The sequence below is a fragment of the Gouania willdenowi genome, chromosome 13, assembly GCF_900634775.1.
Source record: "Gouania willdenowi chromosome 13, fGouWil2.1, whole genome shotgun sequence".
NCBI lineage: Eukaryota > Metazoa > Chordata > Actinopteri > Blenniiformes > Gobiesocidae > Gouania > Gouania willdenowi.
The window spans coordinates 23,578,808-23,650,896 of NC_041056.1; the positions used below are offsets into that span (position 1 = coordinate 23,578,808).

Below are 72,089 nucleotides of genomic sequence, written 5' to 3' on the forward strand. Positions count from 1 at the left end.
GAATGCTGTTGTAAAACGGACTTCTACGTTTACGGTTTTAGGGAACTGAATAAGAACCATACGTGGAGTATTGCCCCCCCCCCAGTAGTCAAACGTTTTCATTACAGTTTTGAAACCATGTTGAAATGTTAGGTTTTTATAAATAGTTTTCTGCTACTTTGATTCTAACATATTACTGTTAGTTTCATGTCACTGATGTTAGTTTTTCCTCAGGTGTATAGCACAAATTTTCAGTGAAACAGTCCCAAATTTTTGAGACTTTAGGTTGGTTCTTTGTCTGTTGCGCAATTCTTCATCACGATGTAAATGGTGAAGCGACACTGCACCCAGCAGTTCATGTATGGTACTGCAGCAAAAATGAAGCAGAAAGCAGCAACGTTAAATGATGCGTTGACGCAAATCTTTGTTGTCAACGTTATGAATTATGTTAACCATATTTACATTATTGTATATGGTACACACAATGTGGCTGGCACAAATCTCTATATGGTCTATATATATATTTTTTTTTTTTGCCCCCCCCTGGCAAGAATGATAAACTCTGTCTATGCTAAGGACCCAGAATGATGTCATGTGAAAGTCCATGAATGCTCAGTTTCTTAATCTTGAAAGTAAATTAAGGCCGTCAATTTAAGAGCAAAAAATGGTTACAAACAATACCATTGTATACCGAAACACATTTTGATGTATATATAAGATCTAGACTAAAATACACGTCTGTAGTTTTTGCATGTGGACAAACAGAATCTGTCCTTTTATCTCATGCTGCACTTCACCACCACATCTTTTCACAGTGTGGGAATAATAAGGTCGACATAAGCACCACACAGCAGAGCCTAAGTAACAATGAGGTTTTTTTTATGTCTCACAAAGGAAGACAACATATCTTCTTCTCCCATAATGAGACAGCAAGGCTTCAAAAGACAACATGGGACTTGATTAGATGAACATCCACAGCAAATATCCCTCCAACCCGACAGGCCTAAAAGAAGTCATTTATTCATAGAATTCATGCAGTTGTGATGCAGAACGCATGATGGACTGGAGAAGTAAAATATAAAAACATTAATGTTATACGTGTTGGGGGTAGGGCACTGCTGGGGTCAGTGTTTGTTATGTTTCCTATGACGGTACAAAAATCTACACAGAGAGAATACTGGATCCAGCAAATGCAGTGACTGTCATGAATAAAACAGTAGCATGTGTTATTCCCACAGCTGATAGTCATATCCTAGTCTTTTAGGACTATATGTGAGCTTTGCTTGTTTAACTTCCAGCAACTTCATTTTTCTTTCTGGTCATAAATGAGATTTAAGAATCACAGGTTAATATAACATACCAGAAGGACATTCTCCAGATGGATTAAGGATTTTCCAGTTATCCTAAATTAATTTAGCCGAGATAAATTTGAAAGGAGACGCTGCTAATCAGTGAATCTTTACGCACTGTTCACTGTGAATAAAGTCTGCTCAGCAAACGTCCTCTCACGTCTCTCAGCAGTAAATCTGTGATCTACCTCAAGGTCCTTTGAAGAAAACTTTGAGTGTGCACTTATCCTAAATAACTTTAGATAGCTCAGCTGAGTTACTCCTCTGCTCCTGGAGTGGCATTTGTGAAATGGCCGTGGTCACTGAGGGCTTGGTCAAGCTCAGGTCAACTTCATTAACATATTTCTTAAATTGGTTCGTAGTCATTCATGTATCATTGTATTTAAAGACAATCATGCCACTCATGTAGTCAATATGGTGACACAAATGAAACTTAAATGAGGATAATTTAGTCCTGGACTGACAATCTCTACACTGAAAGGCAAGAAGGAAAAATATCAAAAATTTTGAAAAGGTTGACATTCATGATTTAATCTCACTTCCTGAAATTGTAATTAAATTAATTTGATTTTGTTCTAAATGTAGCATCAGACCATAAAACAAATCATTGTCAGTTAATGTTACTCAAACAGATCCATAGCTTATCTATTTTGTTTTATAATGCCTCATGGCTGTTTTGATGTTGTTCTGGAGGCTGAATCCTGGTTCTGCTCCCACACTACAGGCTCCACTTCAATCAAAGTTTCAAAATTAGGAGAGAAAGAAATCCAAGAGAAGTGGTCAGAAGTCGGTAATCCTAATCCTGTAATGGTGGTAGGCAGAGCTTAATTTGTGCTAGATCAAGATCCGGCACCTCCCAGATTTTGACCGACACTTATTTGATGGGATTCAGCACCTCATTTAAAAGATAGAAATAAATTCCAACCTCTTTTTTGCTTAAGGTGTTTAATTCAATTTTGAAGTATCATATTTGGACAGCTGTCTCTTTATTGGAAATTTCATTGTAAAACACAAAATTTAATGTAGACAGAGTGCAAATGAGAAAGAAAGTGGAAAGTCAAGCCACGCCCCCACGCTACTGTGTGCAAAAATAGCTTTTCTGTCAGCTCTGAAGATAGTAGAAAATGGCTATAAAAGGCAGTTTGATTTAAAGAGCTTTTTTAAGCCAATAAATGAAGCTAAGACTGAGGTAAAGAAGTCTAAGCTCATTTCTGGGGAAATTGCAGAGCAGCAGCAGCACAACAGCAGTTAGCTTAGCAACTAGCAGCACCTACTGTAGCTTAGCGACTAGCAGCACCTACTGTAGCTTAGCGACTAGCAGCACCTGTAGTGATGATGCCAAGGAGAACCTGCCTCTAACAGACAGGACACAGTATGAAAACTATCCAGGGGACATGAGGAGTACTTATGCTGTGTCCACACCGAAATGCGTCAAAATGTTCGTGCGTCCAGATCACAAACAAAGTCCATGGGCCATAGACGCGTCCCAGATGCAAAATCTTTCCTGTGTGGTGGTGCGGTCCGATTTGCACGTCAAGAGCATTTGCCCTGCGAGCGCGCTCTCGATTATTTGTCATATTCGCACATTCGTATGCGTTGAAAATATTGAACTCCTGCAACTGTTTCGCATTATGAAAGCCGATCAGAGTCTTTGTTTGACGATGACGTCAGGCCATCAACACGAACACCGGTCTGTTCACCCATTCAATCATGGAGTAGAAGCTGTGTGTGACCACCTGGAGCTGTATGACACGGCCTTTAGAACCGGGCGTGGAGGAGAATCAGCGAGGAGGTGGTAGTAGCAGGTAAAAGTTCTCTCTATAGTTTTCATCTTTGAAAGTCGGCACTGAGCTAGGATAGCATTAGCCGCTAATCACACTGGCTTTTTTCACTGGTGGTTTATGTTTATGAGAGGAGAAAAGCTGTCAGAGAGAGAGAGAGACAGATGCGCTCCGTATCGGGTGATTGTCTGTGCTTCTTTATAGCCGATTGGTTGTTTGCTTTCTTGTGATATTATTGGCCCATTCAGTTAGCAAAAGGTGCTTTAAAAAATGTATTCCTTGACATTTTTGTCTCTCTCTTAGTGTCGGAACAACACCCGGCGTTTGCTCCGGGACCTCTTGATTAACAATTTAAGCACTGGTGGTAGATAATCCCACAACATAGCTAAATGCTGTGGGATCACGCGCCATCAAGTGGCCAGCGGCGTGAATTGCAATCCAGCAGAATGACAGATGGTAAAATGGTGGCCATGGTGAACTGGGATTTGACTGGTACTATAAGTAATGCAAGCATTAAAGCACAATTTTTGACAGACAGACACTGAGGAAATGCTAAACCCAACTTTGATTTTTTTCCCATGGACATATTGTGTTACAGGGCGGCTACATGTTGCTGGTAAATGGTGAAGTTTACAGGTTTCTTAAATCAAACCGTATCTTTAAAATTACTTATTTATACATGGAATTAAGAACGCAAACCTAAATAATATTAATTACCAAGGTACAGTATAGGTCACAGGTAAATTACGTGAAGCACTAAAGTTGCATTTTAACACTTTTTTATTTGATTGAAAACTTTTTTAATTCAAGTGAAGTTTTTATGACTGAAAATATGTTGAGTTGACTGATGCAGGCACAAATTACAAGATGCAAGCTTCACCATCTGTGTCTATTACAACCATATTCTCCTTTTCTCTTTCCCAGATACCACACTACATATTCAAAGGTGTAATGGAGTTTTGATGCATGAATTACCAAACATATGGTCAAGTTGTAACTGAAGTGTGTAGAGTATTTGAAATTGAATTAGTACAAAAAGAAAAAAAAAAAAAAAGAAAATCCAAACACGGTACCAGCTAAATAATCAGAAACTTTTCTATGTTTCTCAGCAACAGACTACACAATCTACATGACATGGTTCGCAAAACTCTCTCTTTTGATTGCAGACTTTACACAGTTATATTAAATACTACAAATTAAAATGCATTACCTCTAATGTTGGTCATTTAGAGGAGGAGAAGCCATTTTCTGATGGAAAGTACAAACACAATTTGTAAAGGTTACTCCAGCTGTTTCGCTTTAAACTAATTAGCAGCTGGTGTCTGATGGTGTGAAATGGCACCCCTACCTGCTTGTATCATCACTGCTAACATGTGGCTCATCTTCAACAAGTTTTAACAACCTGATTCCACTTTACTCCCAGAAAAGATGTGCACTGTCACACGTGCATGACATGTTTACTGATTAGATTATTTGGCCATTACAGTAACTTCCTGTACAAAGCTTAAGAATAAAATAAACTACAGCCAAACTGCAAAGTTTTAACAACATGATAAGCAGCTGACAGCAGAGAATACATTTAGCTAAGGCATTATCAAACACTCTATTATGCAAAACACAGGTACAGACTGTGTGCAGGGCAGGGAACATGTTCAAAAAGAAAACGTCTCTCTGCTGCCATCATACAGTATATCTTATATTATCTCTGACAAGTGTGCTTACTATATTTCAAGATTCAATCAGCAAAAAAAAAAGCCCACCTCCAACGCTGCTAACGACTGAAACCACAGTTGAGACTCGTGTGTAAACAGTCTCAAAAGTAGTCATCCTCAATATTTATCACGCCCCCACCTTCTGTGACTGCTAGAGATGTAACAATTCACTCAACTACCGATACGATTCGATTCACGATACTGGGTTCACGATACGATTTTCTCACGATTTATTTTACAAAATGGGAATGTTGACAAATGACTGAAAAATATTCCCTTATTTTTTGGGGGAAAATACTATACTATTTTCCTTTTATTTTTCATTGTCAAAAGAATCCCTTGATAAACTATTCAAAATGATGCAATTTAACTAAAAATAAATCTTGAATGAAATAGATAAAGGAATAATACAAATGAAGAAGAAACCTATTAATTTAAATTCTGGTTCTATAGTAAACAATTCAAAACTGCATAATAGTTCTTTTTCTTTTTAAAAGTGCAACTGAAAATGTATTTTGTGCCTTAACAATTGGACTTTAAAAAACAAAACAAAAAAACAGTCATTTTACTGTATTTACGTCAGATATTTGTTTAGACCAGCAGAGGGCGCTGGTAACCCAGTAGTCGGTTGGCATGCAGTTATTCCACCAGTGAAGAAGAGAAGCTATGCTAGCAGACAGAGCTAATAGAAAAACGTGACTTTTACAGATATTCACGTAATATTAGATATTCTTTCAGTGCTAAAGGAGTAAAGAATCATTTATGAGCATGTTTAACAGTAAATGGCGGCCAGAAAGAAAATAGTAGCAGATTCCACACACCACGTCCGCTTCTGAAAGGATTAATATATACCGCCCTCTGCTGTTTAAAAAAAGTACTGCGATTCAATTTTCAGAGCATCGATGTGAACCGTGGTACCTATGAATCGATTTTTAACTGCCTTACGATTAATCATTACATCCCTAGTGACTGCTGTAAATAGATTTGTCTCATGTCTGCAGGCAGTTGCAGAACAATATCTTTGGGCAACCGTGGATCAGTGGTAGAGTGTGTCATCCAATAACTGAAGGGTTGTGGGGTTGAATCCCGCTCCAGCCATGTCATTGTGGCCTTGGGAAAGGTACCTCACCCACATTGCCTAGTGTGAGTATTGGTGGTGGTTCGGAGGGACCGATGGCACACTATGGCAGCCTCACCTCTGTTGTCTGCCCCATGGCAGCCGGGGCTACAGTAGTAGCTTACCACCACTGTGTGTGGAGTGAAAGAATAATGCACATCAATGTAAAGCACCTTAAATGTCTATAAAAAACTGCTATATAAAATCCAATGCATTATTATTATTTATTATTAATCTCCACTTCAATTGCCAGTAATGACGCCATCTTTAAGGTTCATTATGAATCCAGATGTCATTCAATTTGCAAATTTAAATCCCTAATATTTGCAGAGCACAGTTTTCCAAATGAGTTTCACACCTTTACAATATGGAGACAAATACAATGATGTGGTAGGATTCATGAATTTTCCTCAAGCATAACTTATAACAACTTTTTTTAACTTGAAGCCGATATCCGGAGTTTCTAAGGAATCTATGTTTATGCATGAATCTAAAGGAACACCAACAGCAAAAGAGCAGTCCATTGCACAGTCCAAGTACAAGAACACCACGGTTTCATTTTGGTTAATGTGCAAACTCCGCACATTCTTTATTTTCGTCAGTAAAGCCTCCAACTGTTCCTACAAGCTAGTTTTTGTTCCCGTTTCCAGTCTGCCTGCTTCCAAATGTACTAAACACATGGCAAGATTAGCATAATAGAATTTTGAACTATTCCACTAAAAGTTTATCAGCGATGATTATGCAGCAAACAGCATCTTACATTAGGAGGGCTTTCGTTCAATTTTAATCATTTTGCTGTTTATTTGATGTCTCAGATTGTTAAACAGCCATCTGTCCTTTGAGTTGCACTGTTTGTGAAGTATATTTAGTGGGAAATAAAGACTGAAAATAAGAAAACAAAGCAGCTAAAAACAATATGTAGATCATTTCGTTCAGGGATATAAGTTATTGGTTCATGATACCTAAAAGAAAGAAAGTATTAACTCATGTATTAGTTCCACTCCAAGGATTTATCACTTTTTACTATTAAACTTATTAAAAACTATGATTTGCCTTATTTTGATGAATTATAGAACAGCTGTGAGACTGAAAAATGACAAAAGCACAACAAGAACTTCACATTTAATTATTGGGGTTTATTTTGTCAAGAGGTATTAATGAAAATCCTAACAGTTTGTAGCACAGGCTTCATTTTATTTAATAAGGTTCAAAATCTAAATAAAAAAAATTGTTGGGTACTAGACAAATGAGTACATAATATTCTGACTTGTCAATTTTAAATTAAACCTGACTAATGAATAACTCAGCTAGCACATAACCATTGCTACTAAAGTACACAAACAACATATCAGCTTCATGGGGCATTTGTATTCAATTCAGACACTAATCAACCCAAACAGAATTGAACAAAAACTTCAAATTTCCATGAAATGAACACAATAAAGTTAAACTCAGAGTAACTCAAATGACCTCAATTACGGATGAGTAGGAACTGCAAAAATGCTTTAAAACAAATGAATCAGCAAACTTAGCTTTAGAAGTCTTCAATTCTGTAGGTGTAGAAAGGAAGAAGATGCACCTCCAAAGATGACTTCAGTCCACTCTTAAAATATCTGTTTTTTTCTGCATCTTAGTCCACAAACTGGAAAAGACTCCTTTAAAACTTGTTTTCTTGCCCATTCTAACTTCACATTCTGCCTGTTCTCCATGCTGTCTTTGGTTTGATTAACCCTACTCTAGCTCACAGGTGTCATTAATTATGCCTTCCTCTCCACTCTGGTTCAGGTAGAAGCAGTGGTGGCTTAACGCTTAAGGAAGCAGTCTTGTAACTGCAGGGTTACTGGTTCAAATCCACTGTGTGTGATCACTGTAGGCAAGACTTAAGCAAGTCCCTTAAACCTAACTGCTTCCAAGTTTCTATCTTCTAGACCAAGGGTCACCAAAAGGGTGCCCGTGGGCACGAGGTAGTCCACATGGACCAAGTGAGGGGCCCTCAGGCCTGCTCTAATAGGAGCTCTAATCACCAACGTGATCCGTCTAAAATCTGATTTACTAGCCAAGCTCCAAACTCACAAAGATGAACACAAATGACAGATGTGGCCAGAGCCTTAGTAGAGTTACATACTGCTGCACTTGACAAGTCTTTGTATTAACTTAACCATTTTTAAAGGTTTACTTTCACTGAAACATTGAGACAAATGTTTTTAAGTGGTGATAAGATATGTCTTTAAAAACTGCAAAGTTGATTTTCATAAAATATTCCATAATTATTCAATTGTACCAATCAGGCCCGGTTCTACGGGGGTAGCAACATGAGTAAGGGCCTGGTGGGGGGGGAGTTTTTTTTGTTTTGTTTTGTCACTCAGTACAATAGGCCCTACTGTATGTTTCCCTAATCATCCATAATGAGTTATTGTCAAAAATGTGTCAAAAGTTATGTCGTCACGTGCCCCCCTCCCTCCTCCTCTAGTTAGTATTGCCCACATATGCGCAAGAGAGACTTGAGAGAGACACTCGCGATTCAGTCACAAACATGTCACTAAATAGAAGTAAATCGGGTTGCCAGAAACGGAGAGAAGTGAAAAGAAAAGTACAAAGTACAAAAAAGGAGGCAGAAAATGCTAAAAAGGTTTTTGGTTCTTGGTTCAACCTTCAGAAAGCAGAACAAGAAGAAACCGTGTATGCCGACAATGCTGCTGCAGCTGCGAGCACATCCTGTGCCAACTCGTCACATTAACATGCATTTTCCTTAGTGGTAATATTATCACTTTTTATGCCATTAATACACAATGTCAAACTTAAGGCCCAGGGGCCAAAACTGGCCCTTTAGAGCATCTAATTTGGCCCACAGGAGAATGTTAAAATGACAGAAATGCATGAACTAAGAATATTTTCTGAACAATTCAAGCTTATTTTTGCTTTTTTCCCCCATTTTTCTGCAAACTACACAAAACTTGCCATATTTTTGCTCCTTTTAATGCATTTTTGCTACATTACTCCCATTTCTGAAACTTCTCCATCAAATTTCAATGTTTTATCTGTACATTCTTTCCAGTTTCAAGACATTCTCAGCACGTATAAACCCTTTCCACCACTTTTCCACCTAATGTCACTTATGTTGATCCATTATTACATTTTGTTGTGACCATTATTTGCCAGTTGAAACTAATTGTTCCTACTTTTTAAATTGCATTACCACAACCCCCTTCCCACCCATTTCTGCCACTTTTAAGTCAGTGATGTAAAGAAAACCTCTGAAGTGCTGGATTTTATGATCAGAAGAGACATCAAAACAGCATTCCCGAACACCACTACTGCTTGCCAGGTGTTTCTCACAATTCCTTTTTCAGTCACGAGTGCAGAGCTGTCATTCAGTAAACTGAAACTGATCAAGACTTACTCGAGATCGACAATGTCCCAAGAGAGACTGTCTGCATTGGCAGTGTTATCTATTGAGAACCGTGTCGCAAGACAGGTGGATTACAGTGAAATAACTGCATCATTTGCAGCGGCCAAAACCCGATGCGTGAAGTTGTAAGGTAAGATGCTGGGTTTTTTTTTTTTACAATAGCCTGCTGTGGCATGGTTAGTTTGTAAATGCATCTTGTGTTGTGTTTTATGTTATTTTGATATGGTTGTTTTTTTTCCGGTAGCCTTTGAGCACACAGCTGTTTGGTGTATTTGGTGTCTAGTGTAGGCCTATGGTTGGTGGATGTCACTAGTCGGGGCTGTGGTACCAATGTTGCATGTGTTAATAAAAAGTTGTTAGTGGCTAGTAAAATAGGAACATGATGATCTCCTTTGAAATGTAATGAAAATGATACAATTGCATACATTATGAGAAATAAAGGGGTGCAAGTAGAAACTTAAAACATTTCCTACCTTTTTAAGTTACGGCTAATCTCTCCTCATTATCTTACTCTCTGATCAAAGTGAAACCGTGAAAATCTTGTACTTGAGATGTGCCTTTCAAACTGGTTGCCCTTCGGACTATTCAGTGTCTTTTGAAGTAGCTTGAACTTTCAGAAAGGTTGGTGACCCCTGTTCTAGACAAAAAATATGGATGCTGGGTTAAATAAAAGGGGATGCTTAATTGTTCCATCAACTGACTATATTTGTGCAAGTGTTGTAACTTATCTGAGAGTTGTCTTGTGCCCCGAGTACAGGATAAGCAAATATGGATAGAAAGATTCAGTAGAAGTGAATTAAAAAGACTGTGATAGAGGCACTGGCCGACCGACAACCTCCATGCCTACAGCCTCTAGCTGACTTTAGGGGTAATGAAAAAAACTAAACAGCCTTCTGAGATAAGAAAAAAAGTTAGACATAACTGATCTTATTGGTCGCCTTAGTTTTTAAAAATGGACTCCAGCAGCACTGGAGATAGGGTCAGTTAATATGGTGCAGTTAAATGTCAACTTCTCCAGTTTCACAGTTTCTCTATGTCTGACAAAGGTCATGTTCTTTTTTTGTTCGCATTCAGTGTTTGTGAGAACATGTGAAATGAGAAAAGAAAAAGAACGAGTGAATTAAGAGGTATACAGATCTCAGAGTTGGTTAAACTCTCTGTGGCAGTTGCTGTTTGATATCTATCAGGTTTATATCTGTTGTTTGGGGAAAACCATTAGACAGATCTACATTCGCTCCTGTAATGAAAAGATTTGGCCCACAAGGGGAAAACAATGCAACTGAAATTGTCAGCAAATTGTCATTACTTTATTTTCCATTGCCAAACCTGCTATTTCCATTATTCATGACAGTGGCTCTAGTAATGCAGGAGTCAATTTATCCTGGATTTACCCGTTTGTCCTCACGTGGATGTGAGACGGTGGAAAGGAAGGCAGCTGAGGACAGTCGTAGACATGTTAGGTTCAGGGAGGCTGAGAGTAATAATGGAAAACAGTAGCACTCAGGCAAATATAAGGAGTGACACACCCTAACAGAACACATCATGCACCACAGAGGCAACCAGACCCAGTCCCAGTGCCTGTTTATTCCCACTCCTGTACATATACAGAGATGGCAGCAGCCGCTGGCGCAGTTTTTTTTTTTTTTTTTCCTCCCGCTTTCAAACATAATTTATCACCAACAGACGCATCCTCCAGGAGTGTGCATGTGCAGCCTGACCTGATCCACTGCCACCCTAAACTTATTAAGAAACGAATTGATGACAACAGAGGAAAGTGGTCCTTCAAACACCTGCAGGTAAAACTGGCACTGCAGCCCACTGTCCATCAAGCCTTTGACGCGCACACACACACACGCACACACACACACACACACACACACTGCTAAAAAGATGTAGATGATCATTGTCCAACTATTTTCAGGGTCGCAGAGAAAGACAAAGTCAGTATAATATAATATAATATAATATAATGGACAAGAAAAAAAGATTCATACGTTGAAAGGATATTTATAAGTCTCCATACATAGACAAAACATTTTGTTCTGAAAGCTCGATGACGTCCACACAAGGCTCTTCATGAATATCATTCACGTCACATCTGTTGCTTGGCGTGTGTGTGTTCTTATTTCAGGGTAATAGGAGGACACTCAGTCGATCTGTCTTTGCAGTCTCCTCCTCCTCCTGTTCCTTGCCAACCGTGACCCTGCAAGACCCAATCCATAAGACAGCTCATTGTACATGCACGGCACACAACCACAGACTCATTATTAAAGGTACAGCTTCCTGGATTAATCATGATCAATGCATTCCAAACTCTAAGCTTCACATATTTTTTCCTAAAAAGCTGTGTGTACTTTGTAATGAGTTCTTCGATCTCCAGAGTAAAATATTAGACAGATTTGGGGTTCAGTGCCATGTTTCCATCAGATTAACTCTGAATGAATGAATTCATGCTAACTTTCCCTGGCACCTTTAGTCCTGGACATGCTTCAGTTACAATTAGCACTTGTTTGTGGTAAGTTCCTAATTTCTCCCTTATATGGAAGTTTTATTCATTTATATAATTTTTATATAAAAAAAAAAAAAAAACTGCAATCATATTAATTTATGATTAATTGAATATGTGCTCCGTGTGCCTTGTTAGGCTTTTTCCAAATACTGTAGTTTCCATCCGCACTCAAAAAACAGGCCTTAATGCTTGGGATAAACTGGGGGAAACGCACCCTGCCTTTTGTTGAAAGTCAGATGGCAAAAGTTCAATCTTCCCTCCCTCCTAATCTGGATAAAGTGGGTGTAGAAGATGGGTGGACGGATGGTTTGATTTAATTATCTTTAATTTGGCCTCATTTAAGCAGTATCAATAACAATTCAATTGTCTTTAGTCAATTTCTAGCACCCACAGCCCAGAGCACTAACAGAAAGACACAAAGGCAAAGGTGGTATAAGGAAACACCCTTTCAACTGAGACAAACTTTCAGCCAAATCCATTTTAAACAGGGCAGTCAATCAGTAAGGAATGACTTCCTGTACAGATGTTAAAAACATAGATTTTATAACTCCCAAGAGCAAATTTGAAGAAAAAATACATGAGGCATAAAGCCTTCTACATATGTAATGAAGAACAGTATTTTATTTTTAAAAAGAATAAAACAAATTTAGTCCGCTTACTCTTTTTCAGGGTCGCAAGGAAACAAAATTAGTAATGAATTTAACTTCATTACTGACCTTATGTGTCACTAATACAAGATATGCATTTGTATTGTGTGTTTTGAGGGTCACAAACAGATTTCCCCCCACTTTCTTTAGAATGTAGCAAACTGTTTAATACACATCTCACTATGATATTCATACTGAGATGTGTGCTCAGTCTCTAGCAAACAATATACTAGTAACAACGCTCCAACACAAAAACAGACAAAAATCCCAAAACACACACCTACACACATGGCAGGTTTATAATAGACAGGAAAATACATAAACCACACTGCATTCTAGTGCTCATTCGTGTTGTTGAGGTTAAGCTAATCTGCTGGTTTATGTTCCGTTACACACTTCATATTCTGATAAACACATGAAATTTACTTAAAGGCACACTGTGTAACTTTTGGCCACTAGGGGCGCTAGACCTGTAACTCTCATGTCAAGTGCCCCTAGTGGCCACAAGCGCCACAGCACTGTCACAAAACTCAACAGTCAGTGGGGCCAGCCTCCCTTGTCTATTGATTGTGTATGCAGACAGTAGTTGACCTGTAACTTCGGGATAAGGATTGGCTCTAAGGGCTGGGTCGGTCGGGCTGGGGTGTGAAGCGGGGATTGGCTCGCGCCGTGGCTGGAGGAGCAGCCACCACCGCCATCCTCTCCTCGCCGCCGGAGGCCCGGCAGTAGGCCCTCCTGTCCGCGATGGTGGCGCTCCCCCACTACTCCCTGGCGTCGTTGCCATCATCGGCCCCCTTCGATCATGGCAATGATGCCTCTCCAAACCTACATAGTCAGTATTTCAAGAGGGAAGCCCTGCTCGCAGCATTGATACTGTCAAGCGCTGTATATTGGCCTGAGGAATTATTTCAAATAACTCATATGGGTCATCTCTTTAGGTCAAAAAGTCTGCGGTGTGCCTTTAAACAAATATTTAGAGGAACAATGCATTTTTCCTTTTCTAGACCACTATTTTTTGTAATGTAAAAAAAATATCCAGAATGTAAAATTGTTTTCTATAAATGTTAAGTCACTACTTACCGTATGAGATGGCGATTCTCAGGATGATCTTGACTTCCACAGCTTCTTTCATGAAATACTGGATTCCATGGTTCTAAAGAATTTAATAGAAATGGTAAAATCTTAGATTTGAAAGGACTTCAAACATGAGTTTAACATGACTTTTTCTAGCAGAGCAAAATCTTTTATATTATATTGGGATTTATGCTTTAGTGCAAACTATAAACTTGATGACTAAAATCTAAATAGGAGCCGGTTGCAAATGCAACTAAACTGCATTAAGGGGTCAATCCATTGCTTTAAATGTGGAGGGCACAATAGTGTTTGTGGTGTTGTTTAGCCAAATGGCCTTTTTCAGTGTAAACAACTCTAAGTGATGAACACAATCAAATACATGTTGAGCCTGTGATGCCTATTTTTAAGTGAAAAAATTTAAAGTTTCCCTTCTCTATACTTTTTACAAGAGCTAAATTGTTATGCAACCAGTTTAATGGAGATGCCCCCTCTGAACTCTGTGACCTGATCTTTTAAAGTTTCACATTGATGGAGGTAACATATTGTTACACCCCTCAGTGGAAATGGCTTTAAACCAAATTTGCTACTACTGGTCTGCAAGATTTGGCAAACAAATATAAGCCAAAAAAAAAACCAAAACATGTTAGCGATTACAATATCAAAAGTGCTGACATGCAACATATTCAATTCTATGTATCAAGTCTTAGGATTCTTCTGTGTCACTGTGTAGTATTTACAACCCTTTAAAAAATGTGTCTGCCACCAAAGAAACACATGAATCATCTTTATAGTGTATGTTTTACACCTTTAGCCATAAATCTCCGTTCATGTTCTAATCCAATGAGAGTGTGCGTCGCCATGTCTGTGTCCAGGTCAGGGTCCTCACAGCCCATCGGGTCCACACTGCAGATCTCCAGGATTGCTTCAGCTGCACAGGACAATGGACGGAGGTGAGTGTTTGACTCTAGATTTGAAAAAGAACAGGGGAAAATAAAAAATAATAATAAAAAAAAACTTCACAAGAGGATAGGAGGGTGGATTTAATAATGGACAGGAATAGGAAAGAATATCACAAAAACACATACAAAAAGTGTGATTGTAGGACAGAGATAACAGGACAAGGTGAGAAAAAGTAACAATGTTGTTCAGAATCCCAGAATGAAAGTGAAAGTTTAAAAAAAAAAAAAAAACTGATCCCAAAGAAAGGAAGAAGAGTGTCTCATCCCACTCCACTGCAAGTCACATCAAATTGAATCAGATTGAACATCTATCCCCATCTGCTCACTGTAAATTACATCGGAGCCCCCACTGAGGGACTATGAAGGTGAGAGTGTGCGTGTGTGCTAAGTGTGTGCAGTATGTGGCGTACTGGCAAACCGGTTTCAGCTCTGGTGTTCAATCTCTAAGTATTAGACCGTCCTTTGTCTCATCTGCTCTGCCACATTCCTCCAGCTCGTAGGCCAGCTTTTTTGTGTATGATTTTGCTATTGTGCACCTGCTTTATTAAACCACACCAGTTTAGAAATATGCAGGTTTATTATCGTACATACTTTTTGGACTTATTCTACTCTTTTTTTTTTTCTCCACCAAATCACATATACCCTGATGAGCCATTGATAGAGGCCTACATTTGTACTGAGGCTTTTTCTTGGCTAGCTTGCTTCTGAAGTTTAATTTGTTTAATTCTGTAAATATTGTAGATGCACTCCGTCACACACTGGCTTGCAAAATTATTATAATACTTGAACTTTTCCAGATTTTGACCAAAGTACCAGAAGCCTGGTAGTTTACAGGTTCTTCACTATCTTAGCTGTTCCTAGAACTGCACACTTCTACACCGAGGCTACAGATGGTTCCTACTACCACGAGAACCACTTTGACCTTCCTTCCGCTCCAGTTGTTCTTTGAGCCTTTGGTATATTATAGCTTCCTGTCCATAGTGGGTACAGATGTTCCTGTACACTATTCCAGCTACATGGCTGTGCCTCTCTGTGTAGACAAACCCTGTCTGCATCTTACACCCTTCCACTATGTGCTGGACCATCCCGGAGACATCTTTGTTTTTAAGTGTTTTATATTGTTATTGGTTCCTGAATGCAAAGTGCACGACAAAGAAAATACATTACTGCAAAAAAGATTTGCGATAATATGCATAGCCCTAATACAAACCCTTTCCAAAATATTAGAATATCATGGAGAAGTTGTTTAATTTCCATAATTCCATTCAAAAAGTTAAACTTTCATAGATTATAGATTCAGAGCCCACAATTTAAACTATTTCAAATATTTATTTGTTTATTTTTACATAATTTGGGCTTCCAGCAATTTTTTAAAATTCTGTTTTCACGGGTTTTATGAGCTGGAAGCCAAAATTATGTAAAAAATAATAACATACAGTAAGTTTGACGTTTAATTAAGCTTATTGGGATATTTAATGTAGTACTGTTGTCTGTATCCTGGTTGAGAGACCTTTCATTAGCTGTGTGTTGTTGCTGTTCTTTTATCACTTTGAAAACCAGGTGTTCCTCTGAGCAATCGCTGAAAGTCAAAAAAGTGAAAGAAGGCTTTTGATAAATACCTACAACATCAATGCAATACAACTCTGCAGTCCTTGTGTCTATTTGAAAAGCACTGTTTAATCTCCCAATGTACTGTATCTTCCCATTGCCAATCTATTTCAAAAACATATCATCGATCTTTACGCTATAACATTCATTTATTACTATTTACAGGTTTTAAAAACACTCCAAATAACCCAATACTACATGTATCAAACCAGAAGACAAAAATCACCATCTGTCATGCTGCTATCATGTGGACGTATGGTAAACAATGAGAAAAAAGAATGCATTTGCTCTGCTGTCAAGCTTCTGCAGCTTGTAATATTTGTAAAGCTCCAACACAGAGAATAACATTTTTAAGGCGATGACTGCATATGAATACTAAACAGAATCCAAGCCTGGAAGCTGAAATCAGTGTGGTAACACTTCTCTCTAAAGCTGTTTAATAACTGTGCACATATATTATTATGGTCATAAAACTTTGTCTTAAAAAAAGTAATGAACACTAGAATACAACAAGGTGCAAAATAACAATATTTACAAATATTACAAATATTTACAAGATTTTAAACCACATTTCACCACATTTCATTTTCTTCATAAAAAAATGTATACGTACTGTATATACAAGATACTACTACCTGTAATAATATATGCCTGTTTAACCAAAACTGACAGATGCAATGTAATGACTGTGAAGCTATTATTTTTGTATTGATCGGCCAATTAATTCCTGTTATTGACTTGCAGGCAAATCTACAAACTAATTACTCTGCCATGTATATTGGCGATGTTATGGACAATCATGTACAACAATAATCGCCAAGTCAAAATGTTTTTGACTGTTAATTTTGCAATTTTTTTTTATCTGACGACCAAAATAGAGTTTCAAGTGACTCAAATTGTTTTGTTGAAGATGAGTCTCATCATTGTCGACATTTTCATATCAAACATGACATATAAAAGTGTTTTGAAATATATTTATAATTTTGTGTTTTTGATAAATCGCAAAAATCGTCACCAGGGTATATCGCTAAAATGCGCTCAAAAACATCCCTGCCACCAATTCCGGAGACCACACCATTTTCTCACTTCTTATGTATCATACTTGAAAAAAAATAATAATAAAACAGTTATGTTTTGTTCTACCATGGGGAGGGGTATCCGATTTATGTGCTGGCCACATGCCTATTATGTGGGCACTCTTTTGCTTTGTTCAAAGGACTAAGGAGACCAAACCTACACACTAAAACCCTCCTTTTCTGACACAGATGGAAGATCAAGAACAATACCCAAAAAACAAGAAATGAGAGTGAGACTGAGGAGCAGGAGATAAATAAAGCCTGTTGGCTCTGACTCTTTGTGAAAAAAGCAGGAGATGAATGGAGGAAAAGAGGAACATGAACGAGTGTTGTCAAGGTGATATTTCTCCTTGCAAACTTGTCTTTCTCATTAACTTTGAGCTGTAATGGTGGTGGCAAAGATGGAGTAGAATTTGATGAGTGGCTGGCTAAGATGAGTGAGGTGATGTCCTTGTGGGAGTCATCCACAGTCAATTCTGTTTGGTTACAAAAAGTGTAAAAAAATCTTGGCAAAGAAAGAGAAAAAACTGCCATGTCATATTCATGCACGGGTTGTTTTTTTGGCAAATATAGAGTAAGTTTGAGATTATTTCAAATGGTAGTATTCCTCCTGCTTTGCAGTGAATAATTTAAGAGTGCAAGCCCTGTTGGCCCTGGTCTCTCTGCAGAGTTTTCAACCTCTGTTTGCTGGAGTCTCTAAAATACTGGTGAGAGTTAAAAACATGTCCAGGATTTTTGTAAACAAGGATATACCCAATCAAATATTGCCCCATAAACATATAATCATAGAATTACTTCCCTCAGAAATGAAGTTTTCCTAACATTTGCAAATTTTACAGCAACCACAAAAATCCTGTCAACAAAACTTACTATTGACATTTCTCCAGTCATCATCCTAAAGTAAGTTTTAAAGCTCAAAACAACAGCATTAAAAACAAAGACTGACAAAATAAATAAATAAAGGAATATATATTTTAAAGCATCCATTGTAAATTATTAGTTTTGCCATCGTAGCTTGTTTTTCAACTAAGCAGTCTGCAATCCCCAGAGATTAAAACTCATTCTCATGTCTCCACATTTTTTACATATTTGCTGAAAATGCTATTAGAAAGACCTTACCTTATGATATGAACAATTCTTGCAAATTGGAAAGTGCCTCAAGGTAAAACTAAACACAGAGGTAATCTTACACATCTATAGCACAAAAATTGAAATTACGCATCGAAATGTAATATTAGGATAACAACATTATTACCAAATAAGATCAAAGAAAAAGGTTTGCCCACAACACAGAAAAAAATCATATTTGCTCTAAGAACTATTGTACCTGTTAGATCGGAGTCCCACAGTGAAGTCTGGGATGCGTGGAGTGATTTACAGTGTGGATGTTCTGAGGTGTTCATCACATCCAGATGTGCAACATCATTCAAGTAAAAGCTGTCATATAATCCAGACTGAGTAATCTGATTATCCATTACCTAGGGTATACAAAATAATATAGAGACAAAGGAGAACATTAACAGGGAATATTAAGGAAAAGTGAATAAATTCATCTTGTTTTAAAACAACTTTTTAAGTCAATTTAACTTTGTATTGTGAATTTATATTCTCTTTTGCCAGGTGTTGGATCTATTTGTCCTTATTTAAACTGTATAAATGCTTTCTATAAGCCAGCATCTTTAAGGAGAGTTGATTCCTTTTTTCCGTGTTTCCCTTCTTTCCACTTGATGAATTGATTTTTAATTAACCCCTGGGGCTGATCATCTCACATTTGTGTGATGGGTTCACTGTTCTTTTTCCCTGCAAGTGTCCCCTTGTGAGACGTGAGGAGAAAATGAGGAAGCTCTGTTTAGTTAAGATTAGATCTGATATATTAGCATGCTAGCCTTGCCAGACATTGCAGATTGGCTGAGAGGATATAGGAGGAAAGGCAAGTGGGGTAAAAAAAAAAAAAGAAAGCTGCCCAGAACAGGAAAGGCATAACAACAGAGAAGGACAAGAGGAAGAGAGCATAACAAAAATTAAGATGCATAACAGTGAAACTCTGAAAGGCCAAACATAATCATATTTCTCCCAAATAAATTTGAGTGATCTCTTTGAAGACCACCATGGCATCACAAAAAGAAAGATGCAGTGTTTGACTGAAAAAGAGAAATCAATAGAAAAAGAATAAGTAGTTGGAAATGTTTAAATATAGTGAGGATGGGAAAGAAGAAAACATATTTATGACAACAATGTAAGAAAGAGAAAAGGTAAAAATTGTATCTAAACATGTTAGAAACCTCCTGAATAAATCAGGCCCAGAAGCCACTGGCGACCACTATGTATAGCACAATCCTGAACCTCATTTGAGTTCAAGCTATTCACTAAAACTTTCCTCTATTTTTTTTCTTTTATCCCTTTGTCTCAGCGTCCATACTATTAAAGGGTGAATAGTCATTAGAAACTATCTGAGCAGTGCCTGTTTAATCCACATTTTTAAAAGTTTTTTTTACCTTCAACTGGGGAGCTTTAAAGAGCTGAATAATGTCTTATATGTGATGTAACACCAAAAACATTGAAACACCTTTTAAATGAAGCTATAGTGTTGAAATGAAAATATCTGAGTAATATTCATTTTATCATTGAACGATTGGTTTTCTATACAGGCACTTTAAGTGTTTGACATCCCTTCTTTTACTGCTCTAAGTCTGTCTTGCCGAGGTTAGTTTAAAATTTGAGAGTACAATGCTTTTAGAATGGAGTTTGTATTTGTTACATTATTTAAATTCTGGATTTTATTTGGCCTCTTTAGCAATTAAATTGTTTGATTTGGTCTTTTGGATGTACATAAAAAAGACAGTGTTTGTAGGTGATGATGTAAAAAGTGACTTTGAGTTTAGCTTCGTGATTTTTTTTCTAAACTTACAACAGATTGCAAGGACAAGCACTGTGCTACATAACATACTTGTCCTTAAATTTCCTCAGCAGAGAAATATTTTCACTTAATTGTACTTCTCAGACTCTGCGAGGACAGAGGAAATTACCAGATAATACTTAACATGATGCACTTCCTCAGTAGGGGATCCTTCTCCAATGATCTGTCCTTGTATCTGTGGTTCATCTTCAAGTGAAGCCATATTCAAGCTATCACTGGACATTTCATCTTCACTGTCTGTATAAAGAATAAAGACAGACAAACAATTCAAAGTGGTGAAACAGAGATCGCACATATTTATCATTTCTTGACTTACAAACATAACACACTGTACTTAAATGATCAGAGAACCAAACGTGCCAGACAGTGCAAAGCTAGGAGTAAACTAAAGACTTCTCTAAGTATGTAAAACATCCAATAAATAGAGATAACATCAAACTAGCTTATCTGTCACAAACAAACCATTTTTAAATCATGACAGACAGACAATGCTCAATTACAGACCCAAACAAGCTCATTTTTCAGCTGCCAAAGCCCAAAGACAAAGAGTAATAAAACTCGTAAAATAAAACACTGTTTTTATTTTACGAGTTAAACTAAATTGGTTTTTAAATTTGTTCTTGTTCTAAGACTAGGATGACTGACATTGCCATATTTCATTTTTTTACTGACACTACATGGTTTTTATTCTGCAAGAAAAATATCTGGCAATAGTTACTTTTATAATGTCAACAAGATTTTCATATAATGAAATACGCAACAGTTATCAAAACTATTTATGAGGGCTGACCTGTACAATGCCATTTCAATATTATATATATATTATATATTTACCTCCCAATACTGCAAAAAGATAAAGTGGATTTTTTGATGCAATGCCGTTCACTGGAGGTGGGACGATTCACAGAGTTCACGATATGATATGATTGACAATAATGGGCTGACAATAACAATACGATATTTTTGGAAAGGAAAAGAAACTTGGAAAAATATTGGACTATAACTCATACTTTAAGTATGGCCTTTTGAACTCAATATATATATAAAATAAAAACAAACCAAAACAATCTAGTGTAAATTAGATTTTGTGGAGTTTGACTCCCCTTGTGATACCACTTGTACCCTCAGCGATATATCTTATGACAATTTAATATTGCAATGTTTTGTTGCACAATATATTGTCCCTCCTTTACTTTTCACAGATCAGTGAACACAAAATTAAAAACCAAAAGCAACTAAATACAAAGTCAAAAACCCACAAAGCTTGAAAATGACCACACATTTTTATAGAGATGCTACGAACCCTTTTAACTGAATGAATGAAGGCAGTTTGTGTTAATGCGCCTGTCAAGACTAATAATGCATCATGAAAGGTAGAAATTACTTGTGACTTACCGATCGGTTCCTCATCTTCCTCTTCCATTTTGAAAGCCAGATAAACATCTTGGTTGACATTCAGCAATGCTGATTTGTCACTAGACACCGGTGAAAGAAGCTTTTGATCCCCATATGCGGTGGTTATTTGGTAGGCAGAAGAAGCATGAAAGGAGGGGTCAGGTGATGTTTTCTTGTAAGCAACTGCGCTTAGCTGTAATCGACTTTCTTCCGAATGTTTTGATGACACAGCAGAGAATGGCAGCATGTTTGATAGAAAACGGTTTGAGTCACGCTGGAAATGCGTAGATTGTTCAGGAGACATCAGTTTGTATTTTGGTGATCCTGGTGTTGCCTTCGATGGCAACGATTGGGTTTTTTCTGACTTAAGAACTAAGTCAGAATCCTTTTGTGCAAAGGGTGGAGAGGAAACTTTAGGTAGAAATAATGACTCAGTAGAAGAAAATGGTGAAACTGTGCAAGTAGACCTCAGGGAGAAAGATGTGGATGTAGAAAGAGAGGGATGATCCTCTGCGAGTGCAGATTCTTTACTGTCCAAAGCGTCGGCTGAAAATATTAGTTGGGCTTGTGATGGTTTGAAGATGTCAGACTGTGAACGTGCTAATGATGGTGATGAGTGAGGTGATCTGTGGTTTGCTTTGCATTTCTCAAGTGTTGGAGAGTGACTGGTTGCAGCCTTGAGTGAGGATGGTGAAGTCATTGATTTGTGTGACGTTCCTGAAGCCACAGTTGATGGAAGTACTGGTGGTTTACTTTCAGGAGACATTGCTGTGCAAAAAAGAAAAAAAACAGAAAATGTTAGTTGGAGGCATGAGTTTCTGAAACCACAGTTTTATATAGTGCACCTTAAGTTTTTATCTCTATAAAGTAGTGCCTTAGTGCACAAAGCACAGACACATACAGAGAGGCAGAAAGGAAAAAGTTAATGTGAAAGGTGATTCGGATGGAACAGAAAGAGACCAAGTAGAATTTATACAGATTAAATATGGATAACCATTGTGGTCTGCATCCAAACACTGGGACAGAGGAAAAAATGGTATGAGAAAAACAGAGATTGAAAGAGTGAAGTTACAAGAGACATACTAAACTATGACGTCCACCCACTCTTCAGTTGGTCATTAATAGATTAAATAAATATGTGATAATGACAAGTAGTGTCATCTTAGTACCAGTACTTGATTTGGTATTTACCATTTCCATTTTAAAATAAGAACTGTAATTGTGTTTCTTGTGCATCTTACTGTGTTGTAGACAAATTATCCCATAAAACATGTGTGTCCATTAGCAATATGTTGGTGCTTATTATACATCAAAAGAGTGGTTAGTATACATCTTTCCATCTTACATTTAACTGGGCGTGGTGATTTAGACGCTTGTAGATTTGGAGAAACCTTCTTCCCGTGTGTTTCAGGTTGTACTGCTACCATTCTGGATTGCTGTGTTGGATGATGAAACGAGTGGCTGATTCCTGAGGACCCATCATGACACAAAGCTTTTGGGAGCATCTTGATCATTGGTTGAACAGACTGAACTCTGTATGAAATAGAGAGCTTTAAGAGTTTTTCGCACTTAATCATTTTAATTTAAGCAATATACTCCGTAACCAATGAAATTTACACCTGTTTTCCAAAAAAAAAAAAAAAAAAAACTTTTCTGTTTGAAAAATGTGTTCCTACAAGTTGAATAGATACGTTTTTTGTTTTGTTTTTAAATTTTTACCGTCCTTTCAAAGTAATTACGGTTAAAAACAATTGACAAAATAAGTCCTGATTGCCTCTAAAATGCTACAAATGCCATTTGAACTCTTCTCATGCATTGAAAAAATTCAGCAGTACTGATGGAACAATGTGACCAGTATTCTGTAAAAGATGCTATTCAAATACACTTTTTTTTTTGTCCCGTACACATGGACATGTTAATGATGTTATAAAAATACATAGACTGAGATAAAAACAGCATAGATCTAGAAAAAACATGTTGGATCACCCGAGATCACTATCTGCCACCAAAGAGCACAGAAAAATGGTGGAAAAGTCTCATTAGGTATTTAGAAGAGGTTTCACATTGTCTAAAAAGAAACTTGTTTAGTTTACAAAAAAACCTATTTCAAGGGCAGCGTTGGAAAGAAGTAAAGCTTCAGACTGATGGTTGTTGGAAAAAATGGTCTTTAATCATGGGAATTTCTTGTGTTTAGAATGACTGGAATAAATAGTCTTGACAACACAGAGAATAACAGATGAAGAAGAATGGCTGAGGATTTAAGAGACACTGTCGAGCTTTTTGTAAGCAACAGATTTTAGATCCCACTGTCTTCTTCTTTTCAAAAGACAAAATCAATCCTCAGTACTGATGTAAGCATGAAAGGCATGCAAACAAACACACACACACACACATACACACGCATCCTGCTTACGTGCTGTTATTTCCTGTTTTTTTCTCACAAAGTTCAGCAGCGCTACAGTCCTCTATGTCACTGCATGTCTGTGGATAACAACACATTGGCGTAAATGCCCTTGAGTTGGTACAATACTTTTAATTGCCTGTGTTCAGTCATTCTCACCTCATCCAGGAAGTCTATGAATAGGCACGGTTTACTTGGAGTAATCTGTGGATCAGTCTTGTCTCTTGTGACAGGGACCGCAAACAGGGACGCACAGTAGAGACGAAAATCCTCTTCCTCAGCTGCTCAGACACATATTGAAACATTTTTGTTTCAAAAAAGATACACATTATTATTAGATGTCTTAAAATGTGAGTGACTTGGATTAAAGGGGATTGATTTTTTTTTTTCCTTGCACCATTATTTAGTAAGAGGGTAAATTGATGGTTGACCTTATTGAACTCAGCTATCTTTTGACATTGCGCAACATATTATATAGGGTCATAAGGACATTTTTTTATTGTAATGCTTCAAAGAAAGAAACTATAAAAGGAACTGATCATTAGCAATCAGCGGTGTAAAGAGTACTGATATATCCTACTCAAGTAGAAGTACTGTTACTTTATTTAAATTGTACTCAAGTACAAGAACAAGTAAATCAAACATAGGAAAAAGTAGCTCAATTAAATAGTACTCAAAGTAAAAGTGATTAGTTACTTTTACCCCCCACGTTTATTTTTGGTCACAAATCATGCCACGGTTCTCTTGCATACAGTAAACATCTCATGTATAAACTTAAAAAGGAAGAGACCAAATCTTTCACGATTGGAACTTAATTTATTTTCCACAAAGGCATCTGTATAAAATAAAAGGCTGTCAAAATGAACAATAATTTTTTTAAATAAAATAACACCAATTAATTTAATTAAAAATAAAACAATTCTCAAGCTCCAAGTATAGCTACATTTATGAACTCTATAACCTCCATTAAATGCTGTTTTGGCGCCGTGTGTTACGTTTAATCTGATTGGACGGCTATGTTGTGATGCATTTGATTGTTGTCTAATCATTTCCTTTTTTGTAGTTTCACAATGTCTGTTGATCATTTTAAAACAAAATATAATAATTTACTCAGTAACATTTGGGTATAGAAATGTAATGAATTACTTTACTTACTTTTAAAACGTACTTAGGTACAAGTAAAATTACTGATTTAGAAATATACTCAAAAAAATACAAGTGCACAAAAAAGCAACTCAGTTACTGTAACGTGAGTATGTGTAATCCATTAGTTTCACCTCTGTTTGCAATAGATGGCAAATGACTTTCACACATGGCTATATAGTAAATAAACAGGGGAGCATAATGCATTCTTTCAGCTTTTAAACATATTACAGTGAAACTATTTATTTTTTAGTTTTTTGGTGTCTGTTTTTTCACTCTTTATAAATAGTTATTTCCACTTTAAATCATTTCAAATGCTGTATTATATAAATCCAAAACATTATGAACTCCTCTTTACTCCAACTTTCTCCTGTTATTTCATCAGCAAGTGTTTAAGAACTGCCTGCTAAAGGGGAAAAAACCCTGTCTTCCTTTATTGTGCATGTTCTTCTCCATCTGTCAGCTATACTACCTGGGAGTCTGCATCAGGATTGTTTAAATGTTTTTTCTCCTCTAGTGGTAATTATTATTCTTGTAATTATTACTACATTAATAGCTAAGTAATTTGAGAAATGCCAATCTGTTTTATTAACATCTGTGATATAGTAAAGGCAACATTATGACTTTTAGAAATGGGCAGAATTGGAGCCAAGTGAAGTAATGCAGCTTCTGACTTGACTGAATTTTGACTGATGTGAAGAGCGTCCTCTGACAGCTGGCGGGTCACAAAGTTTGGAACGGGAACAATAATCCTGGTGTAGCCATGTCCTTTCACCCCCGGCTTTCGGGTATTAAGTCAAGACACGTCAGTGACTGGTGAGCTGCAGGCTATGAGCTCCAAACTACAGGCTGAGTTACAGCTCTTTCCTCTCCCATAGCCTATTCCGACCTTGAACCCTCTCTGCCTACACTCATATACCCTGTAAACAGCCTCCATCCTACCACCAACAGATTTCCCAGCACTGATATGACTGACCTTTTGAGAATCAGAAGTTTGCTCTTGTGCACCCATGACTTGTGTGTTAAAATGTCGTGTTTTGAAAGGTAGTTGCATGTGAAAACTTGTTTGCACATTACCTGTGAGGTCGCTACCAGTTTCTTCCTCTGTGTTTGTCGCTGAAGGAGGTCTTAATATACTAGATGATGGGAAAAGTGTCTCCACTGGTGTTCTGGAAACAACGAATTTGAGAGAAAGTCTTTTCTTCAGAAATGTTACCTTAATCAGCAGTGGCACATAGTCATTGTTTCTGCATTTTACACTGCTGATTAGGCTGATACAGTTCAGTGTCAATAAACAGTACCCTGCCAGAAATATTCAGTTTTAATAACAGAAATTAAACAATCGATGGTTTGCATTATATTGAAACGTTTTTCTACATCAAACTTCAGCATTTTATTGGGCAGTTTTCAGTCTTGGGTGAACACAGGAAAGCTAAATCATTTTGTTGCACGCTAAGCAGGTATTCCAGAGGCAGAGCTCAGATCTCAGCTCTGTTTAAAGTCAGGGTTTGTTGCTTTGATCACAGACTCTTTCACTCTAGCAGTCGATAGGAGAAGCAGTAACTCGCCCAACCCTCACTTCCTTGGTGGCTAAGGAAATCTAAGAGTTGCCACTTTAGTCACCAACCAGCTTCAATCTAACCCTCAGGCCATGTTCAACTCTAACAGAATGATGGCCATACTGTACAGTATGACATAAAAATAACTGAGCATTTTTTCTATAATTCTTCAAAGCTTCTTCTACAAATCCTTATTTTTCACTTTGTATACATGTAATATTGAAAGTTGTTCAAATCTAACCTCTCTCTTATTCTCTCTGCTTGCTGTCAAATGGCTGTGCCACCATCGTGCTGCAGGCCTATTACACTTTAGATTGGCTCTTTGCTGTGTTCGACAGTTAACGGCTGCTACAGCTGGGGACTTGGGGCATTCCCACTCATTCTGTCAAAAGGCCTAAAACTGCACTCTGCACTCCTCTCCCCAAACCTGCTCTCCTGTGGACTGCTCCACCTAAAAGGAGGTGTTTAAATAACGGCTGTAATAATGGAATTTACTGAAGCCAAACCTGAAGGCAGTCTACTGCACAATAAGTGCTGAGAAGTGTTTTGTATACTGTGTGTTGTATTTAAAGTGACTATGAAAGCTGACTGAAGAGCAGCAGAGGCTGTGAAAAGTGTATATAAAAACTACAATTGTGTGCACAAATTGCATTATGTGGATCGACACACTGTTGTTAATGCAAATGTGTGTGGTAGATAAAAGTCTTTATGTTAAATGTGTGCAAGCCTGAAGTTAGAGTTCCTATTTCAACAAGTGGTCAAATGTGCAAGCTGTTGCAAGTTGATATCTGTGCCTCTAAAAAATGATAGAATACAACTCATATAACAAACTCAAAAAATACTGTGATGTAGTTTAATGTGCTTGATCATTATGTTCTGAATTAAATGTGACTTTAGAATTTAGTCAAGGAGCAAATCCAAAATAAATGGTAACACTATCTATACTTACTTTTATATAAAATTGTTTTTGAACTTGATAGAAGAGAAGAAATAGTAGAGGGTAGCTGAAACATCCCTTGATACAGCCATCTTATATACATGTTAATTATGTAAAGTGGTGTGGGTGTGTGCTAAGATGGGTTACTGCAGGAGTAAATAGGTAAAATCTCTATAGGCAATGTAGAAACTGCATCATAACACAACACAACACAACACAACACAACATAACATGTCAGTTTGGGGTAGCCAGAGTAGCCAGAGGGGGTATGGCAGTGGTTTCCAACCTTTTTTAAGATCGTGACCCCATTTTGACATTAAGAATTTCTGGACATTTTTTTAGAATTACTTTCTGATCGTGTGTTAGACTGTTTTGGGTCAATGACGTGACACCTAAATATTATTTTTTTCAAATGTTACTTACTAGATTACTTCTATATTTCCATCAAAATATTCATGCAAACGTTGCCAGATGATGCCCATTTTATGAAATACCATTCGTTGAAATCCTTATACGTCATTGACCAAATAAAGAGTAGCCAAGATTAGTGACAAGCTGTGCCAGCTTAGATATGTTTTAACTGCATTTTATTATATTATCATTATTAACTAGATTTATATTTGACAAAGTGAAAGCATAGAATACAATTGTTTAAGATTGTATGTTGTTTTAATTTGAAAACAAATATGAGTTAAATCTAAAATGTATTCTGATCAGTATTTTTTTATTATTATTATTATTATTATTATTATTATTTACTAGACATTTCAGGCAATCCCATTTAAACTTCAGGCGACCCCAATTGGGGTCCCAACCCCAAGGTTGAAAAACAGTCTGGTATAGGGTATTCTATGTGGAAATGCACACTACATAGAAAAGTGCCAGGTATCCACCCTGAGATTTTAACCAGAGCTTTCATATGCTACCTGTCTCTGAAACATGGACGTTTGGAATAATAGATGCATAATATATTATAGTAAAAAAAAAAAAAGTCAATGCCCTTTGCTTTTTGAAGGAGGCATTGGAGAAAAACATTAGTATTAAATCTGTGAAACGTCTACTAACTTTAAAATATGCAGTGTATGTGTGTTGCATGCTCATGTTTGTTGATACCTGCGGTGTTTCTTTAGAATTAGTCTTTCCATGTAGGTGAGGCTTCTTTCATTGAATACCACCTTGGGGGGTAGTCTGCCTTTACTCGCTCCTTTTTCTCCAATCTGAACGTCTCTGTTTTGAATAGGTTCAGCCTGGGTTGCCTTTGCTGACATGGATACTGAAAGATAATTTAAATGGGAAATTATTAAAAGAAATATTACAAATAAGGGTAAAATAATAATGACCCGAGGGAATGACAAAAGTAAAGAGGACAGCAAGAAAGTGTATTATGCTATTTTACTCAACACACCTTTGTCGATATCGACAAGTGCCAAAACACAGATGGGTGAGAGCCTCATGGGAATAGGAAAAAGATGTACTCAACACAAAAGCTACAGAGTGAGGAAAGACAGAAGTTGGAAAGAGAAATGTTATGAGTGTCCTCTAGACACTTTTGCAGTACGTGGTGGCAGCTTTAAATTGGGCCTCAGTGCCGCTGGCCTGACAAAAATAATTAGGGCTGGAGGGGGTAGCAGCAATTTGCAGAGCGGAGTGAATGGGGGAAAGCCGGAGAGCCTGTCCGAGCGGTAAAGCTGAGAAAATAGAAGGTCTAATAAAAAGCACACATACACACAACACAGTGGAATAATAGGGCTAATAGGAGACACACAACACTGAACACACATACTTTTGCATTTGCGCAGTGTAGTCAAACGAAATGAGTAGAATAGGCAGCAAAATTGCCTCAATCAGAAAAGTTCATACACATATACATACACAGCTAAAGAGGATAGGCACTGTGGTAGAGTAGCGCCATTCCTCTCATTATCTCAATATCAAAACTGACATGGATTGCTCTCCTACTGCAGTGGAAAGCGCTTTCTAATAAATAAAAAACCAGAGCACCATCACTAGGAGGGAAAGAACATCAGCTAAAGATGAAAAGTGAGAGTGTAGGTGAAGGCAAGGAGGAAGATCATAAGATGTTCATTAAACTGTATGAATTACATCCAAATGAATATTATTTCATCTTCCAGTTTCAGCTGTTACATTACATAAACAATACCACTAATGGATCATTTCTACACAAATGTAGTCAGCAACAATGCTTATTTATTTGATCTTATTATATTTTTTCATCTTCTTCAAATGCCCATTCAGAGCACTGATGCTAACTGTTAACGGACATAGAAGAAACTAAAGTGTAGAATTAATCAACACTGTTTTAAACATAATAATATGGAAGTTAGAGTAGTGTGAATAAAAATTCTAGATTTGAAAAAACAACCATTTGTGGTTTTGTTTCGAATTGTGAAGGAAATGTCAGAAAGAGATGCCTGACACTCAGAAGTATTGGCGGCACACATGTATCATTTGTGTTGCAGTAGAAAATATGTGTTTTGTATATGTCATTACTCAAATATTGTCAGTTCTGTATCTCCCAAATGTGCAGATCATATTGTTTTGTGTGCAGCAGAGGTTTCTCTGTCTTGGAGAGCTGCAACCCTGCAGGTTGTCGGTGTTTCCCTGCTACCACAGCAGGTCACATGGTAAAGAGCCATTCCTTCCAATCAGGTGTGTTAGAGCAGGGCAACAGGGAAGCATGTCAGTTATCAGCTCTACCACTACAAGACTCGATTCAACTTGTGACAGTTGAGCCACTTCTAAAAAAACATCAATGATAATCTTTTTTTTAACTAGTGTGGGGTAACTAAAGGACATATGGCAAGAGAGCAAAAATGAAATAATAAAATACTGACAAAGATAATTAAAATAGTGCTGTTGAGTGCTGTGTGTGTGTGCGTGCCTGCATGTGTGCTACTAGTTCACCTGAACTATGTATCGCCACTGAATTTCCTCCTCCGTCACTTCTTTCTCCTCTCCACTGTTTGACAGCTTCCTGAAATGATCTTGCTGACTCCACTTCATCGTATACTCCACTAAGATGAGAGGAGATTGGTCCTTTCAAATCATCTTGAAATATCTCCGTCTTTCTTTCTTCCTACAATCCCCCCCCCAGAAAAAAAACTGTCAGTGCTGCAGTTCAAGGAAGGTTAGGAGTATTGATACAGTATTCAAGTGGAAATATTTTTCAGTAGTTCTCATGCAGGTAATGTCTGTTACAAAGAACTGTTATATGTTTGAGTTGATAAGGTAAAGGTTATTGTACAAAAAATGATGGAAAAAACTGTCAAGTTATTAAAAACCATACAGCGGAAAAGCGAAGAAATGTTGATTTCTTTTTTCTGGATTTAAGGCATAGGAAGGCCATTAAATACTAGTGCAAAAATGACCACGGCAAACTAGGCAGACTAAAGTAAAGTACAGATATTGACAAAAAATCTGAAAAGCACAAAAAATTTGACGTAAGGCATGGTCAAAAAGTGAAAAAAAACATTCCATTGTTTTTTTCTGGATTTAGGGCTTTTTGAAGGACTCTAAATACGAGCGCAAAATGACCAAGGCAATTAAAATGAGTTAGACTGAAGTAAAGTACAGATAGTTACAAAAATCTTAAATGTACAAAAAATTGGATGTAAGGCGCAGTATGGCCAAAAAGGGAAAATCTGATGAATTCTATTTTTCTGGATTAAAGGCATTGGAAGGATCCTACATATTAGTGCAAAATGACCATGGCAATTAAAAGGAGTTAGACTGAAGTAAAGTACAGAGAAGCACAAAAAACTGAAGCTAAAGCGCGGTAGTTGATCATGAGCAAGTGCAACAAATAATGTTGGGTTTTTTCCAACTCATAAAATGCTTCAACATTACTCATCAAATATGCTATTACAAAAATAATTAACACAATAAAACAAGCAATGAAATAATGGAGGAATCAAAGCCAGGATTTTTTTTTTCAAGGAAATCGTTGAAAAAAAATATTGCAAATATGGATTTCGACAGTGTTTTGAGGGTCTTGATGACTGAACATGCGTGTTAGCATGACAAGGATACCATTTTTGTTGTGAACCAACCTATTCAAAATGACTGTTGGGTCAATGATTTTAAAAGTTTGAAATGTCAATTGAAGTGTTTTTGCCAGACTACACTGCTGGGGGTCATTTCTTACTGCAAAGCTACAGGCAGTTTGAAAGCCTGCCTGTAGACACAGCCAGTGGGTGCAGTATCAATTAGAGTTCGTTTGAGGTCTTTTTCTATTGACTCACAGGCCAGTGCAGAGGTAAAGACTACACAATGCAATACAGAGGCTTGTTTGATATTTTTAATAGCACTGTCACAGTAAGGTGCAAACAATAGGGGATAGAGTTCAGTACACATGCTGTACTGAAATGTAGCTGCTACAAAGTGTAGCCTGTTATGGCAATTTGGGAGTAGTTACTAATACTCCTAGGGGCGACTTCACTAAGATCTGAAATGAAGGGCAGTAAACCAGGTGCGTTCCTAAATCCTTTGATGGCGCTGTTTCTTCACCTGCTGTGGGGAATTCACTAACGTTACAGCACTTAAAGGTGCACGTATAGACGTGGTAGAGACCGCCCTATTTAATTGAACATTTTTCTTGTTTAACAAAGAGAGGTGAGTGCACAGAAGTGCAAAATGACATTTGAAGAAGTAAAATTGGAGGCAGGTGGACTTCTCTGTCTGCTGCACAAACATTCAATAACGTAGAAAACAAAATAAACAAATAAAAATGCTGTTTGATAAACTTTAAAACCTAATGTTCTTTATCCCCCCTAATTTAAAGTGTATGCTCCATCAGTTCCTGTAACTTTGCTCTTATTCCATGACAAACATCATCCAGCAGGTCTGACCTCCTGAATAGCTGTGTCACGCACATTCTCAACTGTGAACATTGTTCCATCGTTGTGTATATTACGCAGCTGCTCAGCTGATTGTGGCCTGACGCTCCTTGTTGTCAATGCGACATTGCGACAACAAGGTGTCTTCATCTCCAAAACATGGAGATGAAGACACAGGAGTTCACTGGAGCGGTGTGTCCAGAGCGACACCCATGGAGCTCCACGCACAGCGGACACACACCGGACTCCACACACACACTTTACTCGGCATTTTCGCATTCAGTGGCTGTTAATATTGCCTATTGTTTTATTTTATTGTATTGGAGCCTTTTTTTCATCTCCACTATGTATTGTGTCAACATTTGCTGCAGCCATGATCTCTGTGTGTGAATTTGCACCTACCTGTGGGCTGTACTATTTTCAGCACAGAAACAGTCACCGCCCACTGCATTAATTTATTTTCATGTCCCCCTCCCATTTTTTTGCACCCTTAATTCGATCCGCCTACATTACATATTTATCAGAAGGAAACGCACTAAATGGATTATGTCGCATTGTGACGTGCTCAACATGCTCAGTCCTGATTCCCTGGGGTTTGTAACCCTTATTAGCGCGTGAAGTGTGCACACATTTTAATACCCCTAAATCTTTAGTGAATCCGCCCCTAGTTGTCTTGTTGATAATATATTAAATAGTTGTTTGGTTGTTTTATTCATGTTAGCAGTTTTTTGTAAGCAGCGTTCTGTTACTCAACTTGAAAAACATAAGTGCATTTGTAAAATTAGCTTAAAAACACAAATATTCGTTGTTAAGCATGACCTTATTCATTTAAAATAATTAAAATGTACACTTTAAATTATTTTTATTTCTTTGATTTTTGTATGTTGTATATTTTGGTCAGTCTCTAAGCATTATTATCCTTTGAATATTTAGAAACCCAAATAAGTTTACAAAACTAAACAGGAACTTTTTTGAATAAGGAACACTTCACTTATATTTTCCAATTTATCTCCCCCAAACAACCTTAAAAACTACACAAAGAAACAAGAACCAGCTGGGGTAACAGTTTATTATTCAATGTTAGCTTTCATCAAAGTGAAACTAGAAAACCTGCTTTGTGCAGTTCATTATGACACACGTATAGGTCTGTTTCCCTTTATCTGTTTATTTGCCTTGCCTTTAATAATCTATAGAAGGACCTAAATGGATAGCCAGAGTTAACTCATTGTGTTCTACTACTAAGGTGTGTGTGGCTAAATTGAGTTAGCACCTACCTGACAAAACCCTGAGTGCATCTCAGTTCCTTTTTCTGGGCTCTTGATGCTTTGTCCAGCAGTTTTATTGAATGTATTACTGGTTTTAGGGATGCAGCTAGGACTCAGATTATGCTTTGCAGCATCATCAGGGACGAGATTAGGAGCTTTCTGAAGGCAGCTGGCAACAGCATGTGTGGTGACATGGGTCTGTAGGTCCGTCTGTAAGACAACAGTGAAATAGGGAGAGATAAATGCTGAGGCTTGACCGTCAAATTGGAAAAATGAAATAAAATAAACAATGAATCATCCATTTTTTGATAATTGAAGTTGTCAATAAATAATGTATTTTTTTCCATTTGGCTAAATAGGCAAATAGTACAGAACATGCACAAAGAGAACACACAACAGCCACCTTTTCATAATGTTTATAATGACCAAACAATCCCTACTTGGAAAAGTTGGATGACAATAAAAAAAAAACTGTCTAATGATTTCACTGTAGGTATTGCCACAGATCTTATGTACAGTGCCTCAGTACATAAGATCTCATCTTTTCATGCTTACACTTGCATTGCTTGCAAAGCCTAAAACTCCTTTTAGTAAGAGGTGAAAGATGTCACATTATTTTTGTTTAATAAACCCCCATTGAGACAGTTAGATACAGATTCTGATGAAGCAAACTCTCTTTACATTGAATTCAATTTTAATCACAATGCAAAATGCTTTATTGACAAACTTCATTGACTAGCAGAAAACACAATCTATTCCTCAACTTTCTTTCATGAGGAATCAATTTATTCATTATTGATTGATTGATTGATTGATTACAATTGACTAGCAGCTTTGTAGAGATTAAGTCCTGCGTGTATTGACATTATACTGTATCTTTGAAGGTGGACATTAATACTCATGAGTCGGAGAAATCAAAGAAGTTTAATATGTAAAAAGGAGTCAAACTAGTAATACAATTACTTCATAAGTTACCAATTGCTTCTAAAATGGATGCTGTAAATGCATGAAGTAAAATAGCAAACAAAGCTTACAGCTATTTCATCTGTGTATGTCTGTGATCTTGTGTGTGTGTGTGTGTAAATGTGGATAAAATGTTGAGTGGTTAAACCATGTGTCAGAAAGACTTTCCCTAGGACATGTCTTTGGGAATCTGAGGCTTAGTGAATACAATACATCTAGGCATTAAAAACTAAACAAGGCAAATAGACTGCCAACAAGCATATTTGATTTTAGTTTTTTCCTTTTTTTTTTACAAATGCATTGTTACCAACACTACTAAATAATAAGAGTGGCACTTGGGTTCACAATAGACAATATTGCATTTGTAGGATTTATACAAGAAAAAAGAAAGAAAAATTATATATATATAAAATCATCTTTAATAAAACAAAATGTATTTGACTATGAACACTATGAGCTCAAACTGAATAGTTATAATTTTTAAAAAGCAATATAATAACGAGCAGCCATGGCTCAGTGGTAGAGTGAGTCAACCAATAACCAAAGGTAAATCCTGCTCTATCCCAGTTATTACTGGTGTGTCATTGGGCAAGGCACTTTACCCACGTTTCCATGTATAAATGGGTTGTTAGAGAAGCCGTGTAGGTGTGAATTGGCAGCCATGCTTCTGTAAGTATGCCCCAGGGCAGCTGTGGCTACAATGTAGCTGTGAATTATTAATGGTTTCCGTAACACACTTTGAGTCTCATCGAGAAAAGTGATATATAAATCCAAACCATTAGTATAAGACATTTTTTTTTAAAGTGCAAAAAACTTAAAGTGCCACTGCCAGACTGACAATTGCTGCTAGTCTGAAACTAGAACCACGCAGTTAATACAGTATATGGTCACCATCACATCCTTTTCTGTTAACAGCAGCTCTTTACGGTTTGCATCAGAACCTGTGGACACCAGCTGCTGAGTTTCAGTTCAGAAGAAGAGAAGTGGAACCCTTCATGTTTAACCGATGTGTCTCCAAGCAATACACTATACATTTAGTCCAATCTGACAAGGACAAAATCCTATTATCGCTTTGAAATATATCAATTATGGAAGCAAAATGCAACTCATTAATTGATAATTCATTTTTGCAACAAATAAATCCACGGCTCATTATTTCACCACAAAGTAAAGTGTAAAGTGCAAGTAAACGCTATTTTGAGCTGTAATAAGGAATGTGTTTTTCTATTGGAACGAGGCTTGTTGTATGTTTCAACATGAGGTTACGCAAATGTGTGTTTGTGCAAATTTAAGGGGTACTTTTGGGAACATCCACATGGGTTTCTGTGAGTATAGGTAAAACTATTTTTTTAAATTATTATTGAAGTGTACACATAACCCTTTTGTGTGATAAAATCATTTGAACTATGCAATGTCTAAAAATTTTTTTTTCTAGTTAGTAGATTTTCATTGCATTCCGTAATTATTAAAATCTTTATTAGATTTATTTTAAACAGTTCAAGTGTTTTAGAAACTTTTTATCATGGCATGAAAGAATTAAACATTTTCTTTGCCAAAGAAGTGCCTCAGATATGTTAGTTTTTATCATACAACAGAAATGTGCGTACCTTTTGCAAGAACACCTTTAGCTAGCACTATTAATAGATTTCAGTGTGAACATGTTATTTTCAGCTGATTTTCTATTCTTAGGGAGGTAAAACCCACTAGTAGTAGTGCACACCTTCTGTTAACTTCTTTTTACCAGTGATTTCAGAAGCAAAATGTAAGCGTAATCTGTTATACCGAGTCATCCTCATCTGCACAAACTGTTTTTTTATTTCTCCATCAAACTGCTTTTCATTCCTCTTGTCATCAAAAACAGTTGAGAAACAAGTCGCTTGCAAAGAGTAAGCCAAAAATAATGCATTTTGTTAAGATCTGTCTCCCAAAAGAGTTTGGATTTAATATATATCTAAGACCTCTCCTGTGTGTGTGTGTGTGTGTGTTCTTGTTTGAGGGTGTGCACTTGTGGCAAAGGGGATGCTAAACGGAGGGAGACAGAATGAGACAGATTGCATGATGCAATCAAAAATGTAAGGAAAGAAAGGTAAGGCAGACAGCCAAGAAGAGACAGACCGGAGATAGAACAGACATTTATACAACAATGCTTACTTTGAGAGGAATAATTTTATGATGCTTCATTGCCCCCTTCTGATGAAACCTGGTAAAGCAACCGATGCAATAATTCTCTGAGCATTCAGCACACATCTGCAATGGAAATACAACATTAGTCTGTGTGTGTGCATGTGCGTGTGTGTGTGTGTGCACTCCTCTTTATTAATAAGCATAGTAATTTTTTTTTTCCAATATTTAACAGCCAGAGCTATATTTCTTCTCCTTCCCATCACTTTAACCTTGACGTAAAAACTCTGACAAGAATGAATGAATATTGAAATGGATTCCCTGGCAAAAAGCTGCAAGTCGTGTGTGTGCATGTGTATGTTTGTGGGTGGCAGAGCTGCCTCATCAGGGAGGTCATTATCTTTTCCGTCTTTGATAACCGACGCTTGTTAGTATTTTTAAAAACTCCAAGCATCAGCAGGTTTTGGAGACGGGGCCAATACCAGCACAGAGCACACAAGCAGGGCCAGGAGCATCTGAGCAACACGGATACATAGATGCTGGAGAGGATCAAAAGTTTTATAATACATTTCAGAAAGTGAACCCTCTCTGAATCCATTGGTACTAATATATGGATTTAAAAGCTGTTAATCAACAACTTGAACTGCTCTCTTAGCCTTCCCTTTTGGTTCACTCTTGTATCTAACACTTCTCTGATGATTGAGCAATGATGAAAAGTGTTCAAGAGTTCAGTGTGAGGTGAATTCCCATATTTGATCATTCTTATCAACAGTCAAAAACAAACGTATTGAAGACTTGATCATTGCTGCATATGATGTCAGACATACCAAGATAACAGTAGCAGCCTTGTTAAACATAAGAGCATGAGTACATAGTAATATTGTTATGAAAAAAAATACGATTGGACCAAACCTGACATCTTTTAACTGTTCTAAGTCTTTAAAATTCAGTATCCAAGTTCAGAACTGTATCATAGGGGTTTTAGACTTTTAGTAGATTTATGCTCTTGAAATGTGACCAAACAAATCATTAAAAGACTTAATTAGATTAATATTATCATTATATATGATCAAGAGTAGGGGTGCACTGGTTGCAATTTTCTGGCATTTTTAAAAGACTGACCTGACATTCAGATTTTGGCCGATTCTGATTTTTTTTTTTAAGACCATACACTTTGAATATTCCAATCTTATTTTGTTGTAAAACATTGAACAATATCTACAAAACAATACAAACTTGTTGTTTTAACTGCACTTGTTGTTTTAACTGCACTTGTTGTTTTAACTGCACATGAAATTCAAAACATTGCTGTCTAAAATACTAATTTATATCCCTTTCTTTAGTCTTTCATTTTTCACATTTTAAAAACAAACTAAACTTGGCCAACAGGTTCCACTGCTGACCTGTTTTCAGCTCTTTGCCAAAAATAAAGTGTACAGCAGTATTTTGGTTGAACAAATAAAAAAAAACCACAGGGTTTTGCGTAGATGATAAAATAATAATCTACAGGACAAACTAACAAAGCATCTTAAACCAACGAAAAAGTGTAGGTAAAAATTAAAAAAAAATTCCAAATGCAGCAGTTTTGTGGTTATTTAAATTCTGCAACAGTTTACAAAATAAAATCTCCTAAAAGTGCATCATGTGTAACATTTCCATAAGTCAACGTGTAATGAGTTTAATGAACATGGCTCAGGTTAGTTGTTCTCTCACTTATTACAGTCACTTGTTCATTAGTGGAAGCTTTTTATTCATGTTCAAAGCCATGATCTCCATCGTTTTCTTCGTAGTCACTTTGCTCTTTTCACTGCTCATAAGCACTAACGGCAGTCCACGGGCTGTTTGGTCCACTAGCTTAGCTTTAGCATTAGCTTGATTTCTAGTTTCAAATGCTCCACATTCAGTGGTGCGGCGGTGTCATAGAGAATGAGGTAGCGTTTTACTTGCAGCTCCACCAGGACTTATTTCCACGTTACATGAATTACTTAAGTAATAACACACAAAATAAATAGTTAACTAGGTAATAACACACACACTGCTCAACTAATTTCCTGACAATAGAACTTTCCATGTTTGTTTCTTGCCACTCAGAACTTGTTCACTTCCTTTTTGTATTACTTTAATCTATGTTTTCAAAGGTAAATTTGTGTTCATCCCATTAGTTGTTGCACACATTGTTAAAGTGTCTGTACATCTGTGTGTCCATATAATGCCACAGCTGCAGCGTTGTCATTTAATGGTCCCATAAAGCAAGGCCTCATTTCCTCTCTCTCACTGGAGGATAAATTACAGCCACTCCCTCTCAGCCTGCGAGCAGCATATCACTTGATGTGCAACACCCAGAGAAATGAAGTACTTGGGAGTGTGGAAGCCTCTTGGACAACAGTAATAATAATTCTTAAGGCCAGTTTTAAACAAAAAAGGAACAAAAGTTATAACCCTTCCCAACATTGCAGTCAATAATGTTACACTGACTGTAGAAAAGAATCTATCCATGAGTCACAGATTTAAATATCACACTACTTTCTGATGTTTAGCATTTACTTAAATAACTTTTCATTTATTTAAAACACTTGAGCAAATTGTAAATATTTGCTCAGCGTGTACACTTGCCCGATTATTTTCTTTTTTTTTTTTTTTTTTTTTTTACTTGTCTGCACATGCTGTCAAAGGTCAACACCACAGGAAGTGCAATCATTATGAGACAGCAATGCATATTTTGTTATTGCAATAAAATACATTGATTTATTTTATTGCTTAATTGTGACCATCACCAGCCCTCCCTAAGGAAGGGTAAGAAATCTTTTATTATAGGGAGGATATAAAAAGGGAGAGCAGTGTTACACCTAAGTGGAGGGGGAGGGGGAAGGGGAGGGGAAAGGGAGCAGGGAGGAGAGACTCAAGGCAGGAAATAGAAAAGGTGGGGAAGAATAGACTGTTTTGCAGTGAGGGTGAGATGTGAGGTTGTAGAATATATTGTGTTTATTATGTTGTGTAATCCAGCCAGTATGGTGACAAGTGTGAAGCTTAGCTATAATGGTGGTGGCTGTGAACAGGGGGAATGAGTGAATGGTAGTACCTAAAGCAGGTATTTGGGATTAACGTGTCTAAGGTTAAGCCCAGTATTAGTTTTATCCCACATCCCAAGGCGTGCCAGTGCATCGTATACCAGTATATGTACAAAAAAAAAAAAACGCTACTGCAAGCCCAGGAACTGCCCTGGGCCCGCAGATGCAGCCAGGCCAGCAGAAAGAGCAGAGGTCAGGGAGCCCCAGGCAACCCCCCCGTGGCCGAGCAACCCCCCAGATGCCCCCAAGATCCCAGGCCGAGAGGCAGCCACCGCCCCCCACACACACATTCGAGGAAGCCCCAAGCAGCCGAGCACCCAGCGCATCCCCCCACCGACCCCAACCCCCAACCCCAAGGCCCCCCGCCAGCATCCAGCCCCCGCCAGCATCCAGTCCCCCCCACCCACCCACCCACCCACACCCAAGCACCCAACCCCCCGAGGGAAGGGCCCAGAGAGCCCCCCGCCCGAGACCCCAGCAGAGGAGCCAAGGCCCCCGCCCATCAGACGGCCAGAGCCGCGCGAAACGGGCAGCCGGTGGGCCCAGAGCCAGCAGGGTCCGGACCCCAGGCCAGAAGGACCCGGAACAGAAGCAGCACCGAGAGCAGCGCCCCCAGGGACGACAACCACGCCCATAGTCGCCGAGGGCACCAAGGGGATGCTGCAAGCCGCCCCGCCGGCCCCCAGGCGCACCGACCAGGCACCCCAGACCGAGCCAGATCACCATTCCTTGATGCCGCCCGCGCGATGCGCCCCAGACGCCCCCCCCCTACCAAAGGGCCCAGCCACACCGCAGAGCCCGGCTCACAGGGCGCCGCGCAAGCCGGGGCCACCCGGGGCCGCACCCGCACGTATGGCAGGGCGCGGCCCGTACCACCCGCCCCGGCAGACCCCCGCCAGGACCGGCCCAGCCAGCCGGCCAGACCCGCCGGACCCAAAGGGCACCACCGCAGGACAGGGAACCCCCAAGGGCGAGCCCCCGGGCCAGACCTCCATGGGGGGCACCCCCCAACCCCCCAGCCCACGAACAGGCCACAACCCAGCAAGACCGCGCAGCCCCAGACGGCACAAAGACAGCTGCCCAGGTCCCGCCCCCCACCGGACAGCGCAGGCCACGGGGCAATGCCCCCCCGGCGCAAGAGCGACCGGCGGTCGCCACCACAGGAGAGAGGGACCCCAATGGCACACAACCGATGCGGAGCAGCAGCCCCCAGCCAAAGGCGCAGAACCCACCCACCTGCCAGCCCGCAGATAGCAGGACAGACCTTCCAAGTGGCCGATACCGACCTCAACCCCCGGAACAGCTAGAGCCGCCCCCCAGCAAAGAGCACCACCCCGGAGCGCCAAGCAACCCCGCCCCAACCCCGGCGCAGACGCCGGCACCCCCCAGCGCACCCACCCCCCACACCGGCGCGGCAAGCCGCCCCGGACCCACACGCCGCGAGGCACGCCCCCAAGGCAACCAGGAAACGAAACAAGCGCCAAGCTCCACCCGCAGGGAAGGGGCACCCCCACGCCCCACCAGGCCGGCACCACCCGGAGAGACCCCGCAAAGGGAGCCCCCAGCAACACTCCTCCACACCCCCCAGAGCCCGATTATTTTCTCTAATTTCCTCCTGCTCTCATCACACTGCTTTCCTTCCCTGTCTCGTAGTGTTCCAAATATAGAAAGCTCACATTATAATAGATTTTCTGTACGTAACTTTGGCAACATCAAGTATGTCTGAATTCACGAGGCAAAACGATAAAGAAACTGCACAGCCAGTGAGAAAACGTACCTTAATTTGCCTCATAAATACACATTACTTGTAGTTTAAGTCTCTCCCATAAATAAACATTAGTCAGTCACTCATCCTTTGCAGTTGTGGATTAAGAAAATACAAAGATGACACCACAATGCCCATGGAGGTCCTAAGCATCGATGAATTGGTCAACTAAACTGTTATCAGAGCAAACATAAATACACAGACCAACAAACTGAACAGCTAAGAGTCAACAAGAGACAGCCAGAGAAACAGGGAGAAGTAAGGTAAACATGACCGAGCACAAAAACAAAAGGTACACAGTTTTTTAGGATAGCAAATGTGCAAATAAAAACATTGACTCAAGAGCCAAATAAAATAAGGGATTTAAAAGAAACAGACAGACAAATCAACATAGTATAAATCATAGAGAAACTGGATGACAGCAGAAAAAAAAAGGAAACCAATTGAACAGGATGCCATCCTGTCTGTTGGACCTGCCTGTATTAGACCACTGTGACCATGTCATGATGACATCCCAGCATTGCTAAAGAACTAATGGAAGTAATCAGAAAATATACAGTACACAGATTTTGTGATGTAAGTTTTGCTTTTATATAATGTAGAAAAAAAGGTTTTCATGGTTTGTGAGCCTAGCCTACAAACATTACTCCCAGTCCTATCAGTTGTTCGTTCATGTAATTTTGCTTTTACTGAATACTAAACAAGTGTTTACCATAGAGAAGGTCAACACCATATTTATTCATAAAGCAATCAGTAGATAAGATGTGTGTGAAAAATGCCGTTTTATGGCTCAAATGAAAAAGTAATATCGTTGTCATTAGCTGCTCACAAATTGCTACTGATATTGGAGCTTGTCCCAGTTGAGTAACAGCTCACAGCAGAGCACAACCAAGAAAGCACATCAGTCCAATAAAAGACTAATACACTGTGATGGGAAAACAGATAGGCCTAAAGCAGGACTTGAACCTACATTCTATGCTCTGAGGGGAAGAAGCACCAACCATTGCAAACCCAAACTCCAGACAATAATGATTAAAATAAGAAGTGTTTCTATGTTTATCCTTCAAAACAATTAAACATGTATTTACTGGTTCCAGAGATGATGTCCTTTGGAAAAAATAAGCTTAACTAAATATTAAATTCAGGCTTTTTTTGTTTTGTTTTTTTTCCAATAACGCAATGATGCAATACAATATTTTTGTTTGCAATAGCGTCTTGTACTTCAGGGTGTAGCTGTTTTATTAATACTTTTATGCTAAGATTAGTTGCTACCACGTTGTATCAATGACCTGTATGTTATTAAAATAAGTTAAGTCCTCTGAATGCGTAAAATGCGTAAAACACTTATTTCTTAACTTATTGTGAAAACCTTCAGATGACTGTTTCGTGAAAACACACGCAAAAAAACAGGAATAGCTAAGTACTGGAGGTCAAGCTTGGTCACAGTAATTAATTGCTGCTCTTTAAAAAAAAAAATTGAATCCATCTGTTGATTTACCTTATTTGTTACACTAAACTACGGTAATGCTTCGGCAAAACACGATCTAGGCTTGGTCCATTAAGAAAATGAAAAATGATAGGAAACTCAGAGATATTCAATCCAACAAAATGTCCACCTTTTTTTTCCTCCGAGACCTTTAAAAGGGCTCTCTTAAGGCTTTGAGTGGGTGTGTGTTTATGTAAAGTGCGTGTGTGTGTGTCTCCATACCAGTCCTGCAGACTTGACTTCACATTGCCCACAGATCTTTCCCTTCAGTCTGCTTTTTCTTATCGCTGTAAGACAGGGAGAGAGAAGAAAGGTAGAGGTGGTAGTTGAAATGGACCAAAAAGAGTCAGAACACATGTCATTTCATTCATTTGAAGTTACCTCTAACTGACAAACACACTAAAAAGATACTTTTTTGGGTTTGTTTGTTCAATGAGCTTTATGCACACAGGAACATGACGTAATTTCCACTGAAATGTCAGGAAGGCTGTTTACTTCCGGCGATCACTGAATGCTACTACTGTGCTATGCTAGCGACTTCACCGCTTGGTTTAGTCAATATTTGCCTTTTATAATCACATCTTTTAGTTGTTGTTGTATTGTTTTAATATTTGTGTCTCCCCTTACGTCTAATACGACATGTAAGCGAACAAAGTTTTGTCTTCAAAAACGCGAGGACAGAAGTTCAAGCCACCACAGTGGTGTGCCGCTCTGCACCTCCTATTGTGTCCCACGTAACTTTACATTCAAGTGAAAATATTATATGATACGGTGTATAATGCACCACATAATCATGTTTAGCCAGCTGTTAAATTTACCGTCTAGTGTTTTTAAATAGGTTTACATTTTTTTATTTTCCAGGCTACCTGTGAGTAGCTGTAAACTGTGGGATGTTGCGACCATCAGAATTGGGTCATCAGTTGACACTGACGAGAAATAATGCTTTGTTCAGTTAAAATAAATATATACATATATAAATCTCTTCTCATAACATCACTATAATTGTGTGGATTTACAATATTTTGGTTGTAAGTTAATATGAACCCATAGTGTCTGTTTTGCTGAATACAATACATAATGTGCTGTGATTAAACCTGTGATGGTAAAGCTGAATTTGTGCAGTACACATTATAGGAGATCAATGAAAATGTGCAGCATAAATCTCTATGTGTAAGACATCTTCTGCATGATGATCAAGTTTGTTTATGTCATTTCACGTACTTTTACCACCGACACATTCAAGTCGATGTACAAACAGTGAAATCACATCTCATAATCATGTTTAGTCAGATGTACGTGTTATTCACTCTACAGTGACAGTAAATATGCTTGTATTTTATTCTTGTCAATATGCTACCTGTGACCAGATGTAACCTGTGGTATGTTGCGGAAGTTTTTTTTTATTTTTTATTTTTTTTGACTGTCGGAAGTAGGTCGCCAGTTAATCTGAACTGAACAGAAACAAAGTCATAGTTCTGGACCGTGAAGGCACCACGCTGAAGTTTGGTTCCACAGATTGTTTAAAAAAGAGTCTTAGAGTCATTAGTGAACAAAAAGAATCATGGCGATACCTTCTCCGTGTGTAAATTCAGGTAAACGCGGTCACAAGTTAACATGGAAACACTGCGTTTCCCCTGCGACCTCCAGTATGTATTTAGAGATTAGAATAGTGAGCTGACAGCTGATCAGTTGCCGAGTGGTTAATGCAGCGGACGTATGGATTACTTGAACTAGCATTTAGCTGTAAAAACAAACTATTATCACACCTCTAGGTGAAGACGCAGGTCCATGCCTTTAGTTGAAGAGTTTAAACGGTTCAGATAGTGTGTGTCAATCCAGTGTTTATTTGAGGATCGATTCCCACTCAAATCTGTATTTATTTTTATGAGACAGATCATATACGTGTTCATTGTTTTATTGTTTCATCACATTATACAGATTGTAGATTTTGTTAAAAAAAAAAAAAAAAAAAGGGTTGAAGAAGTGCAAGACACGTAACTTCCTGTTTACTACAGCCGTTGTGAGTAAACTTTGCTCCGAGAAGTCCGGTGTTATACATGTGATGTGCCCGCACACAGAGCTGCAAACACAATCACATATTAACACTTTAAACAGTTGTACAACGTAAATAAAAGCTACCGGCATGGACGAGGGCAACTTAGGGTCCTCTTTGACCACATCTGCTGTTGCTGCAGCAACTATCCACGCTGACAAAAGTCGGTTGCCAGTTAAAATGGTCACAACTTAAACTATAAAGGCCGGTACTTTCGCATTCAGAACGCTGTGACCGGAAATATAATTGTAACATGACATGAAACAAATAAATGGATTCGCTGTATTTGGGTCAGTTTGTTACAGTTATTAGTGATGGTAAAAAAAAAAACAACTAAAACAAGAAAGAAAGAACCTCTTTACAGATTTTTATGACTTCACATTCAAAAGGTTAATAACCAAAACATTTTCAAATTAATTGTATTATCTTATATCAATTATCAAATATAATTTTCTGTTTTTGAGGATAAAACACTGCAGCTTTGTCTCCATGAGGTCACAAGTATGCATACACATTGAAGGCTCTCTCTTTTTCATGTGCTGGTTTTGCTGCTCTGGATGCTACAGTTTATTGGAGAACCCAGATGAACCAAAGGCCAGTGAAAAACGACAAATCAACTTAAGATCAAATAAAGTCGTTTCCTGCTCACCTGCCAGTGGTTCCTCTGTCAGTACTCGGATCTTAACGTTGCCTGCTGAAAGCTTTAGATTGAAATCACAAAACCACAAAATAGTATCAGTCAAAAAAACTAAAACATATTTTAGTACATGAAAAACTTAAACATAAAAAGCACTTGAGAGTGTACGTCTCATTGTTTTCACTCCATGCTCTGTCTCAACCTCTGATTAAAAGACTGTTTGGTGCTCAGATATGTTGAAGTGCATCCACAGCGCAGACACCTTGGCCCGTTTCCTGCAGTTTTTGCTTGTGTAATCACAGCATCCTGTTTCTGCCCCATGAATAGTGAAAAAAGTGTTTTGACCGAAAACCTAAAATGCCGAAAATGTTCGGTGAACGAATTGTTGGTGAATCACTGATTAGAATACTGTAATAATGCACAGTTACCTTGCCCCTTAAGTACTGTATGCTGGAACAGATTTTAACCCACCACCCTTATCTACTGAGATCGAATAAAATAAAACAAAACAAACACTGGTCATGGAAGAGTTAATGCCACAAAATCATATTCACCAAAAAAAGCTGGGATTCACTAGTATGATACCTTATGGAGTTTATCCTCCTTTGTCTTCCAGGGGCTGTTTGTTTGGGGATCAACGTTTACACACCCACTCTGTCCAGATGTCCATCTTGATCCTTCTGAATTTCTAAAGAGAATACAGTAGACAAATGTAGGAAAAGACAAATACTTTTTAAGCTATGGTAAGATATACTAGAACAGCCCAAATCATTATTAAATTAATTAGATACAGTTATTAAAAATAAAAAAAAATTGATAATTGTTTGCAAATGCTTCTGTAATATATAGTTCGTCCATTCAGCTGAAGTTCAGTGTATTTAGGTTTACAGGGTTACAGGATCACTTTTCCTTATGATTGAGCTGCAGATGTGATTAGTTGGAATCAGTTGTGAGGTTTTGACACACCCATGTTTTTATCACTGCATTAAATTATGCCAGATCAGATCAAGTCAGATCTAGAGCTTTAACTTTATTAAAGCACACAACATACTGAAATAAAGTAGTACAGAATATCTGTGCAAAGCTGTCATGTTTCATTACAGGACAGTGAAGTTTTCTGGAGCTCCAACACAAGGCAGAAACTGACAAGCTTGCATAAACCATTTGACAAAATATCCATGATTCCAAAGAAGTAAGAATATATATATTATTATTTCCAAGGTAATATAAGACATAAGTCAACTCTCAGTGCGGTAGAGCCCAGGTACATGACTTCTTACACTCAAAATCTCCCAAAAGTATACCTAGTGTTGAAGTAAATTGCCTGTGGAAAAATATACCCTCCCCACCCCCACCATCACCTTCATTAATAATATTCGAATTAGCAAAGTCAGCCCAATGTTCTAATTAACTTCGCAGAAGAGTGAATTGAAGTGAATTTTACTCCCAAGCGAGTTCAAGCAAAGTTCAAGCAAAATGGCAACACTCTTAAGTGTCTTAAGTCTTAAGAACCTTATTTTAAAGGTCACATTCACAGAAGTAACACTACAAACACATCATAAATTTTACTTTATCATCCATAAACTAAATGCTGTGCATTTACTGACTGTAGTGTAATATGAGAACAGTAGCTCCGAGTATTGGAAACATAAATAGGTTAAAGTGCTGATTACCATATTATCATAGAAACATGATTTAAAAATGTAACTTTTGTTTCCCAAGAAACCTTATATCACAGTGTAAAAGTCCAAAACAGTAAGATCAAACAACTTCAGGCTGATAACATCGCCACAGAAAACAACAGAATATTATTAATGTTTATTGTAATTTTACTGCTTTGAGCTGCTGTAACACCTGAATTTCCCCCATGGGAATCAATAAACATTATCTCATCCTACATCCTACATCAACACACAGAGAATAAACTAGTAAACTTGGGATGTCAAAACTCAAATTATCGCGGATTATATCTAAATGTAATTATGTTTTTTCATGGTTATGTAAATGTTAGATTTGTATCCAGAGAAGATAGTATTTGTCTGTAGGGGAAGCCTCGTTTTACATCTAGTAACCACTTGCTCATGGCTCAGAAAGATAGTTGAAATTGAAGCTCTAGGCTATGTGCACTAAGTCAATTTTTTTTTTCTTTACCATGGTGAAAATAGCTGCAGACCTGATTACCCTGATCTGATCACAATGGTAGATTCATGTATTAATATTTTCATGCACAGGATGTTTATTTATACCCATGTGCTGAAACTAAAAATGTTGTTGGCCTTTATTTCTGCTGGGGCTAGACAGAGTGAGTGCTCATCTGTCTGAACAGGTGTTATTTCTTAAAATTGCTGTGGTCTCCTAAGTCAGCTTTAAAGGTATTAGATTAAAAGGTCATATGCACTGGTTTTAAACCAAACAATAGTTTTTGTCTGAGCCTCTGCAGAACAATTGACTTGCCACGAATAAATCTAATTCCTTCAATTGTTAAATATAAAGGCTGAAACTACGTAGGTGTTTGACATTTAACATTGTGCCCATATCAAAGCAACCATTTCCCAGCAACTCCTGAAAGTTATAATGATTTGAAAGCATCTTAGGACATAATTAACTTGTTTTTAGCAGAGATGCGCTGGATGATGATAGAAGAGTGCATAGACCTGTACACTGGAGGAACCAAGCAGCCACTACACCAATGTAATATGCATGAGCCAACAGAGGAGAGCCCACACCTCAGGTCAGGACTCAGCAAGTCACATTCAGCTTAAGAAAACAAGACTTTGAAAAGATCCTGGCAAGAGAAGACAGTTGGTTTGAGCAAGGAGTCAAGGAAACCATCTTTGCGAATGGCCATCTATGAACAGAGGATGGGGTTGAGACCCAACCTTTCCATTATCTACAACCACATCATCTCTTCACTGTCCCGTTGACTCAACACCGATTTATCTGAGACAACTGATAACAGAAAGCCTTTAGTATGTTAATCAGCCACACATTTGGTTCACCAGGGTTTATCAATTTCACAGTCCAAATCCCCGACTCCTATCTATCTATTGAATTTCAGAAGTGAAGAAGCATTTGGATGATAAGTGAAACTTCTTAGAGCAAAACCTCCAGTCCAGTTGTTTCAACTAACAGAACCTTCAGAGACACAGATGAAGACGGTTCATTCCAGGTAAAACAGTTTTTTGTTTTTTTTTGTTTGGTCACAGTTGTATGAAAAGAGTAATAACTAGGGTTGTCCCAAAACAACTTTTTCACTTCCGATACAATAACGATATTGCAGCCTTGAGTACTGATTGATACCAATATCAATCCGATGCAATATCTGCACAAATCCATACTTTGATTACTTATTTTGTAGTGTGGAATGTTAGAAAACGCTTGATCAAGTGATGTTACTCATACAGAGAACAATAGTCAGTAACAGTAGGGATGAGAAAAACTGATCCATTTATTATTAACCAATTGGTTATATATATTTTAACCTTCAACATAATATCTACAGTATTTTGCAATTGAATGAATACAATATAATATAATAATATATATAATATGTATATTTTAGATGCAGTCTGATAAAATCCAATATTCGTTTTCTGGCTGATAATGGACCGATATCTGATATCAATATTGGATTGAGACAGCCTTAGTAATAACCTCTCATTTTATTTACATTTTTTATTATAAATGCAATATAGCAAATAATAGTTTTTTTAACCTTGTGGTAACTGGCTTTGAGAAATAGGGACATAATTGCAAATAATCAAATTAAATAATTCAAATCAAAAGCAGACCTTGTGGTTGACAGTTCTTTTAATAGAACTAAGCAAAGGCAAAGGAAGTTATTAATGCTCATGTTATAAAATTAATTATGCAATTTAGACTATTCAAATGTCTTTATCAGATGTTTATTTTGGAATTCAGTTGGCAGAAATGTCAAGGAATAAGAACCTAATATCTGAAGTTGAATGAGTGTGTGCGTAATACTAGAGTTAGCACCCTTAACACGGTCCCTGTGCTGAGCTGAGCTGACATTAGGGGTGGGTGTCAGATAATCATCCTGGCGGCGTCACCTTGGCAACTGGATTGTCGCTAAAGGAGACAGTTGAATCACACCCTGTTGGTGCGAGATGACAGGTTTTACCCTAAGGACAGGAAACCGGAGATAAAGAGAATCGCTGTGCTTGTGCTACCTTTTGGACTTCACATTCAAAGATAATTTCAACAACAGAGTAAGCCAACACATTGCGACATATGTTTAAACAAAGATTTAAATATGCATAAAAGCTCCAAAGATAATGTGCGTAACTTAACATTTTTCACAGACTTTACTTTTTATAGAGATCCATCCAGACCAGATTGGCTAATCCATGTAGAAGTGAATCTCACTTTACAGCACTATACAAATTATGTACAAATATTTCAGGAGTGATCGATCCATTTTGATCGATAAGTCTTTGAAGCGATATCTAAAGTGTTGTGTTTGAAAATATACATTTGTTTGCTTCTATTTTAGGTGTTGGTTAAAATGTTTCAAATTTAGAGGAAAACCCAGCGACTGTAAATGTATGCAGTTGTTAGGTTTCTGTTTGTGCATTGGTGTTCATTTCTAATGGTATTTTCACAAAATGCTGCCCTGAATGAGCAGCAGGCGAGGCGATGAGCTATCAAGCATGAAGCTCTGCACATGAAATAAATGCAGCAGTATAAAAAAAGAGGGACTACAGAGCCCATAGAGCATGCTCATTATCTTCCTTTTAATTATTTTCCTCTCTTCTCAAGACAGTTTCCTGTGGTTCATTTGTTTGATGTGTGTCCAAGTTCACATGAGTTTACACACCTGCTAAAACAAAATGATCATCAAATGAAACTAAATCAGGTCTTGTAAAGGTGACCCAAACAATATGATGTTTGCTTTCAGTTTAAACAAGTCCAAAAAAGTCCAAAAAAATTTTTTTCAGCTTCCAGACTGACAAACAGCTTCTGGCTAAGAGAGCAGACATAGTGGTGGTGGTTGACAAACACCAGCAGAAGGAAGTGGTCATAGAGGTGGCTATGCCAGCCACTGTAATATCAGGAGGAAAGCACACAAGAAAATGGAGGCTTAAAGAACAACTGGACAACCGGCATGGAATGTCAAAGCCCACATGGTCTCCATGGTAGTAGGAAGACTTGGGCCAGTAACCCCCCAAACTGAGAGAGCGACTCCAACATATTCCAGGAACAACATCTGAAGCCTCAGTCCAGAAGTGTGTAGTGCTAGAACAGCCAAGATCTTAAGATCTCCCAGGCCTCTGGTAGAGGACCCGAGGTTAAAGCCGCTATCCGGAGTTTCTGAGAAACGTCTCGATGTCCCGCCCTAAACAGCTTCACTTCCTCCCACTGCCTCTCCCAATCTACCAGAAGCCACGCCTCTACTTTTCTGCATGCGCATCGTGGAACATAACAAGGTTGCATTGATATAGGTCTATGGGTCAGGTAAGAGCCAAAATCATATTTACCTGTTTGCTGTTGTGACGCACGGCCTTGTTTCCGTGCACAGTTATGCATTCACTTTGATTGACAGTCTCAAAAATAGGAAGTCGAAGCCTATTGGCTGGGTGCAATCGGCGATCGTTTCCATTTATATAGGGGTCTACAGGACAAAGGCGGGACTTATATTCATTAATGCATATGAATAACCACCGGCAGTAGACCATAGTAAAAGACTAGTTTGGTATTTTTTTGCAGAATCATACATAAACATAGATTTCTCAGAAACTCCGGATATCAGCTTTAAGGAAGACAAACCACCCCAAGAGATTGAGAGGAGCATTTGATTTTATATATATTCTGTCATGTACACTGTCTACAGCTCATATAAACAGCTACTAAAGGACATATTTAAATAAACTTCTTGATTGATGCTATTGTGATGTTCTTACACCGTTGTCAGTAGGCATATTACAGTATATGCTTACTATAGCTGAATCAACAGTGTCATCTGAGGCACAAAAACCTGAAAGTCTTCCTCAGAGGCTGTTGTTTTCCTCCATCAACTGAAAAACAGCCCTTAGTTTTTGTCAGCTGATCTAAGGTGTTACACATCTGAGTTCTTGCAGGTATGCACCGTATAACAGCCAAAAATAAATGTGTTACTTCCACATGAAGAACAAAAAAACAAAGTTATGTTTCTTACAAAGTACGTAGCAATCTTTAATCCTTAGACTTAAATTATTCTTGGAAAATGTTCCTGCCAGACTTTTAACTGGCAACAACATCAAGTTTGACTCTAGTCACTGGCTGCTGGCAAGTTTTAGAACCAATTTTAAAAATGTAGGTGTCAAAATTGGCAGTATAGGCTACAGCTGTGACCTGCTGAATAACCTTCTCTTTTCTGTGTGATGAGGTCAACAGGTCAGAGGTTGCTGTCAGTCCTACAAACTAGGTTTAAAACATTGCCTTTCAGCAGTAGGACTAAGACAGTGGAGCTCTCATCCACTGATTTTACACTGCAAAGACTCCACTGGATCTTCAAAAAAAAACTAGAGGCATTTTTACAAGTGAGTTTTAAATGAATTTTGTTATGTTCTATATATAGTTCACACATGACATCACAACATACAAGCATTTCCCGACCCGGCGCCATTGCTGTGGGCAGCTGAAACGAGTTTAGCCTCTGTTTACAGCCAAAAGAGCACAATATGGTAGTTTTGTGTTGGGTTAATGGTGCACTAATCACAGCAATACTTCAGTTAAACGTGAATTATTTAGTAATGGAAGTCAGCAATTCAGATACGTAACTTCGGGATAAGGACTGGCTCTGGAGGTGCGAGGCGGGGCTAGACTCGCGCCACGGCTGGAGGAGCAGCCGCCACCGCCTTCCTCTACCCGCCACCGGAGACTTTCTTCCTCCTTATGTGTCTGAGTGTTGATTTCTACTCTCAAGCTACTCTTTCATATTCTGACTTTAAGAGGTAAAGGGGTGTTTGACCCTCTAGCCTGTCTTCCCTTTATGTTCTGTTGATTTCAGTTACTCAGTAGGCCTGCATCCTTTCATGCTCTTTAGTAGTCAGTCTGAGCTTCTTCTACTTTCTTTTCCTCAAGGCTCTCCACCTGTTCCCTTTATCTCGCCTCAGATGCTAAATCCGTTCCTCAGTCCCGATTGCTTGTGTAGGTTTTATCCCTTTATGTTTCCTTCTTTGAAGTTTGTTTTTTTTTTCAGTTGTGATCCTGCCTTAAATAATTGGTGGCACTACACACAAAATATAGGTTTAACTATTGGAATTGGGTTGTCACATGTAGCCTTGTATTTCCCTTGGGTATGATGGGCTGCAATTGATATTATTTACTTCATACACTGTACACATTGTTACACAAAGGTGTGATTTATCTAAATTCTCACAGCCCCCATCTTTTATTTTTCCAACTTTACTTTTGTAAAACAGCAAGACTCACCTTCTCTCCTCTTTCTCTTTACTCATGCGATGTTTCAGCTGCTGTAGTTTCATCTCCATCTCTTTATTCTTAATGGCCAGAGGAGCGGTCTCCTCGCGGAGTTCTTGTAGGTTTCTATGGCAACATAAACACGAGGAGATATGCGTGATCAATCAAGAGCAATCAATCATACAAATCACCTCGTTCGTCACACAGGACAGCCCTGCTTTTATTGATATTTAATTAATTTTCACCAGCAGATCCCTGTTTCAGCAAGTAATCAATACTCTGTTCAAGTGGTCCCAAAGTGTCAGTTTCACCCTGTTATAGAAGGACATGGAGGTACTGCAAGGAAGCAGTTACTCACACTTATTGAATCATTTTATTTGAAAGATTTTAGACCTTATTTTTTATATTTTTGTTCATGAAACGCTTTTAAACTTCTTCTTCTAAAATGACCTGTATAGTCTTAATCTTCAGAAACAATTTTGTTTACTTCAAAATAAGTTTAACTTGGAAATTGTTTTTAAATTGATAGATTCGTACATTTCAAACCCCCAAATATTGTTTTTTTCTCTTACAAATAAGAGAAAATTCTAAAAATATTGCAGCACATTAAATTGCAGTTTTGACTACACATTTAAAATGTCTTTCTAGCCTTTACCAAACAAATGGGAGGGTGGAGGTAAGCAGATGAAGTCCATTGTTACTTTATTGTGGTACCACTATACCAGGGGTCTGCAACCTTTACTCTCAAAAGAGCCATTTTGCCCCATCTCACCTGGATTTAAGTTCAACCGGAGCCAAAAAAAAAAACCTTTTTAATGAAGACAACTTAGTGTATAAAATTATATACAGTTAAAATTATATAGGATAATGTTATGTAAAGAATATTTTTTTAAGATAATGTATTTGAAGGGCTACAAAAAAAAAATGAGACGTCAGTCAAGACATGCTAATTGCTAATTTCTTGAGACATATCAAGCATGCATATTTAGCCAGCATGTTGGCAGTTAAATGACTCTGTCTCCACACAATTGAAATGTATATTTACTTCTTGAATAGTCTTTTAGTTGATTTAGTTATCTTACCAGGGATTTAAAACTTAAAGTTAACCACAGGTGCAGGGAAAGTTAAAGGTCTGTAGATGTTTCAGGAGGTGAAGTAGGAACGTGGCTGAGTCATTGCACAGTGTGATTGATTTTTAGTTTGACAAATCGTTATATCGTGATTTTATTTGGTGTCAAAATCATTCATCATTAATACCCTCTGTAAGAAAATAATTTTCGATTTCAATATTTTTGAAAGCTTTCGGGAGCCATTGCAAAAGAGTCAAAGAGCCATATGAGGCTCCAGAGCCGTAGGTTGCAGACCCCTGCACTATACCAAGCATGAAAAAGTGAGAAACTATCAGGCTATCACGACCCCAAAGAAGAGCAAATTTGACCTCATCTTACCTGCCACTGAGCTTGACAGACTTGCTCTTGTTGTTCAGTTGCTCCACAAAGCGATTTGTCTGCATTTTTCTTTTTTTCTAGTTACTTATCAGGTAGTCTTCACTTGTCTTCAGTTGACCTTTTATGTGCAGAACTGTAGGAAGGACCATATCAGTTATTTATGATGAGGAACCCTGGCTTAATCACACATTACCACAATTTACATCAAAGCTGGGAAACAAACGTAATGACAAAGGATACACATGGAAAAAGGAAGAAAAACACTCTTGTTAATTTTAAATATCACACATACATATTTGTAAGGAGTAAAAAGCTAATTAAAATGGCCAACACAGTATGTGATGTATGAGTAAAAGGCAACTGTAATATGATGAAATGAGATCATGAAAAGGGGTTCATAATGTAAACCTGGTGAAGATGGAAATGACTGCTTCATTTTAAATTCATCAAAAAGAGAAAGTTTATGAAATGAAACTATATTGTTCATGTAAAAATTAGCTACCACATAGCTTTACAGTCTACTGAACAAATACATTCAATTTGTTTTCATAAATGATCTTTACATTAACACATTAAATTGGGAGAAATATTTGTGTTTAAATGAATGCAGCATTGTTTAGAACCAAGTTTGTTGTAGTTGTTGTTTAGTGTTTGTGGTTAAAGTAAAAGTATCGTTCCTTGCAGGTTAAAAAAATAAAATAAAATACAGACAAAGCGAGAGTTTAAATGCTGTGTCCAAACTAAGTCTCCTAAATCTGGGGAGCAAATTAAGGGCTTATTAAAAACAGGTGTGTTAAATGTCGGAACTTTTCAAACTTGTAGAACAAACGCCCCCCCCCACCACCCCCTCACCCCCACTGACGCCCCCACATCAAACTGTCCGTTAATGTGCAGTCACCGCAGTGTAAATATCATCAAACTTACCCAAATAACTGTGGAACAATCCGTAATGTGTAGCTTTACTTTGAACATAACGTCGACCTGTTAGGTTTCCTACTTCTCCTCTCAGTGTTTAGGCTGAGCTACTGTTGCTATGGCGACCCACTTCAACTCTCGCGATAGGTCAGGGAGAATTCTCCTGCAGAAATGAGTAATGGACGAGAGCCACACTATCAACATTTTTTATCAGCATTTAGAATAATGGAAAATCCAAGCATTAATACTGGAAAGAAAACAGGTTTGTATGTTTTTGTGGTTTTTAATTGTTTGTTTGTTTTTAGTTTTTTATGTATTTTTTCAGTTACTTTTGTATATTTTTTCAGTCGTGTTGTGTGATTTTGAAGTAATTTTGTATATTTCTGTTGCTCTGTTTGTTTTTTAAATAATTTGTGTGTACTTTGTTGACGTTTTATAAATGTTTTACTCATTTTGTGTATACTTGTCGTCATTTTGTCCACTTTCATTGTCCTTTTATATATATGCCAGTAAATGTGTTATTTAGCAGAGGTGAAAGTAACGGATTACAAGTACTCAAGTTACTGTAATTGAGTAGCTTTTATAGGTACTTATACTTTTTTTAGTACACTGTATTTCTAAATCAGTCATTTTACTTGTACTTAATTACATTTCAAAAGAAGTAAAGTAATTTGTTACATTTACATCCTATTGTTACTTAGTAAATTCTAGTTTTTTGCATTTGTTTACTTTTTTTTTTTTTTTCATTTCCGTTTTGTTTTAAAATGATGGACGGACATTGTGAAACTATGAAACGATCAAATAGATCACATTTTATCCGACTAAACAGATTAAACATAATGCACTGCACCAAAACAGCATTGAATACCGATTATTTTCTCAGTTTTAGAATTCATAAATATAGCTATAAGAGCCTGAGAATATTTTTTATTATTTTGAATTGAATTCATTGGTGTCATTTTTTTTCAAAAATAATCGTACATTTTGACAAACCTTTTATTTTATACAAATGCCTTTGTGGAAAATAAATTCAGTTTCAACTGTGCAAAATCTTGCACAGGGGCTGCACAATATATATATATATATATATATTTTTTTTTTTTTTTTTTGCCTTTTAACAGAATTACATCAAAAATACTTACCAAATTTTGAATTTTTTTTTAAACCACATTTTGGAGGGGATCAATATATTGATTCCTGATCAGTTTCAAAAATCAAAAAAATCCCTATCTCATAAAGTGACTGTAGTCTGTAACCGGTGTTACTGTGAACTTTTCCCCACTCTTGATTTGTAAATTGAATCTGTAACTTTCAAAGAGCATTATTGTGGCCTTTGTTTTTGGTCTTGGGAATAAACACAAGATTCAAAGACATACATTTCTCTAATGGCTAAGTAATTAATTGGACTGGGAATTCCCCTCTAATTAAAAACTCACAGCATCCAGATAGATTTCAGTTCACTGATTAAGCTTGTTATTGTTAGTTTGTGAGATTTGTATTCAATCAAAAACGATGACAACATTCGAATAGGCTATTTTATGTAGAGCCAGGCAAAATAACGTGTTGATAGACTAGCAATTTAACTGAGGTGCATTTATTATGACTGGAGTGTGTAACACGATGAGGGTTTATTTGCCTGCAGAAATATGTCTTTCAATAAATAAAAACATTGGCAATTGTCAAGAAAGGTAAGAAAAGTGAAATTATGGCTAATCAGCTAAATATAAAATAATATGTAGACATCAGGTTCCTTGAGTCCTTAAATCAAAACCTCAATCAACTCCAATATCTACATTTCCTGAGGTTCCCTGCAGTTTAAAAGTCATGTGATTAAAGTGGGGTTGGTTGGGGATAGACCAAAACAAATATATAATATAAAATATACACCAACATGTAAAAAATAGGAGAACTCCACACACTACAATATGATTCCCGATTTGTCATGTCACGATACAATATATCCCGATGTATCTCAATACAAAACAGTACAATATATATTGCAAAATCAATTCCAAATTTCACCTTTACAAGCACAAAATTCTAATAATTACAATTCTTTTTTTTTTTTTTTTTGGAAGAACAGGTAACGAACTATAATTAAAGGACAAATATCAAAAACAAGTGGTATGTTTGTGAAATGTCAAATAAAAATTTTCAAAAAAAAATGAATTTTTGCTTCTACAACAGATTCCGATTTTGTTAAGTTCTTAAATTATTAATCAACTTCCAAGCTAAAATGCATTGAGGAGTGATGTAGTTTAACAAGTCTGATGTGGTTTACTGACACCGTGACCAGGTGTTTACATGCTATGCATATGTTGGCGCATTTAAATGGGTTTTTCCATTAAAAACATGATTTAAAAATACGATTTGGGCATTGTTTGGAGTGATACAATAAACCTGCGGTGAAATATTGTTATATATTGTCAAATCACTTTTTTTACACCTTTATTAACCTCTTAAGCCCCAGCCACTTTTCTCCCAAAATCACATATTCATAACAAATAACGTTTTTCTAAGCTTTGACATGACCTATATGGCTATTTTTTGGTTCAGATTGAAGTAGAATCCTTAGTGGTTACAGATAATGTGAAATTTTGGAAATATATGATACTGAATGACAATAAATTATGTTTTAAATACAGACAGCTGTAGTCCACCTAAAAAAAATCTACAGATTTACATCAAATATAAAGCCAATTCTCAGTAGGTAAGGCTATAAAAGAAATAATTGGACATCAACCCTTAAAAAAGTCCTCTTTATTGCAGGCCACCTTTACTCTTTTTTGTCTTTATGGTGTTTTTTGATGCCCCTTCTCTACCACGAAACAATAATATTATAGCTCATTACATTAATTTCATCGCTAAATCCTCCATTTTCCTCACTCTCCTCCTTTATTGCTGGCATACGACCTATTGCTACTGCACCAGGGAATTGTGGCTATATGACTTAATGATCACGCTTGTGTGTGTCTGTGGATGATCATTTCATGTCATGACCCACCAGCATGATTCTGTTTCTGCACCTAAAAAGTCTCTCTCTCTCCCTCTCTCTCTCTCTCTCTCTGTCGCTCTCTCTCTCTCTCTCTCTCTCTCCCTTGTCCTTTCACAGCCATTACAGATAGAAAGGCATGCAGCAGCATATCAATGAGTGGATGAGTGAGTAGAAAAGAGTGATGGATAAGAGAGGAAGTGAGTGATATAAACACAAAGAGGTGGGAGCAAGTGTGTGTGTGTGTGTGTGTGTGTGTGTGGTGTGTGTGTGTGTGTGTGTGTGTGTGTGTGTGTGTGTGTGTGTGTGTGTGTGTGTGTGTGTGTGTGTGTGTGTGTGTGTGTGTGTGTGTGGTGAGGGGGTGTTGCAAGAGGTCAAAAGGTGCGTTAGAAAAGAGGAAGATAATCTATTCAATGGCAGAACAGAAGCATGAAAAGGACAGGCATGTCACTGTGAAATGGTATGGCCATTTATTTAATTAGGGGCCAATGACAATCACACTGCAGGGAATGTCATCTGCTGGTTAAGGGGACATATTATGCTATTTTTCACCCATCTCCATTTGTTAAAAAAAAAAGCCAAAACATGGTATTTGAGGTCTATTTTCCAGAGTTTTAGCCCTCTGTAAAGTCACTTTCTGAGCAGTTCTAAAATCTGGCTGTTTAGGGACCTACTTATGCATATTGATTAGTGGGCATGTCTGTAGACACTTTCTTTGCCAATTTCACTTGTGACATCACAAATGTAGTAAATCTGAAACACAGATCACACGGCACAAATGAGGTAATTTGAGTGTCCACACGGCTGTGCCGTGTGGACACTCAAATGACCTCATTTGTGTTAAAAAAGACTGAAAAAGTGGATTTTTCATAATACCCTTTAAATGTGGGATGATATATTGTACGACAAGATATTACGATGCTCGAGAGGTGGGAAGGGGGGTTGGTCGGATAAAAAAATCCATTTGATCTACTCCTGACTAGATGAATTCCAACATGTTCATTTTATCTTCTTTTTGAAATAATGTTTTGGTTTCATTTATTCAGACAATGTTTTCTTTCTTCTTTTTTTTAGGAAATTTGACAGTTCTGATGGAAATGACAGGTTGGCCACACCCAGAAAGAACTTTTATGGACACATGAAAGTGATCAGTAGATGCTTTCTTTAGAAAATAATTTGTAGGGATACATCAAAGCAATCTCTAGATGCCTCTGAAGGAGACTGACAGTTGGCAGTCGAAACATGTTAGGAGATCAAATGTCCTGAAAAAAGTTACCTTATTAATAAATGAAACCATAACATTTTATCCTCACGAGATTGTCTCGTGTTTATAAAGCTGCATGAGCTCAGCTTCGGAGTGGGTGGGAGGAGGGCGGGCCGTCCTCTGGCCCTACGTCACGGAAGCCAGTGTCCCGTCAATAGACACGCCCACTCATGAATATGCATAAGTAGCCTGTTTGTGTAGAGTTGCTCAGAAAGTGATTTTTCAGAGGCTAAAACTCTGGAAAACAGGCAAGTTTGGGAAAATAAACCTCAAATACTATGTTTTTAGGGTTCTTAGAACAAATGGAGATGGGTGAAAAATTGCATGATAAGGGACCTTTAACAATTTGATCTTTTTTTTCTTCCTCTCCAAAAATATTGTATTGTACTGTTATTGCAGTTATCATCGCAGCCCAAATACAATTCACTGTATTAAGGGTGAGAAAACATAGAGGGCCCAAAATTCATCCCCTCAAGTGCAACCTGTGAGTTTGAGGGTTCTGTGCTACATCTCAACTGTTCCTATTCCACTACATCCAGTTCCCAAAGTGGGGTACGGGTACCCCCACGGGTTGCAAAATTGTCATGGGGGTACGTGAATAAAAATTGAAAACAGCCTGACAACATTGGAAACTAGAATATAAATCAACCAGCAGTCAGGAGCCTCCATGCATTGCCACAACTGACACATTGGTCTCTGTTAGACTACCCTCTGGTGGGGACAGTGATGCCCTTTGCTACCACGTAGTTGTGCGAAAAATGGATTTTCTTGACAAACATGAAAACAAAATACACTCAAAGACTTTGCGTGGAGAATGATTTAGGACTCAGAGTCTCTCAAATTCAGCCAAAACAAAACATTGCAGAGTGATGTGCATCTTCTCAACCTCAACCTTCTCAATAAAGTTGTGGCAAGTTTTTTTTTTTTTTTTTTTTTTTTTTTCACAGCTTCAGGGTGACAAATATGTTGTATTACTGGTATGTGTTCGATCAACAAATGTTTTGTAGATTTGAAGATTGGTTTCTGGAAATGCCATAGGTAATTAATTAAATAAATAAATGAAGTGATAATTCAGAATAAGATGTTTTCTTCTCTGCTTACAGATTATTATTATTATTATTATTATTATTATTATTATTATTATTATTATTTTTTTTTTTTTTTTTTTTTAATTATATATAATTTTCCTCAACAGGGTAAGTAAAATTCAGATACAAATTTTACTGTAGGGCTACATTGTATATGATATTACATGATTATGTTTTTTAGGTGTGCAGGAGTAGGGAGGACATAGCTTCAGGTTAAATGTCTGAAGGGGTACGTGAAAAGTTTGTGAACCACTGCAATACACTATTCTGGACAGAGACTTTGGATGTTTTTCCTGAAGCCTGCTGGAGCCTACATATACCACGTATTGCAGAAACTATAAAGTAACCTTGATAGAAATGGATGGGAGCTTTTATTCATCTGCCACAAAGCTATACCTACCTTACTTTGAGGGTCACACAGGGATGAAGACGATTCCCTCATGCTCGAATGAAATGAAGGTCACCGTCCATCATGGGATTAAGAGGCACATGCATTTATACAGGCACTTTTAATCCTCTTATTCACTTGATCTGCATGTCATTGGATCACAGGGGGATGCAGAGCAAGGAGGAACATTCTCAGGAACTTCCTACTGTGATCATCAGACATAGCTGTGAATCCGTGTTATGCCCCTGACTGAAATTGGATGATAGAGAGATCATTTAGGCTCATGCTGGTTGGATTTTGACCCTGAAACGTTAAAGGTGACTTTTAACTGAATTTCTCAGAGGAAACACAATCTGCCTCCAGTCCAGTACAGGCAAACAGCATGAAATCAATTCAGGAAATCAATGAAAACATAGAGCAGTGAAATCATTAAATGAAGGGATTATTTATATATTTTACATTGTTTTCTCACATTTTTAGGCTTTATCAATCAAACTGATGAATTTGATATTGTTTTAGGCACCCAGAGGTGAAAGTTATTTACTTATAAATACAATACAACATGGAGTTTACATGTGCTCTGTGTGTATTTTTCGGGTATTTTGGCTTTTGTTGTCAATATCTGTGTATATTTGGGTTTTTTGTTAACTCTAAGGAGAAAGATAGAGTTCACTTTTTGGATTTAAAACTTTTTATGAGAACTAATGATTTGAAGTGAATAAAAACAACATGTTGAAAACAACCAAATATTTTCATGTTCTGACACACGTAAAGGTGTGAACATGAACCCTGTTTTGTTAAACTATGAAAGTAAAACGAGAGTTAGAAAACAGATTTTCTTTCAAGAAAATGGTATAGGCTACCTGCATAAACACATTTGCTGTATACAAAAATAAAAAAACAAAGGTAATTTGGTTTAAGTTGAAATAACTTATGACTTACAGGCTTTTTTCTCACTACTACAAGAAAATGCTAAGTTCTGTGGATCATAGGCACAGGCAATCTTTTATTCTTCAGGATAATAACAGCCGTAATCTCTTTGGCCCTATGATACAAATCTAGGTAATTATATCCTGGATTCATCTCCTTTAGCGAGCTTCAACTAACCAAACATTCCCTGTCAGAGAAAAGCTGGCTTACGACAGTCGATCAAAACACGCTAATTTAAGCGTTTTCACCCTCGGTACATGCGTGTTCACATGAAAGGGGTGGAGACTGCAGCGTCTGACCAATCAATGGAGAACCTGGCAGAGCGACAGCCTTTACAATAAAGGAACAGTTTATGATCTTAAACAAATATAATGAATTTAAATCCATGATGACAGGAGGCGGAGCTTTTATACTCGCTCAGATCTGATCCACTTCATAACTCGGTCCCGACCAGGTGGCTGGTTTAAGTTTAAAATTATGAACAATTAAAATCCATAATTCAGACCAAAAACAACACTGTTGTTACAGAAAAGGCAGGAATGAAAGAACCCAGGCAGGAAGCTGCTGACACTGTGAATGCATAAAAGCGTGATATTATTTATGATATTAATCCATTGGATGATAAATGGACAGCGCTCAGTTTCATTTTATTACAGCTCACACGTTTTTCTTTTCAAGTAGACCTATTTATCACACACACACGGACTTCACTCTTCCGCGCATACAAAGACAGGCTTTATCAACTGACTATAGATCAGTCCATCAGATATAAATCTATACATTTCCTATAGAATGTCATTGGTAAATGAAAGGATACATGTCTAAATATTCTCTCTCTCCTGTCAGCTGTCAGATCAGATCCACACAGCGACGTGTTCACACATCACCTTTTATTGGACAGCTCGCTTTCTAAGAGAACTGATTGGTCAGGAGGCGGGACTTGAGCACTCGCTCAGATCCGAGCCAGAGCAAAACCTGCTCCCAACCAGGCCAGTCGTTCAGCATGAGTTACCATGGTGATTTAGCTCCGTAAAATGTTAGCGAGCGCTGTAGTCCAGCACACACTGATTAAACACTGTTTATTTTGGATTTTATTGTGTATAATACATGTTTTTACATTTCAAAATATAACTTAAAATAGCAGTCATAACACTTTCAAACCCTAAATGTGTCATATTTGGTAAAGTGAACATCATAATCTGTAAATGCATGTATTTATTTGGATGACTTAGCCATTCAACACAAAAGCATTTGTTTACTAATAAGCATTGCTGGTTATTGTGGTTATTGCTGGTTATTGTGGTCAGATTGGATCATATATGATCCAATCTTATTTAGAAGTTGTTTATAATCTCTGTTGGTAACATGTCCTCCATCTATAATTTCTTCTCAAAGCCATGAGGGACAATGACAGAGAAAGAAGAGATGCTTGAACAAGTGAGTAAACACGCAGCTCTCCAAGACATGAGCAAGAGGATCGTGTTTGTGAGAGTTATCCAGTCACATTGCTTTCTTTTAAATATGTGATTAAATTTAAGAGGGGCGAACTAAAATAACTCTGTAGGAGTTAGTATAGATAAATCTGTTTTTAATACAATGCCACATGGATTAGATGTACTCCCGTGATGGAAACACAAAAACAAACCATGATTAAAATCAAGAGGCAAAGGCCAAAAAACAAGCGCAAGATAAATTGATTCTCTTGTAAGTAAATGCAACTTCTAGGAGCAATCCCAACTAAAAACATCTAAAAAATTAAATGTATCCAATATGATTTGTAAGGCTTTACAGTGATAGATAGCGATGCAATCACTGCATGCTTTGAAAGGCAGCCTAAAAATTATAGGGAACACTTAAAGGAGATTCAGACAGCGTAAGTGACTTATGAACTGCATGGAGACATATAGGAGAAAGAGAGAAGAGGGCAATAGAGCTTGAAGGATATCAAGGTGTCAGGAACTGATGACCAGTCACAGGCTGCCATTAAGAAAGAGACAGAGCAGTAATGAGAGCTGCAGGTAAAGGGGAGCGAGGCCAGAAGGCTGGACTCAAAGGCCAGTGAGAAATTGAGATGTTGAGTGCGGGAAAGAGGAAAGAACAAGAGATGGATGAGTATGAAAGGCTAAGGGGCACAAGGGGCAAGGAGAGAGAAGTGTGGAGGAGTGGTGTGGAGAGGCTCTTCATCATATCGAGTAGTTTAAGCTGATGATGGCTCTGTGTCACAGCCCTACACTGACATGCATAAACACACACGTACTGTACACCAGTCACGGCTCAGATGAGCAAGAAAGAAAAAAGAAATTTAGAAGATAAAGTCCTTGTAACAAAAACTGTATACAGTAATCCAGATTACATGTAATGTTTACTCACCAAGCTGATGCTGTTTGATCACACGAGCATACTGTTCAGCCAAGGATTTCAGAAATAAGGTGAAAAGAAGTGGATTTCCCCAAAAAGTCTGTTCAACAATAAATGTTGAAGCAGAGGTAAAATAAAACTCCAAAGCCTTTCACTGCTCAGCCTTTTTCGTGCTTGATCACTCTTGTGCACCCCTTTCTTTTTGTCATCTTAACACAACTGCAAATTATTTGGTGGATACCTGTCGACCTGTACAGAAAAGTCCAGTTAAACTGTGCAGGACCTCTACTGCCATCCCGAGGGCACACTTTGTAAAATTACTAAAGGTAACTGCACCACTGACATACTGCAAGCCTCATCACCAGCTACTTACGGGTACTCATGTTCCAGAAATCATTAATACAATTTTCTACACTTTTTTCAACAAAGATAAACATCAGTTACTATTTTTACATGTCATTTGTTTCCTACAATATTTGTAAAGTTTTGTTGACTCTAATTTGAGTGTGAATGAATGTTTTAAGGCAGTGGCTATCCATACGGTTGTCGTATCAATACCAACATTCTATCCATACAGCGCCCCTATTTGGCCAGTTTAGATCACGTGATAGGTCAGTCATTGGCCAGTTTAGGTTGCGTGACTAAGACTAAACCTCACCCTAAACTTAACCCTAACCCTAAAAATTGTTGCGATATTGGGTTATAACCTAACCCTAATCCTAAAACGCTACGTACTTGTATTTCGGTAACCGTACCAATAGCACCGGGGTTGTGCGTACGGCAACTGTACAAATAGACACTTTCATATTTTAAAGGGTATCTATAGAGGAAATGCAAATAAGATAACATGTGTTTAATGTGCTACCAATTTTAAAATATGTGCACATTTCATTTAAAACAAAACCACACATTTATAGTACTTTTTAAAAACATGATATTTATACCTGAAACTATACAATCCATGCAGAGTAGCCATTTTCTGGTGGATGTGTCACCATTTCCTTGATTCTGATGCAGGTCCTAACTGATGTTTTGTGTTTTTTTTTTTTTTTTTTTTCTTCAATACCGTTACATTCATTGCTACAGATAACACATATCAAGGATGTGTGTTGGAGCTATTCTAGAGGTGTAGGAAGCTGTTGTTGTGAGTTGTTGCGGCACATCTGAGCAGCTACACTTTGTTTTACATACAAGACAAGCCAGAGATTAGGCTGTGGCACACGAGTGACTAGAGAGAGAGAGAGAAAGTGGACTTATTAAGGGTCGAGTCTGGGAGGACATTAAAGCAATTAGAGGTGGAAAATCAGCTAGAGAAGTGCACGTTGCAGCGCTAACTGCAACGGCTTAACGTCAATACCGCCGTCTAAAGTGAGCAGAGTGATGGCCAGTGTTTTTCTAGCAGATGTTTTCTCCTCCTGGCTGCTCTAGATATGATCTTTAAATGGAACTTATAAATGAAATTCATAACAGGTACCCTTTAAGCTTGAATGAACTTTGCACAAGTCTTATTTTTATCTTATTTATCTCTTCGCACACTGTTTTGACCTGAGCACCCAATTTTGTTGCACACCAAGCTGTGTAATGACAATAAAAGTCTATTCTATTCCATTTAATTTTATTCTATTCAAACAGTGAACTATAGAGCATCAGTGGTACGGACTCTAAACTATACGAGCTTGTGTATTTGTGTCTGAGATTACACAGTTATATTTTGCCTATTAATATTATCTTTCTGAGCTGTAATTTGAAACCATTGGGCCAACGATCCTGCTGTGTTACAACAGAAACAAGGTTATCCATCCTGTTTAAGACTGAAAACTACCTGATATGGGATGGTGTTAATGTTTGTAAATACACAAAGATTTTATGTTTATTTATGTATTTGTTCATTGGATCTCCATTAGCTTCCACCATCTAATCTTCATGGGGCCCATAAAAAATAAAGATTCTAGCACATGTAAGAACAGAAAAGAATAAAGACAATTAAATATACACAAAAACATTACATAAAACGGTACATCAAGACACATTCCCATTACACCAACAAATAATTTAGAAAGTACATGATATATACATCAAGAATGATAGAAACATGATTATGAAGCTTTTTAACAATGTAATCAATGCAAAAGACCACATGATCACATGAGTTCTGATTGGATTTGGTCCCATATGACGAATATATTGTTTTGGTTTTTTTAGTCAACAAATATAAAGATATATTTTAATATAAATGTATCTATTTATTTTTGATTAGTCATAGTCTAGTTACTGTTACTTTAAAAAAAAAAAAAAACTAGTACAGTGCCCGTAGGAAGTCTGTCTTGCTATAGAAAAGTGGAAGGTTAAGTAGCTTTTTCATGGATAGTTTTAATTCCTCTTTAATTTAGAATAAAAGTTAAATCCGCATAAATTTTTGCCACGAACAAAGCTAACATCATCTCAAATGGGGTGAAATCTGGCAGTATAAGCAGACTAACTTGGAGCTAGTTGACTAAATGAACTGTGAAGAGCATAATATTTAGCACGATAATATAGGCTACATATGTACTGTATAGTGAAAGCCTATTTTTATTTGAATATTTTGTATTGTTATTATTACTCAGTCATCTTAGTTACAAACATTGCTCACCGCTGACTTTTGACAGCATGTGCAGACAAGGAAAAAAAACCCCAAAAAAAACAAATATTGCTCACTGTGGACACCTGCTGGTCAATATGGTGTGTTTTAGGATATAGACCAACTTTAGTTGTTTTTAAAAGCCCTTTGTCCAGTCACTCCTGTAGATTCTGCACAGCTTTCAACTTATCCTGAGTGACTATGATTATCTGTCAACATTGAGCTGTCCCTTTGGACAATTTTTTAAAATAATTTATGAACGGTATCATTGCAGTCCAAACGAATCCGACGTCGCACACCTTTGAACCAAGCTGCAGCCATGTTGAAAGTCTCAGGTCAATTTGAGCCTGATTCGCAGAGATATTTGAGGAACAAACACACAGACACACAGATATTCTTTGCTTTATAGATAGATGTAGGCAACAAAAACTATGACCAATAATTTTAGTCGACAAAATTAACAATGATGGCAGGTAAAAACATGTGCTTTTGCTATTTAATTTTGGATACCCCTGTGCTTATCGAACATTAATTTTTTCTATGTCCATAAAAATCTGTGGCATACCTATCTTTGACTAAGGAATGTCATTGAATCAGATGAAAAGCTTTGAAAAATGTTTTGGTTTTTAACTATTTTCCTCTCCTTATGCTTTGCTAAACACAGAAAATCTATTGCAATCGTAATTCCATTTGACTCAGCACTGCAGCTGCCAGGCATCATTCCTGGCTCCTTACTTTTCTTACCAGGACTGAAGCAGTAACCACCGCTCAGTGATGTAAATGATATCTAATTAGCTTTTGTTGATCTGTGTTCATTTATTCCAACAACATAGTAAACACGCCCGATTTCTAGTTTATCATTCCTGTATCAGGCGGCACCACCTGCTTATGCTAATTATCTATGGATTAATGACCATCCAAACATTTATCTGTCACAATGCATACTCAAAAACAAAAAAAAAAAAAAAAAAAAAAAAACACACACACACACACACACACCTCTGGATGAATTTGGGAATACACACTTGTGCAAAGAGCACACATTCATGCATGGGCTCAGCATTTGGGATGGACAGTTTCTGTTATTGCAGCACTTTTCCCAAACAGCAGCTCTGATTAAACAGCAGCTTAGAGCGCTTTAATTTCATGGAAGAACAGACAGCAGGAGCGGGAGTGCTGAGCAAGAACCAGGGTAGGGGGAGAGAGAGAGAGAGAGAGAGAGAGAGAGAGAGGCCAAAAAATGTATAGACAGCGGACAGGAAGGATATGGAAAGTGAGAGAGTGGAGGTTGAAAATGATGGATTGATGATGAGAGAAAATGAGTGGACACAGTAAAGAGGGAGATTACTTAGACTACTGTGAGGGCAGGGACGGAATGAGATTTTAAAAAGGACAGAAAGAGAGTGAGAGATACTTCTAAAAGGGAGAGGTCTGAAGGCCTGATCGGAATTTAAAAGACCTTGACGAGGAGGTAAGAAGAAAAGGGGAGAATATTACGTGGCAGGCAGGTGAAGGGCTTCAACTTTTTCAGTCACACAAAACATTTTAAATCCATGGTAAAAATCTGGGAATACTGTGTATTTGTGATCTGACTCTCCTCTTATCTCTATCACTGCACACACCGAATGCTGTAACACGCTTTCCTGACACCACATTTACAGCCGTTTAAAAGGTTGAATGGAAAGCAAAGGGAGATTATTGGTGGATATCAGTTATGGGGATGTGACCACAGGGCCAAATGTTCACTCTGGGTTCTGAGCCAATCAGACGTGACGTGAGAGACCATAACATATGAGTGGAGTTAAGCCACTATTCTGTGGCACGTGTGCACATGTGCCGGAGGAGTAGCTCCACCCACCCACCCACACACTTTGTTTTGGTTCCGTCATAAAGTAGATTTCTTCAATAATGGTTCAATAAAAAGATTTCTATTGTTCATAGACACCATGATTTGAATCTGCACACACACACGCTAAAAAGAAATGGGGGGGGGGGGGGGTGCTTTCAGATACATTTTTACTTTGAAGAGCTTACGTTGGCCTTAAGAAGTGTGCAGTAGCTCACTATGGTACCAGGGAAGTAATAGTATATGAATATGAATACCCTCTTTTCAAACCCCGGTACCAATAAATGACACAATGACACTTCACTGATGAATGTGTGCAGTAAAAGTAACTAATAACTACTTACATGTGTGCAAAATGAATGTGGACACTGGGCCTTCATGTGATAACCGGTCCTGAACAATTTACATACTTGCGAGCATTAAATCTTAAACAGACATTTAAACAACACCTTTACATATCATGGCCTGCAAGCATTCAACTGTAGAGTTTTTCAGCTCTAGGAATAGGAAAAAAGAAGAACGTCAATATTAATGTTTTCATTGTACAGTTTGTTTGCATTTTGGTAGATTTTAATTTAATAGATTTCAATGCAATAAAATGAGTTATTTAACCTGAAAACATTTTTATTTATTTAATCTAGAATAATGGATTGAAAAGTCACCCTATTATTGTGGGTTAAACAACACAGAACTGTAGTTATTATAACAAACTTTTGGGTTAATCGTTCAACCTATTATTCTGGGTTAAATGAATAACACATGGAAAGCGCCAGTCACTTTTCACCCTGAGGTTGGTTTTAATACAGGAGTTTTTGACGTGTATATGAATATGAATACCCTCTTGCAGGTGTGCAGTAAAAGTAACTAATAACTATACAAACATGTGTCTAAAATGAATATGGACGCTGGGCCTTCATGTTAATACAAGGTCCTGAACCTTTCATATACTGTACTTGCCAGCAATACATTGTAAATAGACAGTTAGACAAAACCTTTACTAAACAAGAGTTTTTCAGCTCTTTGCCTTTTTAAAGGTTTTATCGTCAGCATTTATTGTCAGCATTCATTGGGGCTAATATAGCAATCGCACCAGCTGAAAGAATGTGTACGACAATTATTCTATTAATCATATCATCAAATGTGTGTTCATGTATACAGTGCACAATAAACTGTTCATTGTACTTGTGAACAGAAACATTGTGTGCTCATATACAATCAAATTGTACATTTTGTAAGTTCTTCTTTGTCTCTGGGATACAGTATCTTCTCATGTAGTTAGGGTCACAAAGCAGGCATAGCTAGAATTGATAAGAAGGCGCCCCCAGACACACAGGCAACATAGCCCGTCCTTCTACCCCCCCTATCCTCATTCTTCTTCCTCCTCATCCTCTTTCTCTCTGAGCTGAAGGAACTCCTGAACCAAAGAACACTCCCACTCCCATGCGAGACAATTTCTGGGACACCAGAAATGATGGGAACTCTTTTCTTTCTCTCAACGCAGGAGGATATTTGATTTTAGATGAGCTGCAACAACTGGTCCCTAAACATTTTGTAATAAACTATATTTTTTTCAGTTAAGGGTCATCTTCCTTTTATGCACCAACAATGCAGAGCAAACAAACTTAGTTTTTTATTAAAGTTATGGACAAAAAATACCCTAACAAATGTTTAAAGACATGTCTGTATTATAGGGAAAAGGAAGAATCTCAATCTTGATGTTGTATTCTGTGGAGAGGCAGAATAATAATAATAATAATAATAATGCATCAATTTCATATAGTGCTTTTTTTGGACACTCAAAGTCGCTTTACAGAATTAAGGGATTATTCTTTCACTCCACACTTAGTGGTGGTAAGCTACTGTTGTAGCCACACCTGCCCTGGGGCAGACTGACGGAAGCGAGGCTGCCATAGTGCGCCATCGGTCACTCACTCACACACTACATTCATACTAGGCAATGTGGGTAAAGTGTCACTGGGGTGACTGTCCCCCACTGTGGCCCCTGGAATTCTCAGTGGTCTCCCATCCAACTACTAACCAGGCCCAGACCTGCTGAGCTACCGAGATCTAACGGGATCGGGCAATGACAGGCTGGTGTGGCCACAATGACAGGCTGGTGTGGCCACAATGATAGGCTGGTGTGGCCACAATGACAGGATGGTGTGGCCACAATGACAGGCTGGTATGGCCACGAAGCAAAAACGAAAGGAAAAAATGTGACGTATCACATAGACAAAAGACAGCAGGTGTGCACAGAGATATAAATGTGCAATACTGAACAAAATCACACCTAATGTGGACATCACAATATTGTTTTTTCATGAAGTACAACATGTTCAAATACAAGATGTGTGGAGGAGTTTTCTCACCCTTTTCTTTATTGTTGATTCACTTTTCTTTACACCAGCGCTTGAGTTACAATTTCCTTGTTGCTGCTTCTTTATTACACTCCCACATCTCATCAAATTGTCTCATTTTTAATGCACCACTTACCTCCTTGAGTCACAACCCCTAATCTTTCCCTCAGTTTCTCTCGTCTTCTATTTGTTGTTTCACTCTCATAGTTATTCCTAGTGTTGTGCTCAAGACCACATTATCTGAGACCAAGACATGCCCAAGACCAGAATGCACCGAGACCAAGACGGAGACAAGACAGAGGCCATAAAAATCAATGAAAAGATTTTTAGACAAGAACAGTTAAAGAAAATTGTCTTTAGTTTTAATTTCTTTAAAACATATTTGACAGACGACAACAAAAAATGTAACTCATGAATCAAAGATATTTATTGTTTTCTTCTCTTCATTGTCACATTAGTAAAGTTGAAGAATAGAAGAAATCAGTGCTGGTCTTGATAAAAAAAAAATTCTGAGTTCGGGCACTCCGAGACCGAGACAAGACCGAGTAAAGATGCCTTCAAGTCCGAGACAAGACTGCAATGTTAAATTTATTAGCTTACTTCTTCACTTTAACACTGTTTAAAACCACACCTACCAACTCAGTCAAACGTTTCACTGCTACGCCCACTTTTTTT

General features: G+C 37.7%; 1 protein-coding gene and 1 pseudogene across 4 annotated transcripts; both read right to left on the reverse strand.

The window, feature by feature from the left end:
• Positions 1–11,005: 11,005 nt before the first annotated feature.
• zbbx (zinc finger, B-box domain containing) lies at positions 11,006–55,702 on the reverse strand. Of its 4 annotated transcripts, none has more exons than XM_028464931.1 (20): positions 55,581–55,702; positions 54,657–54,789; positions 53,221–53,334; positions 46,372–46,474; positions 45,799–45,850; positions 43,319–43,383; positions 36,808–36,903; positions 33,703–33,903; positions 30,498–30,669; positions 28,686–28,845; positions 26,154–26,245; positions 24,093–24,214; positions 23,946–24,013; positions 22,878–23,065; positions 21,533–22,300; positions 20,262–20,374; positions 18,548–18,698; positions 14,383–14,541; positions 13,584–13,656; positions 11,006–11,550 (listed from the first exon to the last, which is right to left on the reverse strand). In XM_028464931.1, exons 2-20 carry the CDS (start codon positions 54,719–54,721, stop codon positions 11,475–11,477), a joined length of 2,838 nt encoding a protein of 945 aa, XP_028320732.1. In that variant the 5' UTR covers positions 54,722–54,789; positions 55,581–55,702; the 3' UTR covers positions 11,006–11,474. The 4 variants fall into 4 exon arrangements, with proteins under 4 accessions (XP_028320732.1, XP_028320733.1, XP_028320731.1 ...); XM_028464932.1 differs by having other exon boundaries at positions 14,383–14,505; positions 20,247–20,374; XM_028464930.1 differs by having other exon boundaries at positions 20,247–20,374.
• Positions 55,703–71,047: 15,345 nt separating this feature from the next.
• On the reverse strand, positions 71,048–71,165 carry LOC114475082 (uncharacterized; annotated as a pseudogene).
• Between the last annotated feature and the right edge of the window lie 924 nt (positions 71,166–72,089).

Bases quoted from the DNA above. Each gene is read 5' to 3' on its own strand.
- zbbx (XM_028464930.1), bottom strand. From the start codon at position 54,721: ATGCAGACAAATCGCTTTGTGGAGCAACTGAACAACAAGAGCAAGTCT. The intron at 46,475-53,220 runs GTGAGTCTTGCT...TATTCTCTTTAG, and splicing joins AAAGAGAAAGAGGAGAGAAG to AAATTCAGAAGGATCAAGAT. The intron at 22,301-22,877 runs GTAAGATGGAAA...TTTTTTGCACAG, and splicing joins ATCACCACGCCCAGTTAAAT to CAATGTCTCCTGAAAGTAAA.